Source organism: Acomys russatus, chromosome 11, assembly GCF_903995435.1.
Source record: "Acomys russatus chromosome 11, mAcoRus1.1, whole genome shotgun sequence".
NCBI lineage: Eukaryota > Metazoa > Chordata > Mammalia > Rodentia > Muridae > Acomys > Acomys russatus.
Window position 1 is genome coordinate 9,416,477 of NC_067147.1, and position 69,917 is coordinate 9,486,393.

The 69,917-nt window shown below is 48.2% G+C and overlaps 3 protein-coding genes across 6 annotated transcripts; 1 reads left to right on the forward strand and 2 right to left on the reverse strand.

The window, feature by feature from the left end:
• Positions 1-3,399: 3,399 nt before the first annotated feature.
• Positions 3,400-31,771, forward strand: Fam168b (family with sequence similarity 168 member B). Of its 2 annotated transcripts, XM_051152816.1 has the most exons (8): positions 3,400-3,518; positions 8,032-8,112; positions 18,134-18,214; positions 24,054-24,089; positions 28,332-28,474; positions 28,568-28,745; positions 30,383-30,512; positions 31,235-31,771. In XM_051152816.1, the coding sequence occupies exons 2-7, from the start codon at positions 8,043-8,045 to the stop codon at positions 30,493-30,495; spliced, it is 621 nt and encodes a 206-aa protein (XP_051008773.1). In that variant the 5' UTR covers positions 3,400-3,518; positions 8,032-8,042; the 3' UTR covers positions 30,496-30,512; positions 31,235-31,771. The 2 variants fall into 2 exon arrangements, with proteins under 2 accessions (XP_051008773.1, XP_051008774.1); XM_051152817.1 differs by lacking the exon at positions 24,054-24,089.
• A 4,883-nt stretch (positions 31,772-36,654) lies between these two features.
• Arhgef4 (Rho guanine nucleotide exchange factor 4) lies at positions 36,655-54,951 on the reverse strand. 3 transcript variants are annotated; one of them, XM_051152818.1, is made up of 10 exons: positions 54,796-54,951; positions 43,765-43,944; positions 42,507-42,686; positions 42,123-42,302; positions 41,377-41,609; positions 40,911-41,040; positions 38,818-38,949; positions 37,991-38,234; positions 37,346-37,423; positions 36,655-36,874 (listed from the first exon to the last, which is right to left on the reverse strand). In XM_051152818.1, exons 1-10 carry the CDS (start codon positions 54,928-54,930, stop codon positions 36,726-36,728), a joined length of 1,641 nt encoding a protein of 546 aa, XP_051008775.1. In that variant the 5' UTR covers positions 54,931-54,951; the 3' UTR covers positions 36,655-36,725. The 3 variants fall into 3 exon arrangements, with proteins under 3 accessions (XP_051008775.1, XP_051008776.1, XP_051008777.1); XM_051152819.1 differs by having other exon boundaries at positions 36,777-36,874; positions 38,013-38,234; positions 54,796-54,950; XM_051152820.1 differs by lacking the exons at positions 36,655-36,874; positions 37,346-37,423; positions 37,991-38,234 and adding an exon at positions 38,271-38,483.
• Positions 46,848-47,058, reverse strand: Smim39 (small integral membrane protein 39). The gene has a single exon (XM_051152821.1). The coding sequence runs from the start codon at positions 47,016-47,018 to the stop codon at positions 46,848-46,850; it is 171 nt and encodes a 56-aa protein (XP_051008778.1). The 5' UTR covers positions 47,019-47,058.
• Positions 54,952-69,917: the final 14,966 nt, after the last annotated feature.

Here is a 69,917-nt window from a genome sequence, read left to right on the forward strand (position 1 = left end):
TGAGAAAATACCCTGACACAGCCAGGCGAGGTGTTGCATGCCTTTAGCACCTGGGAAGCAAAGACAGGCAGATCTCTGTTAATCTGAGGCCAGCCCGATGTACACAGGAAATTCCAGGCTACATAGTAAAGCCCTGCCTCAAAACAGCAACAAAACAAACACACTCTAACACAAGCAATTTAAGGGAGAAGGTTAACATGACTCACAGTACTGGGGCATTAGCCCATCATGACAGAGGACTCACAGCCCAAGAACTTGAAGGGGTTTGTCACATTGTACCCACAGTTAAGAATCAAAGATGGAAGAACATATGCTGATATTCAGCTTCCTTTCTTCATTTCATACAAGGAACGGCCCCATCCACGACTAAGATGGTTCGTCACCCATCAAGTAACACAAGCAAGGTGATCTCCTACATAGCCAAACCAAGTGGCCCTTTCCATGGTGACCCTAGACTCTGTGGGTTGACAGTTCACACTAAACATCACAGGCTCATGTCTCGGTGACTAGAGGGCACCTTGTCATTTGGTGAAGGAATAAAATTTTCAGTGTGAGTTATTTTTAGAATTGGCTTTGTTAAAGACATCACGAGTTACCGGGGTAACATGGATGATGGTCTGAGCCTGTTGGCTAAAGTGTAGATTCCTCTACAGTAGCATCATGATGCCTGGAGGCAGGTTAGAACTTGTTAAGGAGCACTCTTTCGGACCATACTTAGAGCGAACAGCAGCCTTGCTCAGATCGTAGCTTGTCCCGGGGCAGTAACAGCTCCATCCTTAGGCTAGAAGAGCTCACCACAGCCGTCTGCCCCACATCCAAGAATAACCTTCAGTGCTTCCTGTATTTTACTGTCCAAAAAGAGCATGTGCTTGCTTCATTTTATAGGTGTGTGATGGCCATTCTTGGCTGACAATTTGACTGCATCTGGGACCAACTAAAATCCGAAAATAGAGGGCACACCTGTGAGGAGTTTTTGCTTAATCTGGAGTAGGAAGAGTGATTGGCCCTTAATATGGATCATAAGGCAGGAAAACACATCTGTAATCTCGGCCATGCTGAAAGCCTGTGTAAGGACAAGGAAGAAGGAAGCTTTGCCTGCTTGTCCTGGCCTTGCTAGCAAGTCCATTCCCTCACAGGCATTAGAGCCTACTTCTTCGGGATTCCGGTGTATACTGAAGACCAACTGAACCACCCAGCCTCTCAGACTAGTGGATTCTTGGACTTTCCATTCACAGCCAGACATTTTGGATTAGTTGGACCACAGCCTGTGAATCATTCTAATAAATCTCCTTTCTATATATAGATAGGTTCGTTCTATAAATTCTGTTAACCTAGAGAACCCTGACTAGCACAAAGTATCTATATGGCTAAGCTTTCAGGAGTCAGGTTGTTGGGCTAAAAGCTTTATGTGCATTGACCGTGATGCCCATCTCAGATGATTCCCTCACCGATTAAGCAACTGGGTGTCTAATCCCTGTGGCCTCACCAATAGAGGATATTGCCTTTAAAAAATGCTTCCCAGTCACTGTTTGCTTGAAGTTTTGTTTTGCTTTGTTTTTGTTATTGTCTTTGTTGCTTTTCTTGTTGAAACAGAATCTTGCTGGCCTAGAACTCAGAACTCACCATGTAGGCCAGATTGTTTTAAGCTTTAAGCAGCTCTTGTATCTTTGCCTCCAAAGTCCTGTACCTCGAAGTTTTAACTTGAAGTTTTCTTTGTAGAGATAAAGTTGGCTTTTCTTTTCATATTATTAAGACCTATTTTTATGTCCTTGGCTGTGAACACTACTCATTTCTCTACTGATTAGGAGAACTGGTTCCTCCTCTTCCTCCTTCTCCTCCTCCTCTTCTTTTCTTTTTATAAGATTGATTTACTTAAGTGTATGAATGCTGTATCTGCATGTATCCTTGCAGTCCCGACAATTGAGAGGCAGAGGCACCTGCATCTCTGAGTCTGTGTAGTCTACCTAGCGCCAGCTGTCAATCCAAGGCATCAACATGTAGATTTAGGCAAGCCTTTAAGATCCAAACTATAACACCCAGTGATTTGAAATACTTTATCAACTATCAACTTCTCCAAATTGCTTGAGTATGCTTCTGGATTTTCTATTACATTTTACTGGTTTGATCTCTATGCAGTAGTGAGCTTACTGGCTGCAGCCTTTAAAGGTTTTCATACCCGGTAGGATGTTTAATGGCCCCTTTTTTTTACTTCTCTCTATTCTCAAACATTTCCTGGCATGTATACTTGTGTTGATGTTTCTGCTGTGTGAAGCCAGTGTGGTTTGGGGCTTGCTCTAAGTGTTTGTGTTTCCTAGCTCTTGTAGTAGACCTGAGTTTATCAGGACAAACACCTTATGGTACTAGTGCAATGGAGATGAGACAGAAAAAAGAAAAGGGGTAGAGAGACGCCTCAGTGATACCCAACTCCCCAAGACAGAGTTTCTCCATATAGCCCTGGCTGCCCTGGAATTTGAGACAGAGTTTCTCTGTGTAGCCCTAGCCATCCTGGAACTCGCTCTGTAAACCAGGCTGGCCTTGAACTCAGAGATCCCCCTGCCTCTGCCTCCCAAGTTCTGGAACTAGGGCAGCATTCGCCACTGCCACCAGGTGCAGTGATGAAGAGCATTTGCTGCTTGCTCTTAGAGAGGACCGAGGTTCCATTCCTAGCACCCACGTGATGGTTGACAATCATCTGTAACTCCTTCTGACGCCTGTCGGCATTAAGCGGGTACATGGCAACGCACGTACATACAGGAGAAACACTCACACTCACGCATAAAATGAACACATCTTTTTAAAGGGGAGTACCAGAGACGCTTCAGAGCGGTCTCCAGCACCCACGTAAGACAGCCTGAAACCCCTTGTAACTCCAGCTGGACAGAATCTCATGCCAGCACTCTTGTGAGCAAACCCACACACAGCTGCACATTTATACACAAAATTAAAATTTAAATCTTAGGACTGTGCATGGTGGCTGTGGCTTTAATGCCACTACTCGAGAGAGAGGCAGAGGCAGGCAAATCTGTAAATTCAAGACCGTCCCGGCCCAAAACAAAACAATAGTCAGGAGGAAAGCTTAAAAACAAAGAACAGAAAAAGGAATTATTAAGTAAACATAATGTGAATAGGCATATATTTCCTTCCGAAGTATACGAAGTTTACGGGCCATATCTATGTTCTACAATGCTGTTTACAACCAGAGCTTGAGCTAGGAGAGTGTTCACTATCCGGGTATCTTGCGCACGCCTATCGGAGCGGGGACGCGCGCGCGCGCACGGAGCTGCGTCACGTGCCCTGCGCGTCCCCGGCCGGCGCGCGGCGGGCGGAAGTGAGGTCGTGGGCTGCGGTGTCTGCGCAGCGTCGGCGGTAGCGCGGGCCGCGGTAGGGCGGGCGGGCGGGAGGCAGCGTAGGCCTAGCGGTCGGCCGCCACCGAGCGTTGTCTGGGCACTGCCCGTCGCCGAGCCTCACGCCGTGCCGGCTCGGGCCGGCGCGCGCCGGTTCCGGAGGCGAAGGCCATCGTAAGTACGGGAAGCACGGGGGCGGTGGCTCGGGGTGGGCGCGGGCCGGAAGTGCGGCGCTTTGTGCAGCGCCTGGTCGGGCCGCGCGGGGAGCGGGGGCGCCGCTTTGTCCATGGCGGGCCGGGGGGGCGGGGCGGCTTGAGCGGGCCCGGGGCGGGAAGGTCGCGGGCCGCTGGGGACACCGGCCTCCGCAGGCCCAGCGTCCCCTCTCCCGGAGGAGAGCGCAGGCTTTGAAGGGTACCTTCGCGAGGAAAGGACGTTCCGGGGCATGGCCCAGGTTAATCTGGAAAAAAGAAAGAAAGGGGGAAAAAAAAAAAGAGAGAGAGAAGGACGTCCTGCTAGCACGTCCACGGCTGGCAGTTCTCTTTTGCATTGTGTGAGCTGATGTTTAATCAGTCACGTAAATATCTTGGAGTGTTTTGCATGCAGGAAGGTTTGCTAGTGAAAAGGTTTACTCGCACGCATACACACATTAAAATAAAAGAAAAAGAATAGGTCTGTGTACTTTCTACACCTTAAAAGTCTCCGGTTCGCCTTGTGTAAGATGCGATTACTTTCTGAAGAATGACAAGATTTTAAATTAAAAGAAGCAATTCTGGTGCAAGCAATTAGAAAGGCGGCCTTTAAAAACTTCGGTAGGTTAAGAGGTGATGGGTGGTTTTTGCTTTGACATCCAAGGTTTGAATTATCCAGGCCACATTTCCTAAGGCTGAAGCTACCGTGGTGGAAATTGTTGACCATTTTGCTTTTTTAAGTCTCCATAAAGAGCAGGCTCATTTTAGTAGTGCCTGTAGTTCACTCGTGCAGCGTTTTGGCGTGTTTTGACATGCAAGAAAAACGTTTAAGGGTGTTACAATTAGTTGTGACCAGAACCAAAAGATGCTGCAGGGGTTGAGATGCTTGTCCCTGCGTTCGCCTAGGGAGTGATTAGGAAGCAGTTGGTAGAATTGGCTGCCCCGCCGCCCCGCCCCCCCCCCCCCCAACTCCCCTAAGGGCGGAAGTTACTCTCGTGTATAGCAGGTGCTGGGAACCAGGAGCCTACCTTTTTACCGGCCTCAGGTTGGTTTGTACAGAGTTGAGAAAAACTTAAGTACATTTTAAAGATAATTTTTGAAGGCCCTGTGGTTTAAGGAAGTTGTCTTCCTAACTTGTCCTGTAGACAGTTGATTTTTATGGACGAGTGGAGGACAGTTTCAAAGCATGAGCACAGCAGGGTTTCGGTAGTGATTCCTGTGCCCCTCTGTACCGGACATTTTTTGAGATCTGACTGTTCTCTTTAAAAATACATGACGTTGTCCTCGTAGGTTGCAAACCACGATGAAAGCTGAGCTTGGGGGACTGCAGAGTTTTCCTGTGAGGTGCACTCTCCTTGCTGTCAGACATAACTAAAACTTCGCAATATTAATCTTTTCTAGTGATCTATAACTTATTTATTTAATCGTCTATCTCTGGACAGAAACAGTCAAAGCACTCTGGAATTAGTGTTGATGTGCAGAAACACTAGACTGTGAGGCCTTCAGTGTTTTGCAGACGCCACTTCAGGTACACAGTACTGTTTAGTCACTGTGTGTTTTACAGCTCAGGATAGGGGCTGGAGAGATGGCCCAGCAGCTAAGAGTGTGTCCTGCTCACACAGAGGCCTTGAGTTCTTCTCCCAGCACCTATTTCAGGCTGCTCACACCTTTCTGTAACTCCAGCTCCAAAGGATCTGAAACCTCTTTGGCCCCCATGGGCACTTGTACACACATGGCATTCACTCACAAGGCACAGACATAAATAAAAAGAATAAAATTCACCCCTGCAAGCCTTTAGCCCCAGCACTTGGGAGGCAGAGGCAGATAGATCTCTCTGAATTTGAGGCCAGCCTGGTCTGCAAAGTGAGTTCCAGGACAGCCAGGGCTATATAGAGAAACCCTGCCTTGAAAATAATAATAATAATAAAAATCTATCTTGAATGCCTTAATTGGGAAGCTCTATTTTTGTAATTGTGTATTTTCCCCTCCTGGAGCTGAGGACTGAACCCAAGGACCTTAATTGCTCTACCACTGAGCTAAATCCCTAACTGAATTAAACACAAATTCTGAAAAACTCAGGGAAACCTTTGGTTCACATAAAGATGTGCTTGTGATAGTTGTTGAATGTTGCTGTTGAGGAATTCTTTCAGTCTTTTTGGTTTTGGTTTTTCAAGACAGGATTTCTCTGTGTAGCCAAGGTTGTCCTGGAACTCACTCTGTAGACCAGGCTGGCCTCTGCCTCCCAAGTGCTGAGATTAGAGGTGTACACCACCACTACTCTACTTTTTGCAATCTCCTTATCGGTCAGTTTGAGTTTGGTTTGGTTTGTTCTTAGGCAGGCATCATACCACCTACAGCATTCCCACAGTTTAGTAATTTCAAAGGGGAAACCTAAGAACGCTAACCCTGCAGTGAGTTTGGGTGACCAGTGGCACCAGAAAACCAAGTGGACTGGTGTGCTGCGTCTTTCTTTACTCTTCTGATATATGTACATGTAAGTATAGAGATGCTGTTTGCAGCTATATTCCCCACATGCTGAAGTAAAGTTTAATAGCGTTTTGCAGTATATGCCCTATTTAAAGAAATGCTTTAAATCATAATATCTCTCATATTGTTAAATTCTTCTGTATTTCTAAAAATTTACATATTGGCATATAGCAGAATACCGTTACCATAAAAACAACAGTTGTTGGGTACCCAGCCTGTGTTCACTTTTGTGTTATGTCATTAAAATATTTTTATTTTTTTTTTTTTACAGATCTTTGCATATGAATCATAGTCTAAACAAAATCCAGCTATTGTCTTTAGTGTAAATCTAATTTTATCTCAAATATCCTCCCTCACCTGTGTTCAGACCGTTGAAGAACAGACATTGCCCTTGAGAATGCCCTTCCTTTTGGGTTTGTGTGATTTGCTTCATAGTCTTATTCCACTTATTCCTCGAGTTCCTTGATTTTCCTGTAAGTTGGGCATTAGGTGCTGGCTCCAGCTGACACTTGCACCTTGGGTGGCTCTGTCATGTGAGGGTACATACGCACACAGAGCAAGCAGTTTGATGCAGTGGTAGCTTTACAGTTCACATCTATAGATGTGCGCTGAGAATATGACTCAAGCTAAATTGTGTTGTTGTCAGTTGCAAGTGCTGTGTGGATTGCCTGGCGTTTGTGAGCTTCAGTGCTGAGCACTGAGATGCAGGGAGACGGGCAAGTGAAGTATTCCCTCTTCCCTTTGGGCTGGCTCACAGCCTTTGAAGGGAATCTCATCATCGAATACATACTCTAAATCTAAAGCAGGGCTTTTGTATTTGGACACAGGCCTGTGTTGCTGGTTTTTGACAAATTTGAAAGGGAAACTGCAATGTTTTCTTTTATCGGTCTTACACTGTTTGCCGGTCTCTTTTGCTGTTGAGGTGGGACCAAGGGCTTCATGCATGCCCTACCTACCTACCTACCGAGAGGCAGTAGGTGCACTGCCTCTCAGTTGTATCCCCAGTCTCATCCTGCAGTTACTAATTCCTTAAGACTTCTAAATCACACTAGGGAGCATGTGTCATTAGCCTCTGGAGTAGTGTGATTTCCCAAAACTGCCTTTTGTCCTTTCTTGGCTCTGGCAGTGCTGCCACAGTTCTCCTCGCTGCTACGCCTCTGTTTTTGGAGGAGCTCCACCAAAGTTTGCTGTCTGCACTGAACCCTTAGAAGAAGCACTCTTTTCTCTTTTGGCCCTTACCATGATCTGTCCCAAACCACCAAGGATCACTTGTTGTTGTTGTTGTTGTTGTTGTTTTCTTTTCTCCTTACAACAGCTATAATTCACATGTTATGTGAAACAAAAAAACTCACTGTCTTAGGTTCCCATTACTGTGAAGAGACCATGACCATGGCAACTCTTATAAAGAAAACATTTAACTGGGGCTGGCTTACAGTTTCTGAGGTTTAGTCCATTATCATCATGGCGGGAAGCGTGGCAGTGTGCAAGCATACGTGGTGCTGGAGAGGAGCTGAGAGCTCTACACCTGGATCTGCAGGCAGCAGAAGGGGGCTTGGCTCATTTTTTTAAGTCCCTTTTTTCCTGTTCTAGTGGGCAGTTGAAGCCAGCACCTTGTAAGGAGTCTCACTAAGAACAAGTCAGACCCTTTGAATGTTTTTACAATTGCGTGAGATTCATGTTCTGGATATATTCTGATTTAATTCTCTGGTACAAGGGCATTGAGGTTAATTGTAGAATTTTCACATTCTAAGTAGGGATGTAGTGGATATTGTTTCCCTTAGTTCTGTTGAATTGAAGAAGAGTTAGAAAGAAAAGATTACTGCAATCTGATTGGGTGCCTGTGGTTACTGGGACATTCAGTGTTTATTTTCTGTTCTCTCTTGGTTGGGACCAGTAGAAGACACACTATTTTATAGTAGACTATAATAATATTTACTGCCTGCTTTTTTGTGACTAATGGAGAAAATTCTGGAAGCAAAAACTTGGCTAAATCACCTTTTTTCCCCTTTTAGTTCTTGAAATCATGAATCCTGTTTATAGCCCTGGATCTTCTGGGGTTCCCTACGCAAATGCCAAAGGGATTGGGTATCCAGGTAAGCAAGTTGAATTTTGTTTTCGTTATTGAACTTTGAGCACTTTTTATGTCCGTGTAGCATACACAATTATAGTGGATGTGCTAGCTGATCCTGTGACAGTGAGATGCAAGCTAGAGTCATTTGGGAAGTGGGACCCTCAATGGCAAAAATGCTCACACCATCTTGACTGATGGTTGCTGTGGGCAGTGCTACCCCAGGTCCTGGGCTGTATAAGGAAACAAGTTGAACAAGCCAGGGCAACACACCTGTAAGCAGTGGTCCACCATGGCTTTTGCTTCAGTTCCTGCCTCTAGGTTCCTGTCCTGACTTCCCTTCATGCTAGACTCTAAGCTTTGAGGTGAAATAAGTAAACTTTTCCTCTTCGGAGTTGCTCTGGTTATCATGTTTTGGTTTGTTTGTTTAGGTGGTTGGTTGGTTGGGTTTGGTTTTCTTTTTTCTTTCTTTCTTTCATTTATTTATTTTTTTATTTATTTATTTATTTATTTATTTATTTTTGGTTGTTGTTGTTGTTTTGAGACAGGGTTTCTCTGTGTAGCTTTGGCTGTCCTGGACTTGCCTTGTGGACCAGGCTGGCCTCAAACTCACATTCATCCTCCTGCCTCCGCCTCCTGAGTGCTGGGATTAAAGGCGTGCGCCACCAGGCCTGGCTCTGGTCATCGTGTTTTATCACAGCAGTAAGAGCCTAAGACAGTGGAGTGGGCAAAACTAACTCGAGTTAGGGAAGGCAGGAAGGCGATTCATGAGAGAGAAAAATCCAGACGTGGCTGGTCTTGCCCAGAGCTAGTATCTTCAGTGGGTGGGGCCAAGACCTTTTTCTCTACCCTCTTAGTCCATCCCACCTTCTCAGTATTTGTGAGGTTCAGCCCCTTACAGTAGGAGCCTCACTCCCATATAGGAAAGCCCAGTGTGGTTTCACAGTCCTGTTCACAGCTTTCTTGAGGTTTGTTTTGGTTGAACATGACTTCTGTCTCCCTGGACAGGGGGGATATCCTATTGAATAATTTAGGAGTGGACCATATCCTCTCTTGCCTTCAACTTACATTGCATTTTATGGGTGTGGTTTACATATCCACAGTGAGTGGAGTCAGTCAGAGCTCAGCTAAGGGGGACCAGAAAGCAAAACATTGGGGAACTGGGACTTTGGTCAAAAATTGCAGGTGGTTGTCCTAACAACCACCTGATTTAGGTTAACTCAACAAGAAGTGGTATTTGTACCGTTACAGTTTCATGTGGGTCCTTCCCCTCTGAGTACTGGTGATGGAACCCAGAGCCTTGTGTGTGCTACCTAAGTGTGCTTGCTGCTGCTGCTGCTGCTGTCCTTACCCCTTTTGTATTTTGAGACCGGGATTTGCTCAGTTATTTAGGCTGGCCTTGAATTCACTGTTTAACTGAGGCAGAACATGACTTTGCTGTCTCTGTGCCTCAGCCTCTGCAGTAGCTGCTGTCACAGGTTTAACCACCATACCCAACTTTCATTATGGGTTTTGAAACACTATGACTGGGGAAAACGTGTTGTTGGTACTAAACTCAAAGAAAATGGAATAAATCTGAGCTTGGAAGGGGGAAGAGAAGTATTCGGCCAGATTTGGAAGCCATGCAAACCCAGCTCTGCCGGGAGTTGTAACTCGTGTCTGTCCTGGAGTACTTGCTGCTGTCTGGGATTTTAGCAGCCCACACAGGGACAGAACAGGAGGCTTAGCATCTTCTGAGCACAAGAAGGTAGTGTCACCCAGCTCTCTCAAGTAGTCTGTCTCTTGAGAGTGGTCCCCCCGCCAAGAGCTGGATAGAGTGTCTGTTGCTGTCCTCTGGGCTCTGAGAGGGGCAGTCTTCCCTAAGTGCCCAGTAGACATTCCTGGGCATGGGGTCTAGTTTGTGTTCCTTCCTCTTCCTAGTGGAGGCAACAAACCTCAGACATACTCGTCTGGCTGCATTCTCTCTGAAGTATCTGACAGCAGAGTTGCTGGGAAGTAGCAGTCTTCAGTACAGGTTGTTGGGCCTTCCTGAAGAAAGTACTGACCACTCATATGCAAAGTTAGTATAAGCATGGGTGCTATTAGAAAAAGTCTGCGTAACTACTGCAGCTCAGCCAGCAAGTAGAAGCCATGTCACAAGAAAGTTTAGAATGCTTGTGTAAACAAAGAGCCAGATTTGTAAGTAGAAGGATTAAGGGGAGAGAAACAAAACTAAAAGAAATAGGGCTCAGGACAGTTAGTTCAATGAGAGCTAGAGGAATTTGAAGATAGAACACCTCTGAGAGGGAACCACAGTGTGCAGTACAAGTAAAAGGCAAGAGGAAAGTGATTGGCTGCTTCAGACCTTTGAGGAGTGGTAGAGATGGGTCAGTGGTTAGAGCGTGGCCTGGTCTTACAGAGGACCCAGGACCTGTGTCAGACAGCTTACAGTTGCCTATTACTCTAGCCCCAGGAGATCTGAGCCCTCTTCTGACCGCCTTGGGCACCCATGTGTACCTGTATATATGCTAATGCACACACAAACAAATACTCCTCCTCCTCCTTTTTTTAAAGGATAAGGTAAGAGGGGAAATAGACTAGTTAAGAACTTTGAGAATAACATTTCAGCCGGGCACTTGGGAGGCAGAGGCAGGTGGATCACTGTGAGTTAGAGGCCAGCCTGGTCTACAAAGCGAGTCCAGGACAGTCAAGGCTACACAGAGAGACCCTGTGTTTGGGGGGGGGGGGCGGCGGGGAAGGAGAATAACACTTCAGAAGGACTTAGAGAAATTAGAAGGAAAAGAGAGACAGTTTTCTAGAATTGATGAAAAACAATTTGGTGATTAGATCTACTGTTTTTGAAGTTTTCTCACTAGTTTAAGTGGAATAGCTGAAGAGAATCCTGAGCACTCTGAGCCAGGCAGTAGCCAGCCCCGTGATACTGGTCTGTGAGATACTCTTTGCTTAAGACTTGAGCTCTTTGCTCAGCAGGCTGGCGAGGCTGTGGATGTTAAGAGGTGTTCATTTTTTCCTGCTGCTCAGTTAGGTGGATGGCACACCTGTATGCAGATCAGAGTGTGAACAGTGAGGCTCTGTGGGTTGTCCAATGCTCAGCTGTGCTGCAGCACAGACACAGCTTCCGACAGGCCCTTGGTGCATCTGCTCTGGCCCTTGGCCTCTCGCTGGCCTGCCCTTGCTCAAGAGAACTTTACAGCAAACCAGGTTGTAGGGTTTTGGTTTTTTTTCTTCTGTAAAGACACTTGAAAGAAAGCTTCTGTAACAATGTTAAGTGTCGTTTCAGTCATGCCTTATACCCTTTACTACCTTGTATGTCTTGGGGCAGTGGGGAGTGGTATTTTAAAGTCTCCCTCAACTGAGTAAACTGTTGGTGAATCTTAGTGCTGGGTCCTAGTAGCTGGGGGTCGGACATGTGGATTGCACGCCAGTAGAATCTTAGAATCTTAGGCCAGCATGACAGGCACAAAGGCTCATGGGATATGGAGGGAATTCCTCCTCCAAATGTGCTTTATGTAATAATTACTGGTTTTACTGGCTTCTTATTGTTTCCTCATTTATTCATTTTTTATTTTATTTATTTCATGCATTTGATTATTTTGCCTGTGTGTGTGTGCACCATGTGCATACCTGCTGTCTGTAGAATGTAGAAGTGGAAGGTGATGTCAGGCTCACTACAACTAGAGTTAATATGGCTGTGGGCCACCATGTGGGTGCTGGGAATTGAACCTGAATCCTCTGCAAGAGCCAAAAGTGCTCTTAACCACTGAGCATCTCTTCAGCCCCTGTTTCCTGGTTGTATTAAGTTTTATTTATTCCCTGCCGTCTTTTTAAAGGAAGTAGGCCGGGCATGGTGGCACACACTTATAATCCTAGCACTTTGGGGAGGCAGAGGCAGGTGGAGCTCTCTGAGTTCAAGGCCAGCCTTGTCTACAAAGCAAGTTGAGGGCCACCAGTCCTACACAGAGAAATCCTGCCTAGGGGGGAAAAGGAATTATTATACTTATTTAATTGTGCGTGCTCTATACATGTGCCACGGGGTATTTGAGGACATTGGAGGACAGCTTACAGGAGTCAGTTCTCTCCTCCACCATGTAGACCCCAGTGATGGAACACAGGTTGTCCACCTTGGCAACAGGGCCTTTAACTACTGAGCCATTTTGCTGGCTTTGCCACATTTTGTTTTGTTTTCTGGTGTTTTAAAAAACAAAAAACAATTCAGGTTGGATTCAGGTGTTGTTGCCATCTTTTGGACTAATGAAAAATATTAGTCTTACCTTCTAATAGCTTTGGCACTTTGCAGGGTGGCAGGGGATGTTTGGCCACGTGACTCAGGCTGCCTCTAACAGCCTTCTTTTGGTACAGTGATAACAGGCATGATGCTCATGTCAAGCTAAAACAGTGTTATCTCATGTTTGTACTGTGTCGTACGTGCTGTTGTCCGCTTGAAGGTACACTGGGTTTTGTCTTTGTTTTGAGACAGGGTTTCTCTGTGTGGCTCTGGCTGCCTTGGGATTTGCTTTATAGGCCAGGGTAGTCTGGAACAGAGAACCACATGTCTCTGCCTCCTGTGTGGTGGGACTAATGGTGCACCACCACACCTAGCTGTGGCCCTGTTTTTATGATGCGCAACTAACTGATAGCTGCTATGGTAACAATGGTTTTCTAGCCATCATTGCTTTCTCCTTTGACATTTCTCTGAAGTATGTCATTTGGAATTAAAAAAAAAAAAATCTTTTCTACAGCTTTATTACTGACTTTGTAGGTGGATGGGTAGTGTGTGTGTGTGTATAGTGGAGTGTGATGTGGGTGTGTTGACATCTGTCTTGCTTTTTGGCGATGTAATTTTTGCTGAATGTTTGTTTCCTATAATGTCTATTAATTATTTTATATATTGAATGATAAAAATCAATGTCTCAAGGCGTGATGGTACATGCCTTTAATCCCAGCACTTAAGGGGCAGAGGCAGGCAGATCTCTGACTTTGAGGCCAGCCTGGTCTGCAAAGGGAGTCCAGGACAGCCAGCAGTGCTACACAGAGAAACCCTGTCTTGAAAACCGGACAAACAAACAAACAAATTTGTTGTTTCAAGAATCCAGAAGTGTGAGATAAAGGTATTGGCAGGGCTGTTATTCCCTCGAGAACTCTGAGCAGAGTCCACTGCTTGCCTCTCTAGATGGTGACCTTTAGACTGTCACCTTCTGCTGTCACTCCACTTTTGCCTCTGCTCACGTTTTCGCTTCCTCTTCTGTGTGCATGAGGAAGAATATTTACCATTGGGCTCATGTCACAGCCGTATGTATCGTCTTCTTTAGTATAAGGTAATAGGCATAAGATTTCCAGGAATCTGGTCTATCTTTTGGGAGGAGCTCCCCCCATCCTCCTTTTTCCCCCACAACACTGACTACAGATTTTTATATTGGCCGTTACTTTATCTCAAACCTTAAAGATACAGCTGTATTGTCCCAGGTTTTTACCGTAGGTTTTGCTTTGCATGTGCTCTGTAGCTATTGTCCATCCCCGTGCTATGACTAGATGTAGTGCTTTTATTTTGTTCAGCAGTTAGAGGGCTTCTTGGGTTTAGCTTGTTTCCCCCAATAGCGGCAGGAGTTTTGCAGATACTCTCTGTCCCCTCCTCTCTTCTGTGATTCCATCCATAGTGTATGAAAGTGCCACCTTTTGTGTCTGTCTCTTAGCTCAGTGTGCAGTTCACTAATCTTGTTCATCGTGCTTGAATCTTCTGCAGAATCCATGTGTTGAGTCAGACCATCTTGCTCTCCCTGTTCCTCCAGCATACTGTTTAGTTGGCTTGTTGATGGCTGCAGTCTCTGGATTGCCACTGGCTCTGCTTCTCTTGCCAAGGGCTTTCCTTGCTTTCTGTCATGCAGTCCTGTTTCTTGCATTGTATTAGAAATTGAGTTGTCCATTTGCTGTGCTCCTTGCCCAGCAGTTAGCACTGTGGTTGTTCTCCCTTCACTCAGAGGGTGAATGTGTGTATTCAGCCTGGGCAAGGCTCTGCTTCCTTTGGCCCTCATCCTGAAGTGTGGAGCATCCATCAGGCCTAATCCTCTGCAGGAAGCTGTCACATACAGGCGTGACTTAAGGAGGACTGCCGCTGGTTTCAGGGGTTCTTAAGGGTCCAGCTTTTATCACAGCAGTGTTACAAGACCACCAAAATTCACACTTGTTTCTTTGGTCAGTGCTCAACACTGAGAAATTGTGTATTGTAATTTATCCTTTACACAGAACATAATGTTCAGTGGGAATGGGTAAGGAACACATGCAGTATTTACGATGGTGATGTTATGGACAGTCAGGGGAGAAAGCTGTTGGGTAGGAAAAGCCTCAGACTGGCTTGCTCAGCATGGAAGTCTCAGCCATCATTAGGTACCTGGAGCAAAAATGGCCGTTAGAAGAGGTCTTCTTCCTCTCAGACTGCAGATGTTTCTGGAGGAGAGAGTCTGGTGCAGTTGCCAAATAATGCATTCTAGGAACCGCTCCCATACGAGTTCCTGGACCTTGCCTGCTCTTTCATATAAATATAATAACCTGTCCTGAGGGACTTTCTTATTCAGCCCCCTTGCTTCTTAGTGTTGGTTATTTGAAGGGTTTGCTGTTCCCCAAATGTCGCATGCAAATTAGCCTTGTACTTTTAATAATAAGTATGTTGATGACAGTGACCAGCACGGTAGAGTCCAAGAAAGTAAGCACTTGCTCAGTATTTAGGGTACGGTCACGCTGACTTGTGTAGGGATTTTCACCATTTTGTACTGTTGGAAGGAGTGTTTGCTTCTCATAGCCTTGCTAACAGCAGCATGCTTTACGGTGCTGAGTTGTAAGAAATGCTATCAGTGTGGTTGGGGCTCATGTAAGTTCAATTCCCCGCGCCCCCCTTTGGGGTTTTGATCTTCTGTATACATCTCTGTCGGGCCCTGAGGTTTGACTGCCAGCGTGGGGATGGGATAGGGGAGACACGTACCCTCATTTGTCTTTTGACTTAGTTCATGGTCTTCTCTGAAGCTGTTAGGATTGTTTTTACCTGTCCAGCCTCTGTGCTAAGGAGGTAGAGCAGATGTGGAAGGAGCAGGCCGGGGTAACCGCTGGAGGCCCTTGTGGGAAGAGCACAAGGACACAATACTGCTGAGCCTTGCTGCATGGAAGCCTTCCAACCAGATGGTGGAAAGCGGAAGAGTCTGCTGTGAGTCTGCAGTCAGCTTCCCGCGCTGCTACCCTGGGGGATGGCCTGTGTTCAGTCTAGGTCAGGGCGATGGGTAGAATGAGCACCGTGTGACTGGAGGGATGAAGCAGGACAGGATAGAAGGAGCAAGGCTCCCCAGGAGGCAGGAAGGGGGTGGTGATGCCCACACAGAGCCCAGCTATGTCGTGATTCAGCCCATTAGACTAAGTGCCTGTCGGCGTGTTTTATTCAGTTTCAGGGCATATTAACTCACTGTAAGAAGGTTGGGATGGACTCTAGTAACAGGCGCTGGGGCAGAGGGCTTCCTGAGGAGTTACGAGGGAGACATGAGGGAATTTTTATTTTTGTGGTAGTTATTGAAGAAGCCTGTGGAGTATGATGTAGTTTGTGGCGAATCTGACTTTTTAAAAATAAATCATTAAAAGTTCTTGCTCCTAACTAGTTCTCTGGTACCTAAGCAGTATCCTGTGGGTGAATGGATCCTGCTCACCTAGGCTTCCTTGGGCCTCTAGTGACTCTTACGGTTGGTCCACAGGACATTGGTAAAAATCGTTGCCCTTGACACCTAAAAAGAGTAAAGTTGATTCAGGTACTGCTCACTCACTGTCTTACTTCCTGAAGAAAGCAAGTGGATTGAAACAATCCAGAAGAGACCCTGGCTATTCTGCTGAGGTAGAGGAGGCTTGTTGAAGGTCAAGGGAAGCAGCATGGAGGCTCTGGATCATGTAGGAGCCACTGAGACCTGACAGGGCTCCTGTGCACCGTTGAAGTGGTGACTCCATCCCAGCACAGACCTGAGGGTTGTTTAGGAAGGCTGTGGGGAGGTCGGATCGGGGAGCAGGGTTGTCATGGAACAGTAAACTTGATGTGAGGACAGGCTGGCCTTTAGCAGCTCGTCACCCTGTGTATCACTGGGCTTGATTTGGCTGATCTGGCTGGCTAAGCCGGTGCTCATATGGTCTTCCCCAAGCTGTGCGCTCAGGTGACTCTCTGTGGTAGAGGAGCCCTGTTCTCAGTGCTTTTCAACCTGTGGGCCAGTTAGGGTTAGAGCTTTATTCAAAACCTTCAAAGAACCTCCCTTTCCTCCCAGAGTTTTCAGTGGCAGAGTGCTTGCCAAGCATGTGTGGCCTTGAGTTTTGTTCCAGCATGCACATGTGCACACAAGCTGTGGTCACAAGGACTGTCTCTGGAAGTTAACTCAGATGCTGTGAGCTCTGCCCTTAGTTTTCACCTAGTCCTGAGTGTCTCACTCTGGGACATTTCCTGGGGGGTTATGATACCACCTGGGAGGCACAGGCAAGGATCCCAGCATCAAGGTCATTCTCAGTTACATGGTGAGATTGAGGATAGCCTGGACTACATGAAAGCATATCTCACAAAATGAAAAAAAGAAAACCATTTGAGGACCCTGGAGGACACCTTTGAGCTATCCCAGCACAATCTTGGTAGGAAAGAGAAGCACAGCTCCTCACAAGCAACAGAAGTAGTCAGGGCTTGGGGACGCTGGGTTCCGTGTTCTGAGGCTGTGAAAGCACCCCGCTGTCCTTCTGTCAGGCTAGGCAGAAGGGGCACAAGGAATCCTGGACTCTGACAAGGCCTGACTGGGTACCTGAGTCTCCCTTTCCTGATGAACACCAGAGGGGCAGTATTCTGTTAAATACCTTATTGATAACTCTGTGTGCTGTGTGTGTGTGTGTCTGTGTCTGTCTAAAGACAAGTCATGTTGGGTGCTAGAGACATGGCTAAGAGGTTACAAGCCAATCAGAGGACCTGGCTTCTGTTCTTAGTACTCAAGCAGTTGCTTATAAAGGTCTGTAATGTCTGTTCTGACACCATCTTCTCATGCCCAAGGGCACCTGTACTCCATGGTGTGTGTACAGAAAAGTAGGCTATGGTTGCACATGCCTATAAAACCAGCATTCCATACCCAGTGGCAGGAGGATTCTGTCTCGAGAAAGAAGACGGGTGATCTTGCTTATATGTGGATTCTGATTGTGTTTTCCCGTTCTGGGCATTTTTGAGGTTAATTAGAGCCCTTTTTAGTAAGAAGACTTGTATATAATGATACTGACAAACCTGGTCCACCTTGAACTTGAGGAAGCCATGGATTAGAACTTTAGAATGTGAAGACAAAGTTTGAAACAGTGCCTAGGAAGAAAAACAGAAATTGCTAGCTTTTAAATACAATAATGTGACTCTGTCTTTGTGGTCACAGTGTAGCCTTAACCCCCTCAACCCCCAACCATCAGCAAAAAGTAGGTTCTAGGCTGAGCCCAAGCCCACTTTGAATCTTGGTTCTCTCCAACTTTGTGTAGTGAAGCCAGGGGAGAATTCTGACCTGGCACATGATGCCGAACACTTGCTGCCTCAAAGGGTATGATTGTGGGGTGACACGGAAGTTTTGAGATCCATCTTGGATTGTTTTTTCCTTCTACTTAAAATTATGACTTATCTATTCTTTTTTATCTAGACGGGGTCTTGCTATGTAGCCCTCCCTCACTGGCCTAGAATTCAGTTATTGACCTGCCTTTGCCTAAAGTTAAATATGTGCACCATCATAAGTGGCTTGGCTTGTTTGTAGTTATTTTGGTCCTAGGATTGAACCTAGGCCTCACACTTGCAGAGGGGGTACTCTGCACTAAGTTGCACACCTGCTTCTTAATTCAGCTGTTCTGGACAGTGGACTGCTAACTCAGTTTCTGCCTGGCTCCCCCCCCCCCCCCCAGTTGTAGAATGTGAGCATTTAATTATAGATCTAACAGACTGGGTTATATTTGTGACTCATCAAACTTCTGAGAAAAGAAGGTGACTCAAGGCAATTGATAATGCTTTTGTGCTGTGTGCTTCCCTGCAGCCGGTTTTCCTGTGGGCTATGCAGCAGCGCCTGCCTATTCTCCTAACATGTACCCTGGAGCGAATCCTACCTTCCAAACAGGTATGTACTGAACGGCAGATGTCTTGTGCACAGTGGGGAGGAGGCGTGGAACTGGGATCTATGGTTGGGTGGCTTTCTACACTTACGAATGACCTGTCGGTGAGTCTAGTCAAGCTTAGGTCTCCGTGCACATAAGCTTTGCTTTACTGAGTTTCCCAGATTCGCCACCAGCCTCTGGCCTGTACAGGTAATTCCTTGTGCCAGATAGCTTTCTATGGTAGGACGGACGGACTGGCGACTGAAGACCACTATGTCACTGAGCTCTGTCCACACTGCTGTAGTTATATTTTTAAAGGCAAAACCCCTCTGTTTCCCATATACGGTGCATGAGAACATTTTCAGATTTGAGAAATGGTGAGTTAAAATTGCTGGCTTATGCCTTGTCCTGTGTGAGCTGTCTGGCAAGGCTTCTGGGACAGTACTATGCTCTGCACAGCTCTAGATGCACAGTTGCTTTGGGTAGAAGAGCAACCAGCAGTGCCCTTCCTGTGAATTCTTACTTGAGACTCATAAAAGTCTGCCAGTACCCACCTCCTCCGTGTTCAGCCTGACCACCTTATTAGCTCACAGCCAGAAGAAGCTTGGACTTGGTCTTTCTGCTTTGAAGATTTCTGTCCAAGGTTCCTGTTCCTGTTCACTGAAATCATGTGACTTACATAACAGTGTGCCTAGAAGAATCTTAATGGTTTCTCATCTCTGGGAGACAAAAGTCTCTGCTTTAACCTCCTGGCTCTTTCTCATAGTGGCCTCTTTCTCCTCAGGAAGCTCCTCCCTCTTGTGATTTTTGTCTGCCTCCTTTTCATACACTTGCTCTCCTGCGCCTGCCAGTGAGACTGTTGTGAAGCATCTTGAGCAGTTTCCATGGTGCTACTCTGCAGGGCTCCTGGCAGCTCTCCCACCCTGTCTGTTTTTTAAGGCACTTTACGTTCTATAGCTTCTTTTTAAGCAGTGCTCTTGTATTTGTTACATAGCAAATTGTGCGTATTTATAATGTGCATTTGATCATTTCTGCTGTAAAGTGTCCTTTATCATAGTTGGCAGTGAACACACCTGTTTGGGCAAATTTTGTTCTGCCCATTTCAACTTTCTCAGGCTACAAAGATTCACAAATGTGTTTTCTCTTGCTGTAGATATGTTTTCTAATTTTTTGTGTGTAAATGGACTCACATAGGATGTATTTGGTTGTTCCTGGACTGGCATCTTTTACTGGACATACTGACTTGGACTTTGCTGTTGTGGTACCTGTTACTATGCTCTCTCTCCGTTGTTAGCTTGTGCCCATTGTATGGAAAACATCACTTGTGTGTCTGCTGGGGAGCTAATGGCTTTTATGCTGTTTGAATTTGGGACTTGTATTTAAAATTCATTTTACAAGTGAATTTTTCTGGATGCTTAGCATAAGTCTATGGATATATATATATATATTTTTTTTTTTTTTTTTTTTTTGATGAGTAAATACAAAAGGATGGAGTAGCTGATTTTAGGGCAGGTAGGAAACTGCCAAAAACAGTCTTCCAGAGTGACTGTATTATCTATATTCCATCAATTATGTATTTATTAGTTCTATCCTCTGTATCCTTGTATCCTTGGCAGCACTGGTATGATGAGGTGAGGCTTTTCTGTCTTGGCACACTAGTGGGTCTCTAATGATTTACCATTGTGGTTCTGATTTGAACTGTCATGACAGTAACACTGATCATCTTTCATGTGTTAATTTTCCATTTAACTGTCTTTGGTAAAGAGTTGTGTTCTGGGCCTTGTGGCACAAGACCTGTCCTACACTGGAGGCTGATGCAGGATCATATGCTCAAGGCCTGCCTGGGCTACACAGTGAGCTCAAGGCTAGCCTGCACAACTTAGCAAGACTCCATCTCATACAAGAGAGTAAATGAGGAACTGGGTGTGGAGAGACAGCTCAGTATCTGAGAACAATTGCTACCATTGCAAATTTTAGGTCCTGGCACCCATGCAAGGCAGCTCCTAACAGTCTGTAACTACAGGTCCAGGAACTCTGATGCTAGCCTACATACATGGGTGTAGACATGTAACACATAATTAAAAGTAAAGACATGAATAAAAAAAGAGCAGAACAAGAGCTGTGGGTAAGATCAGTGATGGAGCAGTTTGCCAGCTTGTGCGAAGCCTGGGGTCAGTCCCCACTAGCACCCTTCTAAAAGAGAGATCAATCATGTACATCTTTAACTGTGTTTCAGTTACTAAGTTTATTTTTTAAGGCATTTAGTAATTTTATTTTTACAAGTTTTGTTGGAAGATCTGTTTTTATATTTGTGTGTGTGAGCATTTGTCTACATGTATGTATGTGCATTTCAAGAACCTGCAAAGGCCAGGAGTGTTGGGTCCCCTGAAACTAATGTTATAGGTAATCACCTGTACATGTACATGCTGGAAACGGAACCTGGCTCTCTACAAGAACAACATGTGTTCTTAACTGCTGGGGTAGCTCCAAACCACTTTTTGTTTTGTTTTTTAAAAGATTGTATTTGTTTTTATTTATGTATGTATGTTCCTTATGATTCTTTGTATGCCAGAGAAACATCAGAATCCCTAGAGCTGGAGCTGCTGGCAGTTATGAGGTACCTGATGGGGTGCTAGGAACTGAACTCAGACCTTGTGCAAGAAGTGTGCACTCTTTTGATTTGTTTGTTTGTTTGTTTGTTTGTTTGTTTGTTTAATGTATGGAGTGCTCTGCCTGCATGTACACCTGCAAACCAGTAGGGCATCAGATCACATTATAGATGGTTGTGAGTTGTGTGGTTGCTGGGAATTGTGCACTCTTAATCACTGGGCCATCTCCAGCAGGAGCTCATGGGCCTCAGCCTCCTGCATAGTGGAATTGAGATGTGCTAGTCACTTGCTTCCAGCCGGGTTTGTTCTGTTGATGCGCTTTAAAGCATTCTTTTGTTTATCAAGTTCTCTGGTCCATGCACCCCTCCCTGAGATCTTTAACAGAGGAGAAGTTTTCAAAAGTTAATGAGGTTATTATTCTCTTCTCTTTTGGATTACATTTTTGGTATTCTGAAAATCAGCATAAAATGACTTCCTTGTAGCAGTTTTAGCTTGTATGTACATTTAGGTCTGTGGTTCCTTTGGGGTAATGGTGTGTAGCGCTGGGTTAAATTGAACTGGTTGTGTGGACTGCTGCTTCCTGCATCCATGCTGTAGTGCACCATCTGCACTCACAGGCTCTGCTTACACCAGTTCTCTTCTTAGGAACAAGATGAGAGGAAAAGGACTAAAAACTTCCAGCTCAGTTTTGTAATTTTCCTAAAAGAGCCATGGGTTCCTTGAGGCCAATTCAGATGTTCTTGCCAAAAGCAAGGGGTGCCTGGAACAAATGCTTGACCACCTTCTCCTCACAGAGAAAAATGAGTCCTTTCTTGTCTCCTTTTCAAGACTGCTCTCAGAGGATCTGTGGGTGCAGAAGCTGAGCTGAACAGTGGGAGCAGCAGTGACCCAGCGTGCTGCCTTGGGAGCCTCTGCCGAATGAGCAGTGCCAGGTCACCTGCCTGTGCTGCTGCTGTTTCCCAGAGCCTTGGAGGACATGCTTGTCTGAAACGGGTTAGGGCAGGGGTGGCTCGGAAGGCCTTGGTGTCCCACCATGCTGCTGGCACTTGATGTAATTAGAGCTGTGTGCCCCTCTTTTGTGCATCCTTGCAGTGCTATCTCCCTGTTCGGAGGCCAGGCTGGGCATCACTTAGATGCAGTAAAAAGGGAATTTCTGTGAGTTCTGCTGCCTTCTTGATCTAATCTGGCGTAGAGGAGTGGGGCTGCAGGGCTTCCTCAGCGCTTTTGCAATGCTGTGGTGCTTTCCATTTTTTAAAAAGACTTGTTTTTATTTTGTATGTGTGTGAGGGTTTGCCTGCATGTGTGTTTGTGTACCATGTGTATGCTTGGTGTCCACAGAGGCCAGAAGGCTGCAGCTCCTCTGGAACTGGAGTTACGGGTGGTTGTGACCTGCCTCGTGGATGCTGCGGCTAGACCTGGGTCCTTTGCTGGAGCAGTCAGTGCACTTACCCCCTGAGCCATCTCTCCAGCCCCCTTTTCTTACTCCACATGCAAATGTGTCACAGAAGTCTGAGAATTTTGGTGTTTGTGGTGGCTTTGGTGATACTGTTTCATGATCTGGAAGTAGAGGAGATGCATTTACTTTGAACAAATGTGAGCCGCAGACAGATGGATCTGGTGTGCGCTTTCCATGCTTGTAACCTCCTTGCGAACTGAGTTTAACTCTGGCGTGGCATGCTGGGAACTGTGATCTCATCCTGGTGGAACTTCAGCTGTATTGAAGGAGGACCAAGATGAGACTTCAGGCAGGCTGAGGTCCTCCTGGTCCTGTGCCCACTGAATGGCTCAGGTGCAGTAATTACCTAAACACCTCAGGAAAAAGTTACTGATAGTGCTCACTGTGTAGCCCTGGCTGGTCTGGAACTCACTATGTAGACCAAGCTAGTCTCATATTCACTGAGATGCTCCTGCCTCTGCCTCTCCAGTGCTGGAATTAAAGGCGTGCGCCACCTTGCCCTGCTCTATAGCATGTCTTATAAGGTGAGCTAGTTAGGCAAACACCGATACAGAAGCATCTTACAGCAAGTAACAGTTCAGCTGAGCTGGCTATCACAGTGCTTCAGTAGTCTTGACACTGGTTATGAGGGATATTTAACAGTAAATTAAAATATAGGCCTTTTTCCCTTTAAATCCAGAATTATGTCTCTGAAGTGAGTAAGATTATTGTGTGACTGGAGAGGAAACAGCATAAGAGTGTTAACTGACTGTGGGTTGCAGGAGTCTTTCTCTTTCAAAGGTGTATATGGACAGAGTCGAACAATGCCTAAACTTCTAGAGAGCTTTTTAAATGAAAGCAAAGGCCTAGGTGTGCTTACCTAGTGTGCACTGCCTCATGCTGCAGAACACAACATGGCAGCTCACTGTGGGGACAGAGGCAGGAGGGGTAGAAATTCAAGGTAATTTGCTATATAGTGAATCTGAGGTCTTCCTGGGCTCTGTGACATTGTGTCTTGGGAAGGGATGCCTGTCAGAACGACTGTCTGTCTTGACCCCACTTATATCTACTGCTGTCATTTTGTTGTGGCTCTTCCCTCAGGGGGTTGGCTTAGCTGTCCCTGTTACTATTTTGTTCTTGTTGACCTTTGGGTGATGAGGACTTAATTGTTCTTTTGTTTACTTACCTGGCCTATCCTTATTGTGGGCATCCTTTATTGTGGGTATATATGGTTCTTTTGTGTCTGCTTTGCCGTTCCTGGAGCCTCTCGGGAGGCTAATAGGACTCTTGATCTCTGGCTGCGTATTTCTGGCCCACGGGCTGTTCGGTACAGTGCTTTCTTGGTGTTCTTTGAAGAAGCCCAGCTCATGCCCTAGCCTAGGTCCTGTGCTGGAGCTTCTTCTGCAGGAGTCTGGGGCTTGTGCCTTACTTCTATTCAGTCCTTGCTGCCTTCCTTAGTTCCTACTTTGCATTTGTGGAGTATTTCCTTCAGTAGTTTCCCAGGAGGTTGTGAGGGAGTCATGCTTTAGAGAATTTTCCACTGTAAAGACATTTTCTGCACCTGTATCCTACCTCCCAGTAGTTCTCTGGATGTAGACTGTGGGCTAGTAGCCATTGCCCCAGGACAGTGAAGGCATCACACCAAGAAGGGCCACTAGTTTTCAGTATTTGGAATGAGAATCTACTTAATGCTACATATTGAATCTGTTTTTAAAGTCAAATGTATATCTTTTGCCTCCTTTAAATCTGTTAACAGCTTGCCTAACCTTAAATACTTTGTCTTTTAAAAAATTGATTTTTGTTTGTTTTTGTTTGCAGTGCTGGAGATTGAACCCAGGGTCTTGCACATGTTAGGCAAGTGCTCTGTCTGAGCTGTGTTCTTGGCCCTTTGTGTTTGTTTGTTTGTTTGTTTGCCTTTAAGATTTAAACACTCATATATATGAGTGCTTGCCTGCATGTATATGTGTGCACCATGTGTGTGCCTGGTGCCTGAGGAGGCCAGAAGAGTGTGTCAGGCCCCATGGACTGACTGGAGTTGCAGATGGTTGTGAGCTGCTATGTGGATGCCTATGTACTGTGGTTTGAATTGGGATCTTACTGTGTAGCCTAGGCCTGTCTTGAATTTTTTATCCTCTTGCCTCAGCCTCCTGAGTACTAAGAGTTTAGGTGCAGTGTTACACTTCCTTAGAAAGTTTTCATTAGAAACAGTTTCAGGTGCATCCCCAAGCTGGTCAGAGTATAGCCCCACTTCCCCAGTCACTTGGCTTCGATTGCCACCAGCTCAAAGTTGGTGTGTCATTTGTACAGCTATCACCTGTCCTATGTTATTCTTAGTCACCTCCATACATAATGTTGATGATTTTTAGAAGTGTCTCTCTCTAAACGGATGTATACCACTGTCGCCACGCCAAAAGTATTCATGAGTAGTGCTCTGGGTTCCAGATGTGTAGTCTGTATCATGCGTGCTTGTTCTTGTGTTTCTGTTGTTGGGCAATAACGTGGGCCCTGTTTTTAAACCCAAGTGAAACTGACTAGCACTGCAGACTGATTGAGGCTCGAGCCTGACACCTAGCATCTGTTCTCAAAGTGCTTTGAGCACTTTGTTGTTGGTTTTGTATTGTATTTTGGCTTTTCTTTCCTTTAAAAATTTTTTTCTTATTATTTATTTTATGTATGTGAATGCTCTATCTGCATGTACACCTGCAGGCCAGAAGAGGGCATCCGATCTCATTATAGATGGTTGTGAGTCACCCTGTGGATTCTGGGCATTGAACCCAGGACCTCTGGAAGAACAGCCAGTGCTCTTAACCTCTGAGCCATCTCTCCAGCCCCTGTATTTTGGTTTTTCAAGACAGGGTTTCTCTGTGTAGCCCTGGCTGTCCTAGAACTCACTCTGTAGGCCATGCTGACCTCAAACTCAGAGAACCACTGCCTGGCCACTTCAGCACTTTGATTGCTAATGTTTTCTTCATGTGATTTTGGTGATTCCTCAGGGGATTTCACTCTCCCCTTTGTGGATTTGGTTTAAGCAATGGACCCATGCTGACCTCAAATCCATAGTCTGCTGCCGCAGCCTTAAGAGTACAGACATGTACTTCCATGCCCAGATCTGGCAAGATGACTCAGTTGAGGTTCGTGGAAATAATAGGGCAGAAACTAGATTTAAATAGTTGAGTAGGGATCACAAGGTCACCTTGTTCAGTGATCGTACTGTCTGCCGTGAGTATGGCTGATACGTGAAGGGCTGCTTTGGAAGGGAAAGCCCCACGGTTCCCTTTCTTCTGGGTCAGCCTTGCCTTGCTCCCACCTTGAGTTGCTTTCCCTTTCCTGCTGCACGCTGCTGTGAGTGCTCTGCCTCCCTGCTTCCTTGTGTCCTGTGAAAGTCAGCTACCTCTCGGAGAGGATGGAGCTTTCCTGCTCATCTACAGTGGGAACATTGGCCTAGAGGCAGGTGCTTGCTCCTGCATGGGTAGAGTGTTCCCGTGGAGGAGTTAGGCTCATCTTGGACCTTTCCCTGCAGTATCACTGAACGTAAATGGGATGGATCTTACATGGCTTTCCCCTAACTTAAAAATGGTTTATAAATTTGTTGTGGTATAATTGACATATAATAAATAAAATTGAACATACTAAAAAACTTGAGCTTCAGAATACGCATGCCATGTCTGTCATTCCCCTTTTTATCCTTTGTGAAGGCCAGAGATGGGCAGAGGGAGAAGGGTACGGTGGTGACAATGCTTTACCACTGTAACAGATGTCCAAGGTAGGTGGCTTCTTTCTCAGAGAAAGGCTTTATTCGGGCTCATGGTTTTTGGAGCTTTTCATCACTTAAGCCCTGATATTTGGGGGTGTGGTAGGCAGAATCTCATAAAGCAAAAGCACTTGCCCCATGGATAGGTCCCATGCCCCACTTGGAGAGGGCATCCTGATGCTTCTCTCCTCTGGGCCCCATCCTCTTGCACTGCCATAGCTCGGGCCTGCAGACCAGGCCTTTACCACATGGGCCTTTGAGGAAGGCTTAAGGCCTGAGCCACGGCAGGCTTTTTGTATGCCCTGGTCTTTCAACTTGCTTTATACAGCCTAGTGGGACCTCTGCATATTTGGCTTCCTTCGCAAAGCACTAGTGTTGAAAGGTGACATATTTTTAAATGATAGATACTGTAGAAGTCATTAATTCTCTTTGCTAATAATATAATTGAAACTTTAAAATTTCAAATTCAGTTTGCTTGTAATCAGTTAATTCTTTAAAATTGAGGCAGTTTATTAACAAACACACATTAATATGTAATTTGGATGGATTTTCACAGTTGAACTTCTGTGGAGCCATCACCCAAAACAAAACTTAGGATACTTTCCTTATGCTAGTAGGGCTTCCATTTCCTCTCCCCTCCTGATTTCTTCCACATATTTGGAATTTCTGAATACACGTGCCATGTGTTATTTCAAGGTGGACTGGCCAGTTGTTGCATATGTAAATGAGGCCATTTGTTATGTGCTGTTCTGTGTCTGGCTTGCTTTGGAAATCCAACAGGGTTCAGATTCGTTTGTACTTTTTTCTTAATGATTGTCAAGTAGTGTTTATATGGCTGGATCAGTCTCCCGTGGATAATGGCTTGTGTGTGAGTCTGGAGAGCATGTTTTCTCCCAAGGGGGTGTTGCTTGCATCTCTGAGACATGTATCTATCAGCTTGTGATTCTGACACACCCTTGGACAGCTGAGTGCTCTGTGCCTCAAGTTTACACCAACAAGAACATAAAGGCCATCGTGGCCTATTCAGATAGCACTTGTGTAGTCAGGTTGATGAGAGCTACAACCTGTCCTCAGAGTTGTTGGCTGTGTTTGCAACCACAGCCTGTGGTTGCGCTCTTGAAAGGCTCAACCTCTTGCTTCCATTCCCCTGCCTCTGGCCACTGCCTACTTTTCAGTCACTGAATTCTTCCCAGAGTTTCCTGTCAGCTAGCTGCGGCATGTATTTGTCTGGCTTTCACTCAATACAATTGTCTTGGAGCTTGTCTTGTGAATCAGCAAGATCCTGTCACACAAGACAGGCAGGTGCAGGACCTGAACTCCCCTGCCCTGAGTCTCTGCCTCCCCAGTAGCCCTGTTTTCCTCAGCTTCGGAGACCCTCATGTAGCCTGCAGCTCCCAACTCTGGTGAGGTACTTTGTGGGTGGAGTCAGGTGCTTATTCTCCTTCCTGACACCTGAGAGTACAGCCTCTGAAAACAGCCTCACATCACATGGCTGTAGGATTCCATCTTCTCCCTGCCTCCTCATGTAGCCTGTGTGCTCTGTTCCTTTGATTTTTAAGAAGTGCGTGTGTGCGTGCGCGTGTGTGTGTCTGTATGTACCTGTGTGTGTGTCTGTGTATAGGTCTGGGGGGTTGTGGGGGCATGTCTGTATGATCTGTGTGTGTGAGTCCACTGCCATTGGAGGGCAGAGAAGTTGGTTGGATCCTTTGGAGCTGGAGTTGTGAGTGTCCCTATGTGGGTGCTGGGAACTGAACTGGGGTCCTCTACAAGAGTAGCATGTGCTCTTCACCACTGACCCGTTTCCTCTTCCTCTATGTCTTCTGTTTGACAGTCTGCTTTATTGACATGTTCACTTGATCTTCGGTGGGTACTGTGCAAGTCAGCCTACCCTTTGACTCACATCTTAACCAAGGTGTGTTGCCGGGCTTTGGCGTTTGGTTGGTTTCTTTAGTTTCACTGTAGTGAGCAACATAGAGGTAAGCTTGTTTGCAGTGAAGTTTTTGTGTGCACATGTTTATTTCCCTAAGATTGGACCCTAACTGAAGGGTGAAGAGGTGTATGTGCCATTAGTGCCAGGTTGAACCTAGGGAGGCCATGGCAGTTTCTGTTCCAACAGGACAGAACAGGTTCTTATGTGCGTATATGCTCTGCAGAACTCAACACCACACATACATGCGTGCACACCAAGCTGAGAACCCTAGGTCTCTGTAGAAGAGAGTCAGGGCTGCAGTGGCAACAGATCCCCAATGTGTTCGTGATTGCTGGTGGCCCTGGCTCCTCCCTGCGTCCTTGTCCTTGTCTGGAATTGGCCAGGTGAACTCAGGCCTCTGGCTTCTTTGTTCCAGGCTACACTCCTGGCACACCTTACAAAGTGTCCTGTTCCCCAACCAGCGGAGCTGTGCCACCATACTCCTCCTCCCCGAATCCTTACCAGACGGCCGTGTACCCAGTGAGAAGTGCCTACCCCCAACAGAGCCCGTATGCTCAGGTATGCTTGGGCATGCCCCACACATGGGGAAGTTTTCCATCATGTCTCTACAGCCCTGGGACCATCTGGCAGTTGTCTCTGTTCTCCCCACAGCAAGGCACGTACTATACACAGCCTCTGTATGCAGCACCCCCGCACGTCATTCACCACACCACTGTGGTGCAGCCCAATGGCATGCCAGCCACGGTCTACCCTGCTCCCATCCCTCCTCCTAGAGGCAGTGGGGTCACCATGGGCATGGTTGCTGGGACCACGATGGCCATGTCAGCAGGTGAGTCCTGGTTCTTGGTGTGTGTGTTCTGTGGCAGCCTGAGAGCTGCTGAGGTGGGGAAAGTCCATGACGCTTCTGACCCTTGTCATTAGAGTCCCATGGCTTCAGTTGTGCCAACCGACTGCCCTCTCCCCTCCTTCTCCTTTTTCCTTTCAGGAATAGGCCATGGGTCAAGTGGCTTCCACTACGGACCCGAGCGCACTTTTTGTTAGTGATTAGGTAGCCGGGAGAAGCGAGGAATATCAGGCGGCCCTCGTTTGGCTCTTCCAGTGAGCAGCTACACTGTGAACAATGGGGCAGGTACTTGTCAGTAATGAGGAAAGAGGTTCTCGAAGAAAGCTGGCTTTGTGTTGATAGAGGGAATAGCTGCTTGTCGAAATCCTTTGCCATTTATTCAATCAGAAAAATGGGTTGGGGCCACCTCTTGACCTTTGAATATATGTAGCTGCCTTTTGTTTTTTTGTTTGTTTGTTTGTTTGTTTGTTTTTGGTGTTTTTTTGTTTTATTTTGTTTTTGTTTTTTTCCAGACAGGGTCTCTCTGTGTAGCCTTGGCTGTCCTCGACTCGCTTTGTAGACCAGGCTGGTCTCGAACTCATAGAGATCCACCTGCCTATGCCTCCCGAGTGCTGGGATTAAAGGCGTGCGCCACCAAGTTGTTTCATACAAGGTCACTTTGTTCTTTATGACTAGGATTTAAGGGGTGGGGGTGGTGTCAGGCCATTGAATTTTTTCCCCCTGAAATTATGTCAGCTATGGCACTGTGGGATTCTGTCTATTTTTACTCAGCGTCTCCATTTGATTTTTCTAAATTTGCTGTTAAAGAAGACCAGCATAGATTGCTGCTGCTGCTGCTGCTGCCACCGCCTGGGGACAGCTCCCACATGAGTGTGAGCAGCAAGGCTTTACCCTCACCTTGAGGTGTGGAGGTGTGGCTTAACCTCGGAGCTATGCAGGCCACTGCTAAGCGTACGTGCTTAAGGAATAGAGAGCACCCTCCTGAGTGTGTTCATGTTCTCTCTCTTCTGTCCCCTCTCCCTCCAGTGTAAAACTCACGGTGTTAAGTATACTCGTGTTATTGTGAAACAGGTCTCCAGAACATTCACCCTGCAAATCTAAAATTCCTGTACTTATTAAACTAATACTCCATTTTTCCGTCCCTTAGGTGTAGCATCCACTGTTCTGTGTTCTGTCTCTGAATTTGACTATAGTCAGTACTTCATATAAGAGGAACATACACTATCCTCTCCTCACTGGCTTTTTCACTTAGCACAGTGTTCTCCAAGTTCACCTCTGCTATTCATGTGTCAGAGTATCCTTCCTTTTAAGGGGAGTAATACTCACTTTTTCATTTTGTAGTCGTGCAATCTGCCAAAACTAGTGTGCATGGTCTGAAGAGGAGTTATAGGTATCCTGTGACCACAGGCTGCTGTGTTCACGATGCCTTTCAACACTTTGGGCTAACTTGTTCAGAGTTTTGACCCTCAGGTTTAAGACCATTCCTCTTCCCTTGTCATCCCATCCCCATCCCCCCCCCCCCCCCAAGGAAGCCAGGTCACAAGCTTTCAGAGGCCTCATGGTAGAGCTCTGCTGGAGTGGTCACTTGTGCCTCTTATGTGAAGTGTTCTGCTTTCTTCCAGGTACCCTGCTGACTGCTCATTCTCCAACTCCTGTAGCCCCTCACCCGGTCACTGTCCCCACATACCGAGCCCCAGGAACGCCCACTTACAGCTATGTGCCCCCTCAGTGGTGATTACCCTGCAAATTAATGTGAGTACTAGTCAAGTATGCTGCCTGGGTGGGTTCTGGGGAAGATGTACTTCTCTGAGGAAACTGGGAGACTGACTCAGATTTCAACACTGTTCTAGTCTGCTGCTCTGTTGCTGTGATAAACACTGAGCAAAGCACCTTGGGGAAGGGAAGGTTGGTCTGGCTCACACTTACAGTCTGTCACAATGGGGTCTGAGGCAGACACCAAGCACAGACTATGGAGCACGGGTGTTCATCAGTCTGCTCTCTCTAGCTTGCCTCCTTGCCCAGCTGCATTCCTTATACAGCCTAGGCCCACGTGCACAGAGAGCACTGCTCGGTACTATGTCATTAATTAGCAATCAAGAAACTGCCCACAGGACAGCCTGATGGAGGCACTTCCTTGATTTAGAGTCCCTCTTCCTAAGCGCTAAGAGAATACCTGCTTTTTACACTAAACAGTGCAGGGCTTTGAGGCTTTAGTAGTGGGACCTCCCAAAGTGGAAGGAAGGAAGGAAGGAAGCCATTGAGTGTTAGTGTGCATCTTCCTGCTTTTGTAGAGGGCTTGTATTGCCCTTCTGCTTGCTGCAGTTTGTAGGGTTCCAATTAGAGTGAGGCAGGGGGCGCAGGAGCAGTGTGTAAGGAGGTGGGAACCAGGCGAGCAGCTCTGGCGTCTGCTGCCCTCTGGAGTGAGTGAAGCAGAGGTGCCAGGACTCTGTCTAATGCTTGTCCTTCTTTCCTAGATTGAGGATGGAGCTGTGCAGTCACTTCATTGAGTCCCACAGCTGGTGCTGCAGGCCTTGTGCCTCCAACCAGGACTTTCTTCTTAATGCTCTCGACACTTAGCTAAACACAACTGCGTCCCAGCCCAGCAGGCCCCAGCTCGCTAGTCTCCACGTAACTCCGTGGGTTGGTTTTAAAGCAAATCCTGTTTTGTGGACTGCCTGGCACATTTTTTAGCTAACTGTAATGATAAAAAGGGAGTATTACTCTATTCTGAATTATATCTAGTTGAATGCATGTTTATAAAAAACAAACACAAAAACAAAGCTTGCTCAATCTACCTGCAGTGACTGATGCAAAACATATGCAAAACCCAAAGGACTGGACCGTGTTCTACAGCCTGTGTCACTCATGCACTCCTGTCATGTATGCTGAGTCTCAGAGTTACATGTGTGCAAGTGAATGTCCTCATTGAAGCATTTGGAGTACTGGGGGGGATTCTTGGGGTGCTGGGGTTACCAGTTAGGGACACAGACTTGTACTTGTCAGCAGTCTGGTTTTTGGCTCTGGCCAATCCTAGTGGGAGCTGCAGGGACGGGGAGAGCGTGAGCCTGCGGTGGCTCCAGACTGCAGCAGCAGGGAAAGCAGGGCCCTTTCCTTCATTCTAGCTAGAGCGTGCTCTGGGAAGCCGGGATGTCCCTGAAGCTTATCCGGCAAGATGGGAGCTGGGGTGACGGCTGTCTCTCGGTAGAGCAGGATAACGTATCGTGCATCTGTTGGGAAAGTCCAGTGTAGAACTAAACTGTCTGCCTAGGACGAAGATGTCAAAGAGAGGTAGCCACGCTGAGGTGGGTTTGTCTCTTGCTGTGTTTTGCATAGGGAAGCATTCCTCCCCTCCCTTCCCCTGAGAAATAATTGAGTCGTCCCACCAAGAAGGGCAGAGACTTCAGCTGTGTGCTGTGGAGAATGTTGTATATTTAAGACTGGTTAAAAGGGAATAAATGTGTTTTTAAGTTAGTCTTGTAGAGAAACAGGACTGTGATTATGTCTAAAAATGTAGAAATATTGTAGCTTGTACTGGGGTCATTCACCTGATGACCTGTCCTCTGTGACTAGCTGAGTGCGGCTTAAAAAGCCTGCAGAAGTGGTCTGTGAGTCTCTTGGCCACTCTTTTCTGTAGCTGAAGGCACTCAGTACCAAGCAAAGGTGGAAAGTAGAGAGGGCCAGGCAGTTTTGGAGTGCGCTCGTCTGTCAGGGTTTGCTGTGGGGAGATTCTGAGTGTGTAATCTGAGCATGTGCATAAGAAGTCAAGAGGCTCTTTTTGCCTCACTGTGGAAGAGCTTCTGTTCAGCGTGGGTCAGAAGGGCGGGGCCTGAGGATCTCTCTGGGGTCTGTCAGGTGGGGGTGTGGTTTCTATTTTTTCAACTTCATTGAATTGCTGGGGCTTTGGTTGGAAGGGATGCTTGTCTCTGGCAGCTAGGCCAGGGCTTCCGTGTTGGTGTAGAAGTCACCTCATTAGCAGTTAACTTGGCTAGAGGGTGAGTCATCGAATATTGAGCCTTTGGTAACCTTATTTTTTTATAGTAATGTTCTCCATAATTTTTTTTAGCATTTTATATTTTTAAAAATTTAGAAAGATTTCTGCATGGATCAGTGTAAACAGAAGATTCCTCATTCCTAATGTCCACAAACATAGAATATTTACTGATGAGTGTGTTTAATAGCCTCATGAGCACTTAACAGTGTGTGTGTGTACATGTATGTGTGTTCTCCTGTGTGTGTGTGTGTGTGTGTGTGTGCGCGCGCGCGTGCGCGCATTGGAGGGAGAGTGGCTCAAGAAAGCACACAGTGTACAGATACAGAAACATTTGCTGTAGGCACACAGCTTGTGTCTGTACTTCATGTTGGGACCCCATCCCTGTGGTGGAGGTTTACAGCGTTAGTTCCAAGGGTTCCCTGGACTCAACAGACAGAAGGTTTTCCCAGGTGAATAATCACAGATCAGTAGAGCAAATAAATGTACCTGTGATTCTCACATTTGTTTGAAAAAGTCCCCTCACCTACCCCCAAATAAACATACCTGTCTCCCTGCCTGTAGAGGGTAGCGTTGTTTGCCTGCAGCAGGAAGTTCAGGTCTTTGGGCCTGCTTACAGCTGCATACAATGTCTGTGTTTCCATGGGCCCTGAGTTCTCAGGAGAAAGACTAGTGGGATCCAGCCCCTCCACTTGCCCTGTAACAGCTAAAACTCATCCTCTCTTTCTTTGGAATTGAGTGACTAACAGATTCTTCTGTATTATACAACTCACCTGTGTGGACGTCTTCTGTTGTGGATCTTACCAGGTTAGGAGCTATTGAATCTGCTGGTGAAAGATCTTAAATATGAGGTGAAAGTCTGGGCATGTGGAAGTAGCCAACTGTCAGAGATGGTGATTTCAGCAGCATTAGGTTTCAGTAAAATCAAGGGACAGAACTTGGTCTGTGTCCTGTTGTATGGCTGCATAAGTATCCCCAAAATATCAAGGAACATTCCAAGAAAGTGTGCTTTCTGTGTGTGACATCCCTGGCCAGAGTCCTTCCCTGAGCTCTTTTAGAAGTCAGACGGGCAGGCAGAGCCTCCTGCCTGTAGCATTGACATCGCTGGAAGGATACATGTTCTCTGCTGCCTTCCTCGAGGCTGGGCAGCTTCCTTCCTCTGTCCCTGCTGCTGCTCGCAGTTAAACCTCTGTAGAGCTGTGGAGTGGTGAGGAGCCCGGGAGCTCCCTGACTGAGAAGACTGGCCCCATCAGGATTGGGCGAGGTAGGCTACAGGCATGGAAGTGCTCTTCTGGAACTGTTGTCCCCTGTCTTGGGTCTTCCTTGGAAGAACCACTGAGTGGCTATTGGCCTACCAGTTACCATGATGGGGAGTAGCTTTTGAGTGTCCTGCCTTTCCTCAGCCATGCGCCTGGCATCTTACTGCATCTGTTTATGTTATTCTGCTGTGACAGGAGGCTGAAGGAGCAGATTAGGTGTTTCTTGGGGACGTGTTATAGTGAGAGGAAACTAGTTCTTGGGGGAGGTTTGAGCTCACTGGCTTCTGACTTGGGCCTTTGTGGTTGGGAGCCTTAAACACCGGGGCTGCCTCAGATGCCCTCCCCTCTCCTTCCTGAATATTGCAGTGCAGTATTACTGACTGGGACCACCTTCTCCCACTCAGCAACTGAGGTCTGTAGTTGTGTACCTGACACTGCTGGATGGTGCAGGACTTCCCAGGGTGCAGTGACAATTGTGGCAGCTGCTGGTCCTTTCCTCTGGTGCTTTCTGAGGGTTACTGGAGGGCAGGAGGGCAGCTGGCTGACCATTACTCTCATGTCCAGGACACCTCCAAGACCTTCGTATTTCCTGAGTTGCTTACTCCTGCCCCGTGTTTTGTGTTTGATGGCGTGATACCCAGAAAGGCTGGTATGGTCTGGATAGGAACAGTCAAGTTCCCCATGTCTTAGAGGATTCCTCTCTTCCCTACCCCTTCCCTGTACATCTGAAGAGCAGAAGCCCTGTGGAATAAATCTTACTAGAAGTATGGGTGGGAGACAGCAGCAGCTTTCTGTCCAGGGACTGCAGTAGTTCTACATGAGATGTGAGGACCTGATGGGCGTACAGGCAGCGTCCAGGGAAGGGCAGTGGGTGGGTCTGCTGCAGACCGTGAGCTGTATAATAGACCAGTTAGGTCGGGCTGGGGACTGCTCCCAGCAGGGGTGTTGCGGCAGCTGGAGGCCCCAAGGAGCCTGATAAATAGGCTGTGACTGAACAGAAAGGTTCTTCTTTTTTAAACTTTTATTTTTAAATACTCTTTTTTACACTGTTCTCTTGGTACTTTTTTTATGCTTAAGTCAGCATTGTCTTCCAGTGTTAAAGGCATCCCTGCCTCTTCATTGAACTCACGTGTCAATACAAAGGCACGGGCAGGTGTCCATCCCGGGCCAGTTCAATTAGATGTAAATTCATACTGTTTTAATTTTTTATGCAATCTGATGAGTAGATGAGCTCAGATTTAAAATCCTTAAAAGCACGTTTATTGTAACAGGAATTGTTATGTATTAATACTGCAGTTTTCAATAAAGATTGACTTGTGTTGCATATTCTGATTTTTTTTTTTTTTTCCATGTAAGTTTTGTCAGAGGTGAGGGTCTGACTAGTACTTGCTGCCCCTTTTCCCAGTCAGGAGGTTGTAAGGGGGTTGGGGCAAGGCCCTCTGTCAGCTTTGGTTGAGGGGTCCTCCTAGGTGGTGTAGGGGGTATAAGCTTATGCAGCTCTACGTGAGCCTCCTATGTCCCTCAGTTCACTAAGGAGGATGTTGAGACCCAGAAATACCACTGACCCCACCCCTTAGCCCATATGTACCAATCAGCTAGATACTCTATGAGGTGGAAGGCGCTGTGCACGCCTGCTGTGCATGGCTCCCTGGTCTACTTTATTCCCCTTCACCCCCTGGGCTTCTGCAACAGTGAGGCTGTGGCCTAGTGAGCAACGCTTCTAGGCTGAGAGCAGAGGAGAAGCTGAGGGTGCCAGCCCTAGGAGGGATGGACCAGCACACAGAAGAAGAAAGTCCCACATAAACCAACAATTGACCAGCAGCCAAGTTACTTTTCATAAGTTTCTTTATGAAATTAAATGTGGTTTTTGGATTAGAGAAGATACAGTGCAAGACTGACTGTCCATGCTTCTGAGTCCTACGGGCTCTGCATGACATGCAGGCCTGGCTGTGTGCCCCACAAGGAATCAAATCCAGTCATTATGGCTTCTCACACTCACCAGGGTAAGGCAATCTCTCTGTGTCATTAACAACTCTCCGTTGTTAAGAGAAACAACACAACAAAATCATAGTGACCAGGGACTGGGTATGTGTGCAGCCACCTCAACTACAGATAACTGTCACTAACCTGGAACCAGGTACACAGTTGACTGCATGGTTTTGTTCTCAGTGCACATGTCACAAGTAAAGAGGGTGACTGGCAGCCAGCAGTGTCTAGGGGGGCCAGGAGGCTCAAGGACAGCTATGGGTAGAGTTAGGGGTGCAGAATTCCTGGTTCTGGGCCTCTGAAGTTGCAAGTGGGATGGGGGCCTGAAAGGACAGAGCAGAGGGGTGCACACCTGCTTTTGCAGGTGGCTCATGGCCACAGACTTGGTCTCCTATCCAGAGGGCACAGGAGTAGAGATAATAAACTTTCCAAAGAATGTTCCAGAGCAGGTGAGCCTGTTTGCACAGCCCGGCCAGTGGTTCTGAGCTGTGGCGTGCAGGCTTACCGTTGGTGGAGGCTCTGTGCCGGTCCAGAGTGTAGGCAGAAGTTGGTACCCAGGTAACACTGCACTAGCAGTGAGGAAGAGGCCAGAGGCGGGGCCAGACTCCATAACAGCTCTGATGTTGCACCTGTTCACTTTCAGTTTGCAAAACAGAGGGCCGAACAGAGTAGGCCTCAGAGAGGGAAGGCCCGGTCCACAAAGTGCCGTCAGGTTGTCTGCTGGGTGCTGCCTCACTTGCGGAAGGGCGCCAGTCGGCTGATGCTCTGCCAGAAGTTAGATGGCTTCCGCCTGGGTTCTGCTAGCACCAACACCTGCTGGGGCTGGCTGGTAAGCAATGCTGGATGCTTGTGTCGGGTCAGGTAGCTTGGCCTGCCGACAGCTGGGTAGGGAGAGCCAACGGGTCAAAAGGTAGAAGACAAGGGCGCATCTGTGGGTTCTGCTGCAGACCCCACACAGGGCTTGCTTCCCGTGGGGCTAGCCACAATACACAGGACCCCAAGTTATCAACAGCTTTTGGCCTGAGCCCGAGGGCTGGCCAGGACCACTATCCAAGAAATGGGATGCTTGTCTCCATCTATAGAGTTGGAGAGTTGGCTCACTCCCAGGCAGCTGTGACACCTACCAGCAGCCCCGGGAAAGGAGCACTGTAGCTCCAGGTGCCACTTGGAGATTGGAGGAGTCAAGCAAAAACTATTACCTGTGGCCCTTACCACCCTTGGAAAACACACCAGTAAAGGGCAGTGGACAGCTCCAAGGATCTGGGTGGCTAGCTGGCATTGCTTTTGAAGTCAGAGATGGAAACTCAAACAAGGCTGCAGCTGCCCAGGGAGTAGGGTGCTACCCCAGTTACCTTTAGGCTTTCCTGTGGCCTGCTGCTTGCTGGCATTCAGCATGGCCTGCTTCCTCTGCACCTCAGTGATGGAGAAGCCTGGAGGAAGAGCACCTATGAGACCATGCCCTGCTTTCCTCAACTGTCCACATGCCTCCTTGGAGGGTCTCCTGGTGCCCCATTCTTACCGCGCTTCAGGCAGCCTGGCATGGCAGGGACTGCCCTCGCCTACTCAGCCATCCTAAGACTCCCTCCACCCCCCCCCCCCCCCCCCCCCGCGACACCAATTTATTTCTCATCTTGACCCTGTGCCCCCTCCCCACTTCTCTAGTTTCCTTCTCATCACCGCTGTGGAGGCTCTTTCCTAAACTGAAACATGAAGCTGGGGGCCAAAGGACAGAAAAGGATGAGAGAGGATTCTGCAGTACCAACCCCGTGTGTTCCCAGGTCTCAGCAGAAGGGCATGTGCAGTGAGGTACTCAGCAGACACAAGTCAACGGGGCTGACCACATAGGAATGGCCCTTTCTTCCAGATGGGGTGAGCCTGTGCTTAGAGGTTCCTGCAGCCTTACCCAGCCCCAAGATGTGGTCTTAATTCTCTAGTTGGCCCTGACCACTTGGTAGGTGGGCCCCAGAGGCTAGGCAAGGCCCAGCAGGATCTCCCACCTGTCTCCTGGTCCAGCCGCACCTGCTCCCTCTCCCTGGCAAAGGCTTTCAGCCAGCGCTGCTTCTGTTCCAGTTTCCTGGCACACAGTAAGTGGCTGTCCCCCGTGGCACCACAATACAGACGGAAGGCGTTCTTGACGCTCACGTGGAGGTCTCGGTCCTTCCCGTCTTCCACATCTACCACCACCAGGTCGTCCATGTCCAGCCGGCCTTTGTAGTACAGCACGTCCCGGCGCAGCAGATCCTGCCAGATGCTGCCCTGAGCTCTGGCTGCCCAGCAGCTGGCCTGGCCACCTGGTCATGTCCAGGGTCCATGCCCACCTCCCCTCCAAGCCACTGATGGGACAGTCTTGTCTTGTGAGGGTGCACATGGTCTGGTGGGCAGAAAGCCTCGGAAACTAAAGCAGCGGTCCACATGGTGTGGGAGAGCAGAGAGAGCAAGGAAGGCTTCCGTCCATGGGGCCATTGTGCCATGGTTTGAAAGAAGCAGAAGCTAGCGGTAAAGAGGCCAAAGGCTGCTGGGATCAGAGAACTCAGGAGACAGAAGCGAAGGCTTGGAGGGGGAGGCATGGTCTGAGGCACAGGCACGGACCAGGTCAGGAAGGAGTGGAGGTGGGCTCAACTGCACACTGTTCAAACAGCCCACCCCGCGGTCCCTGGGCTCACTACAGAGAGCCAGGCAGTCCTAAGGGCCTGACTGGGGCTCCTGAGGACATGAAATGGACTGAGCAGAGTCTGACAGGCTCTTTGCCTCTAGACAAGAGCCCTAGCTAGCCCTTACCGCTCTACTATGAGACTGGTCTGGCAAGGTGGGGCCATTTGGATACCTTTTTACAGTAGATGAGCTGACGGTCAAAGAGAAAAAACATTCTCTGCTGACTCTTGGCTTGAGGCTGTGTGACACGGGTCAGCTCCCCCGAGTAGATGAGTTCTGAGCTCCTGACCAGGAGATCTTCCCCCTGAGTGAACCCCAAGGAGAGCTGTGAGGCAAGTGCATTCATCCAACTTCCTGCCTCTTGGTGAATGGGTGCCTTCCCACTGTAGCCCAAATTGTGCTAGGCCAAGGTAAGAGGGACACTCTTTATCATCTCTTTCCCTTTTTTGCCTTGTTTTGTGTTGTGTTTTGTTTTTTCGAGACAGGGTTTCTCTGTGTAGCGTTGGCTGTCCTGGACTCCTTTATAGATGAAACTGGCCTTGAACTCACAGAGATCCGCCTGCCTCTGCCTTCTAAGTGCTGGGATTAAAGGTGTGCGCCACCACATCTGGCTAAAAGGGACACTCTTAAAACCCAAAGAAGGCCTCGAAGGTGTGGCTGTGGGGGGAGAAGAAAAGGCAGGCTTGAGCGTCCTTGTAGAAGTGGACTTCGTTGTGGCCACTGGCCTTCTATGGCTGTTGCGCTCTGGGAATTTAATGTCACTGTACAGTAGGCAGCAATTTCAAAACGTTTGCAACAATGTAAAATATTTTTGTTGGCTACATTTGAAATGAGATTTTGATAGAGTGAGTTAAATAAAGTACTAAAGTCCATTGCAACTTTTCATCTTGTGTGTGCTGGGGGTGTGTATGTGTTCCTGCGTGTGCTTATGTATGAGTGTGAGGGCCAGAAGTCAACTTCAGGTGTCTTCATCACTTTTCACCTTTTAAAATATTATCTATTTATTGTGGGGAGGAGTGGATTGCACACATGCCACAGCAAGAGTGTATAGGTCAGAGGGCACCTTGCAGGACCCTCTTTCCTCCAAATGGGCCCTGGAGACCCGGCCCCAGTTGTCAGACTTGGCAGCAGGTGCCTTTACCTGCTAAGCCATTTCACCAAGCCATCTCTACCTCATCTGTCCAGACAAGGTCTTTCACTGAACTTCTGAATTCAGTTAGGCTGGCTGACTGGCCAGAAAGTCTCAGGGATGCCCGTCTCTACCATCCAAAACTGAGATGTGGGTTTCGTTTGTTTGTTCATTGAAACGTGGGTGCTGGGAAGCTGAATCAGGTCCTCCTGCTCGCATGCAAGGCAAGCCGGCACTTTACCACCTAGACCCCAACCCCTCTTTTTTCCTTTTGGAGGATGGCTACTTGAAGTACAGACTCCAGGGCATGGCTCATACTTTCTTCTCAACGGACAGTGCTGCTTTAGAGAAAAATCAGGCTTGGCAGGAACTGGAGCTAGATGTATTTAGTACCTGAAACTGGCCATCGGGAGCTGCTGGCAGCCCTCCATCTGGGAATGACTGTGCTTTCCAGTCCTTGGCCAGGCATAGGCCCAGAACCGTCTGCTGCATTGCCCTGCTCCCCCGACCCAAGGGTTAGGATTCAGCACGAGGGTGGGGCCTAGGACTCCTATGCTTTCCTGTGCCAGGGCTTCACTCATATGGGTAGGGAGTACATGGGGCAGATTGCTGGGTGCAGAGGGACAGACAGCAGCATCCTCTCATCCCCAGGCCTTTAGGGAGCAGGAATGTTTAGTCATCACTTTACTTGCTGCCTTAGCAGGCACATGGGAATGAGCAATTCAGAACGACAGTGACAAAACCTTGGCGTGTGAGGGACCATTTCTGGTCCCACCATTGGCTCTAAACTCAAACTGTTGCAAGTTCCAGAAGTTAAGTATAAAACTTAGCAGTCCAGCCTGTCCCCAAGGGCAGAGAAACAAACAGAGAAACAGACCAACATGCCCTAGAAACACAGTCCTTAGTTTAGGGCTGACCCTAGGCTGGTGGTGGCTGGCAGATGCGTGATAGGTGCACACAGGAAAGAGACCATCAGGTGCCAAAGTGGAGGCACCACCAAAGGCCCAGTGCAAGAGAACCTGTCTTCTGGCAGCTCCTGCAAACACAGTGCATCACTGCTTCTCTTCCCTTCTAACAACAGTTGGCAAGCAAAGACCCTCCGCCCAACAGTATTTTCTGGGCGCTGGGGCCCTCACCTCCCAGTCCTCTATGGAGCTCTGCCACTGAGCAATCTTGTCGATGTTCTCAAGTCTCCGTTTCCGTTCATTGATGAGCTGGGCCACGTTCTTCATGGCATGCAAGGCAGCTTCGACGTTCTTAAAGTCCCTGGGGGCAGGACAGACAGAAGGGAGCAGCGAGCTGGAGAGTAGAAAGCCCTGTAGGGGCCCCTTGGCCACAGCCTCACCCCAGCAAGTACAATGGTCCCTCTCCTCCGTAACCACCGGGTTGAGCAGCATAATACTCTAGCAATGTATACCTTTCCCGACTCCAGTACAGCTCAAGGAGGTGGGCTTGCTTTACCTGAGCTGTTTCCCAGTGCCTACAAGCAGTACCTAGCTGTCTGCAAATGGTACCCAACCCTATAAATACTCAACTGGCTGGCTGATGGCACACAGAGTCTCAGGCAGCCGCCCCCCACCTCCCCACATTGTGCCCTCTTACCTGTGCTGAGGCGGTGTGTACTTGAGCAGCTCCGCCAACTGGAGGGGATACTTGCAGATCTTCTGCACTGGGGTCAACAGAAAGCCATCCAGGGAGATGTCAATCATTCTTTGCAGCAGCCGGCAGGCCTCAAAGAAGTACACGTACTTGCTGAGCTTGGTGAGGCGGGAGAGCTCCACGCAGGCATTGGGGTGGTTGTTGCAGTACTCAGAATAGATCTGGAAGTCGGCTTGCTGGGGGGCGGGGGGAATGACACAGCTGGGGGTCAGGATGGCCTGGCTCCTGTTGCCCCCCCAGGCAACAGGCCTCAGCCATAAGGTAAAAGGGACAGGAACCTCTGCATTTGTTGGAGGGGTTGATTCTACCTGGCTAGGTATAAGCTATGTGTAGTAATTCCAGGGATGGGAGGAATCTGAGACATATGTATGCCCATCCTTGAAGCCACTCAGCTTTCTCAATAAGGCTTCCAGGAGATAGTCTGGCTACGCATCTGCTTTTATTTTATTATCTGTTAGTGAAATCACGAAGTGTTCTCAAGGGTAAGCAGGACCAGTCTGCCCAGCAAGGTTTGCAGCTTTTTTTTTTCCCCCTGTGAACCTGGTGTAGAAAATTCTGGGAAGAGAGTAGCAGGTGGCCTAGGAAACAGCAAGGGAGGCAAGAGGGGTGCGGGTGGGGCAGAACCAGGCACTGCTGTGGGTTAGGGCTCAGAGATTCATCCCTTGCGTGATGGGGCCAGGCGCACTCACGTGTTCCAGAAAGCAGGCACCCAGCTCGCTCAGGTGTGGCCGCTCTGTGTTGAACTTCTGCTCCAAAGCCTTCACAAATGCCTTTTGGCAACGGTAGATGTCCTCGATGTTCCCGAAGATGGTGCGCAGCTGCTCTTCGCTGAACATATCCTCCCTCTTGCGGCACTGGCGGACATAGCCCTGGGGCGGGGGCGGGGGGCAAGCTCTCTGGGGACCCACCTGTCTATTCCTCCACGGTCCACACCCTCTGTACCAGTCTACGTCACCACGGACCTTACCTCGTCACCACGGCCGATGACCCCGTCCATCCCATTCTACCCACAGCCTGAGTCCCACATCCCACTGCCCTCACCTCTCCAAGCAAGCCCTGCCCACTCTCCTCACCTCACAGATGTCCCGAAGGTGCTTGATGTAGTCCCTCTCGGTGCTGAGGATCTCATTGATGACGTTGGTGCGCATCTGGTCCTTGCAGCTCGGGGCCTCTGGAACGCTGGCATTGGTCTCCCCAGCCCCGACCCGCGGGGCTTCGTAGTCATCCGCGGGCTCATCCTGGTTCACTCGCAGCTTTAGACAGCAGAAGGTAGATCAGCACCTCCCTGTTGTCCAGTCAGACCCTCCCTGAACTTCACTGCTCCGGGGCATTCGGAGCTGAGGCCAGTAGCTGCCACAGGACACACAGGTCCAAGGGCACGCCTACAGTTTCTCTGCAATTGCCTCCTAGACACAGGCCAGGGCTGGGGATGCCGAGTTTGATGACCACAGCTACTGTGCAATTCACTCCTCTAGTAGACTTTGTTCTCAGCAGGGATTGGAGCAAGCACTGGCAATTTCTGAACCAGACCAACTCATCCTAGGGCATCCTAGGCACAGGGATTCTTGTTCCTAGATAGACCTTGTTAGATCCATTGATAGGTTTAGGGAAGGGTGGGGGTGAGGGCGCTGCACAGGAGAAAACCCTGAGTACCTGGGAATCCCCTCCCTCTGCCTGACCTTTGGGAGTCAGCAGCGATCAAGAGTCCTTCTCTGGTGACCAGCCTGTGGCTGGAACTGGGTCACTTGCTCTCTTGGGCATGATTTTACTATCTATGCCTCTTGCCAGATTTTACCCCTCAGGGCTCTGCATGTTACCTGTTTCCCACACAGCACAGTGAACATTATGGTGCTCAAGAAAGGGCAGAAGGCACTGAAGTGATGGAGTTCTGAAACAGCGCATTCTTGCATTTCTTTTTTCTTTTTCTTTTTCTTTTTTTTCAAGACAGGGTCTCTCTGTGCAGCCTTGGCTGTCCTGGACTCACTTTGTAGACCAGGATGGCCTTGAACTCACAGAAATCCACCTGCCTCTGCCTCCCGAGAGCTGGGATTAAAGGCGTGCGCCACTACCACCCAGCTGCATTCTTGCATTTCTGACCTGCTCTTCTCTCTGGCCCCAGGGGACTTTGGAGCAGGGGATCGACTGTGTCACAGTTCTGAACCCACCCCTCACTCCCTCACCCCTATCCCCACCTCCAACTCATCCAGTCTGAGGCACCAAGTATAGCAAAGCAGAGAGAGGGTGGTCCGGGCCCCATGCCTAGGACTGCAGGACTATTTAGGGCCTGGACTTACAGGCAAGACCCAGGGAAAGCAAGGTCTGGAGCCTTACCCGTACAAAGCTGGCAGGGAACCACCCCTCGCCATCTGCGACGCGGCCCCACCACCATTCTCTGTTGGTGGCATCCATCACTTCGATGACATCCCCAGCTTTGAAGCCCAGCTCCTGGTCATCCATGGTAACATGGTCCCACAGAGCTTCAGCACACACCACATTGCCATCACTGATGAGCTGGAGAGAGAGCGAAGGCACGTGGGCCAGGGAGACAAGGCTGTCCTACCCTGCCCCTGCCCAGCAGCCCTGGAAGGGGTCCAGGACCGCTTTACACAAAAACTAATGAAGATTCCCTCCAGGCTAGCAAACCTTCTGGGGTCAGGGCCGTGCCGTGCCTTGGGCATGCCTAGATTGCCCAAGCTCAGTGAGGGGACCAGAAGTGAACCTGGGCACAAAATGGGATGGGCTGTCACATGTCACACCTTCTACAGCCCTGTTGAGTTTGTGGCTTCAGCTTCAATGCCCTACGCTGCCATATTGGGCTACAGCTGGGACAAGGCAATTAACTGGCAGCTGCTACCTGCTCTCCTAGGCAGCCATTTAAGAGAGGAGACTTGCTCCCTCGGCAGGTTCTTATGGACTTGCATGGGCTGTGAAGTCACTCAGTTACTAGTGCTGTTTTACCAATGACGGTGCCCATCACAGCAGCCAGGTCATAATTGTTGTGTGTTTCTTTAAATCCTTGAAGAAGTAGCCATATGATATAGCATTGCCCCTTACAGCCGGGACATCCACACCAGCTGAGGCACAGTCCTCAGACTGAGCCCTAGAGATCTGTTTTATTCATTCTGTCTGCTTTCCTTCCTTTATTTCCCAGGCAGGAGAAGACAGACAGTTCTTGCAGCTGCTAACTATAGCCTGTGAGCCTCTGCCACTGAGTCGATCACTTTAGATCTGGCTGGCAGCTCTATATACTGACTGGGTTCTTTCTGCCCAGAGGGCTGGTGAGGCGCCTCTCTCCACTGTGTGTGGCCTGACACTGGTCCTTTCCAGGTAGCCTCAATGGTTGGAGCTCTGTGCCCCTCCCCCAATCCATTGGCTCCTGCTTTTCTACTTTAAAAAAATTATTTATTTATTTATTTATTTATTACACAGTCATGTGAGAAGAGGGCACCAGATCTCATTATAGATGGTTGTGAGCCACCATGTGGTTGCCGGGAATTGAACTCAGGATCTTTTGGAAGAGCAGCCAGTGAGTGCTCTTAACCTCTGAGCCACCTCTCTAAGCCCCTGCTTTTCTGCTTCTGAAGGCTGGTTCTGCTTTATGAATAAATGGTTCTGGTGGCTTAAGGCAGGAAACAGTAGTATGTGGAAGGCGTGTGCCCTCCTTCCTGGCTAGCTTAACAGAGAAGAACTAGATTATATAACCCCCAAGTAGGTCCCCACCCCACACACAATACAATTCTACCCCTAAGCTGCCCTACACCCTTGTGCACGCTCCTTCCCCGGGTGCTTCCATATTCAAACCCTCCCGTCAGTCAGGAAGAAGGTGTGTCTGACAGGGAAACGGTTAGCATCTCTACCCCAGTGCCAGGCTCTGCTTTAGAGTTGTGTCTGCATCCAAGGCCATACAGGGATCCCAGCACAGAGCTCTGATTTGTTCCTGGAACCACAGACCTCCAAGCTCTGGGCTCACCGCCTCTGTGACAATGATTTCCTGCAGATGACTCTGGCTGACAGACATGTGTGGGTTAAGACAGGAGGACATAGCAAGGCCACAGGAGGAGCCTGTCTGCTGCAGGCCAGGAGCCAGCAGGCCAGGAGCCAGCAGGCCTTCTATAGGCTGTCATGTGAAGCCTTGAAGGATAATAGGGGGAAAAAGAGGTGGACGTTGGTAAGAAAAGCAGAGGAGTGTTCCTGACCTGGGGTCTGTAATTCAGGGTTGCAGATTTGGGGAAGTAACCCAGATATTCTACATGGCCCAGCATTCTGCTCTGTATGAAGTGGATGAAGTGTCTTCCTCTGTCCCTGGATTCCCTCAGAAAAGCACTGAGAAAAAGGCAGGCAGGCCCCACTACACGGCCTTGCACATCATCTCCTCCTCTTATTCCACAGTCCTTGTAGACGAGTATGGATCCTACACCGCTGCTGAGAATGCAACTGAGGGTGTGGGACAAAGAGGCAGAGATGGTCCAGTGTAGCATTAGAGACAGGTCCCACAATGCCCCTGCCCAGTCCTGTGGAGGCCTGTAGGGGTGGGAAGGAGGTGTTGCTCATCTGCAGAGCCCCTCCCTCCCCCACTCCCCCTGCTCCTTAATCCAGCACTCCAGCTGCCACTGAGGACAGGGTTCTAGCGTGCTTCTGCCTGGCAGTAGGAGCTGGCTGGCTGCCTCTGAGGCAGAAGGACATCTAGGGGCAGGTGGGGCTTGTACCACAGCCCAGGTAAGTTCAAGAGCAAGGTAAGCCAAGGGCAGGGTCAGAATTCCTTCCTGTGCCTTGAAGCTCAGAGGGTAAAGCCTCCAGGCTTTGCCTCAAACTGACATCCTCCACCCCTCCTCCGCGCACACCGTGGACCATCATCGCCTCCTGTATTTTTCTCATATGCGGGGTGATGGCGCCTTCCCACCAAGCTGTCCCTGGGTACCGGATGTGGTGGGAGGTTGTATTCAGAGTGGCAACTCAGGCAGCAGCAGCTCTGCCTTAGGAGACTGACTGGCACTTTTTAAGGCCTAAAATAACAAAACCGCAGGTATCACGTTCACAGGAGGCCAGATACCCTCTACCAGCCTTTTGCAGCCCCTACGTAATTCATGCCTTGCAGTACCACGCACACCCTTTCCAGACAGTCTCTGGCAGCAAGTCACTGCTCCTCCGCATCTTCAGTTAGGGACCCGCCATGTTGTCCCACCCACCTCCTCCCCAGCCTCGACGACAGATGAAAAGCCTTTGGGGCACGTGTCACCACACCCCTCAGTCACCCTCACGGTGGCATGCTCGGGGAGGGGGTTTCCCCCCAGACTGGCCTTGACAGTGAACACATGGTGGCGGGAGTCCTCCCCACTCCTGTGTTCCTGCGGTGACAGCGGCTGGAAGATGCCACTCACCCTGCGCGGTCCCCCGCGGTGCCGGGCGCGCGCAGCTCAGCGGAAGGCCAGTAAGAAGATCAGCACGGCGTTGATGAGAACCAGCAGCGCCAGCACAGCGGAGACCACCACGCGCTGGGCGCCCGGGGGCAGGTTGCAGCGCAGCAGGGCGCGCAGGGCGCCTCCAGGCGTCGCGGGGCCGCGCCGGGGCTGCGGGGGCTTGGCCATCACGCCCGGCCAACCTCCGGGCTCCGAACGCCGGGAGATCCCAGCTCAAGGCTGGAGCCCGAGGCGCCGGAAAGGAGGCGGAGCTGCCTGAGCTCACACGCCAGGCTCCTCCCTCACAGCGCGCTGAGTGAGCCGGCAACTCGGGCTTTAGTGGAAGCCCGAGAAGGTGCTGCAGAGGGGGTGGGTTGGAAGCGACCTTTTAAAGTCGCCCTATAGGATTGCTGCGGCTCTGGGCTGCGTTGTGATCTGCCCTGAACGCTTCCCTGGAAGGGGTCAAAGGCTGAAGTCTGCATAGTGTTTCTTCCTGGCCCTGACCTGATCAAGTGCACAAAGGACTATGGGAGTTGGGGGGGGGGGGGCGTGCTACTCGGGGATCCAGACTCAGGCGGTCCCTGCTGAGCCAAAATGTTTGGCAAGGTTGCTGTTGGAGAGGAGTGGGCCAGTTCAGTTTTGTCATATAGTCCAGACTGGCTTAAAATTCACTTCTCTTACATAAATGACCTTGAACTTCGCATCTTCCTACCTCCTCAGGGCTAGGATTGTAAGTATACACCACCATGCTTGGTTTATATGGTTCTGGGGATTGAACACAGGGCTTCCGTGCTTGCTAGGCAAGTACTCTACTTTCTGGGGCAAATCCCTAGAGGTACAAGGGTTCTTAATTCTAATAACGGTTATTCTCTGGCACTCACTTCGCAGATACGGTGCCTCTGAGACATCAGATAATGAGTTGTCACACAGTCACCTAGTAAACCAGGGTAGTGAGTGACAGGAGGATTTGAACCCAGGCCTGACTGATCACCCTTAACCACCAGAACAGGATTTTGACCCTTTGCTGCGCACGGAGCTGGCTTCTTCACTGGCAGCACCAAACGGAATCTGAAGCCTCAACTGGGCAGAGGCCTCAGCCTCACCAGCATGTCCCTCTGAAACTAACTGTAGTTTAGAGTGGTGAACACACAGCAGAGCAAGCATGGGACCGCCCTGCTGAAGAGCCCAGGGGTGTACACACATCTGTGTGCGGTGTGCATACACGTGTATTTGTGAGAAGGAACACTTCTGTGTGTTGGTTACCTGTGCAAGTGTTTGGGTGTATGTGTGTGCTTCTGTGGATTTGGAGGGGCTGTCTGCCTTCTGCATAGCAGGCTCGGCCTGGACCATCTATCTGGGGGTCTGCAGCTCTGCAGGAAATCTTGTGTACCAGGTGTATTCCCCCTTCCTCAAGGAGTTTGGGGAATGTGCTGATCTGAATAAGGTGTTTCCCATAGTCTTTGGGGCATGTGAATATTTGATTCCCATTTGATGGCATTGTTCAGGGAAGTTTAGGAGGTGTGGCCTTGTTGGAGGAAGTATGTCACTGCAGCAGGTGGGCTTACAGCTGTTCTTGCCTCCGTGTCTGCCACCTGCTGCCATAATTCCCAGCCACGATGGACTCTTAGCCTCTGAGACCATAAATCCAAATAAGCTCTTTCTTCTATAAGTTCCCTTGGTCATAGCTGTTTGATCACAGCAATAGGAAACTCATACAAGGGGACATAAGAAGACATCTAAATGCTGCTAGCCTTCTTTCTATCCCTAACTTCTCTCTAAGGCTGGGGATCTGTCCTCTAATGGCATAAGGCGGGGGATACATGACTTATGTCGTTGTTGTATTGCACACCGTGGTTCCAGGGTGATGGCCACCCAGGAGAGAGGGCACCCTCTTCATCCTCAGGCCCCTGAACACAGTGGGGTCTATGTCACGGAAATAAAACATTCCATCCTTGAAGGAAGTTCCTTAAAACTCAGAAAGTAAACAAAACTTAGGAGACCCAGTAAGCAAACAATTCACAGTTCTCAAAAAGTTTCTAAAACATAAAGGAGTCACAAAACCCATCCCCAGGGTTGTATATGGAATAACAATTGCCAAGGAGAGGAGACTCTGAGTAGTTGAGCTGCCCAGGAGTCCTGCTGAGAGCTCCAGGACTGTAGCTATTAAGACACATGCTGGGCCCTTCAGGGACTCGCCTGCTTTTGAACCAACTATGCTCCTATGTGTGACCTCATTGAATCCCTGTGCTAAACTAGGGTTTCTTTGTTTTGTTCTCGGTACCCCAGCTGAGGCGAGGATATGTTTGTTTGCCTCAGGTCCTGGGGTGGGGTAAAGTCACCCAGCATCACTCTGTTCACTGATCTGCCAGACCCAGAGAGGCCCAGGCCCAGCTGTAGCTATGACCTTCACCTCATGATAGGAGCAGAATCATGTGGGAGCAGGAAATAAGACAAAGAGCCCTTGGGTTTGGGCTGGGTTGAGAATTAAGTGGGGATACAACCTTGCCCGGGGACTCCTAGCTTTTTGGGCCCCAAGAGCTTGGGGTATGACTGAAATCACAGTGGCAACAGCTTTTCTCTGTGTGTTGCATGACTCCAAACAGTAAAAAAGCTTAACAGAGCCGGGTGCAGTGGTGCACACCTGTAATCCCAGCACTCTGGTAGGCAGAGGCAGGAGATCTCTATAAGTTCGAGGCCAGCCTGGTCTATAAAGTGAGTCCAGGATGGCCAAGACTACGCAAGATTGACAGGAAAGTGGAAGTGAGACACAGATGTGTGAGGGGGATAAGGCTGAGCCCCAAGTTCTATACCTTTGGGGTAATGCTAGAAGGGAGAGAAACTGCTTTAGAAGTATGGCCACCACCTGGCTCTGCAGTTTGGGGCTCACAGGGCAGCAGTGGTCTGTGGGGACTTATAGCTGCTCCTACTGTGTCTCAGGAAGCTCCCAAGGCATAAATAACCTCGTTGGTTATCCAACTAGGGTGAGGCACTGACAGGTATTAGGCTCCTCCTTCAGGCTGGAGAGTGTGAGAACCAGGCCAGGCCCAGTGTGTCTTCCGTGACAGGAGCCCAGGTATGACAGACACACTTGGAGCCAGAGGTCAGCTGACTCCACAGTGGGTGGCTTTGGGTCCTGCAGCACCTTCACAAGTGCTACAAAGTGCCGTGGGGTCGGGGGGAGAGGTGCTGAGCACCCAGTGTTCTGGGACAGCTCTGCTTCCCACTGGCAGCCCTCTTATTTACACTTTAAGTTTGGGCAACCCATTTTATGGCTTTCCTCTAGTGCCTGTCTGCCTTCTAGGCTGGACTTTTGGCAGCACAATCTACAGGCTACCTCTATTCTTCCTCCACCCTGGAGCTGGAGGATCCAAGCATCTCTGCGTGCACATAACAGAGGGAACCCTGGCATCCAGTGTTCTCATCTGTGTGGGGAGCAGCTGGGACCAAGAGGCGTTTTCAGTCACTGCCTGACCCAGAGGGTCCAGGCTGCCATGCGCAGGTAGCAAGAGGTTTACACCTTAGGGTCTCCCACCTACCTGTCCCCAGATCGTTGTACACGCCAGTAGAGATGAAGCACAGTGGAGAAGAGGCCAGGCTGGGTGGCTGTGGAAAGGGAGGGGCGTCTAAAGAGCCACAGACAAACACTTCCTGCTTTCACCAGTTTGGAAAAATCTTTGTACAGGGTAGGAAATGCAGCCATGCCCAGGCCCAAGCCATGGACACTCAGAGAAGGCTCTATACAGGCCAAAACTGTAGGAGAGAGAAGCTTGCAGGAACCAAGCCTCGTTTGCTGATTCATCTTGCAGAAGTTAGATAGTCCCAAGGGGCCAGGAACTAGTATGTGCAGGGAATACAGAAAGAATGAGACCCTATACCACCTCTTCGTGCTCCGTGGGGCACACACAAAGGCGGGCATCACACTCATAGCCCACTCCTGTAGTCAGGCTCTCTGCAGGAGTTCTGCATGTTAGGGCAGATCATGTGTGACATGTATGTTCACATACACGAGCCTACACTATGCCAGCAATGCCCACACAATACAAACTGCCTCTCTGAGATCCATTATCTGTCATCTCTTGGCTGAAGGGTTTGGGTTCCCTTCTGCTTAACCCCTGAGAAGTCTGGGGTCTGTAGCTGTGGCTCAGTAGTTAAGAACACTTACTGTTCTAGCAGAAGACCCAAGTTAGGTTCCTAGGATCCACTTTCAGTGCCTTATAACCACCTCTAACTCCAGTGCCAGGGAATCCGATGTCTTCTTATGGCCTTTGCAGATACCCGCGCTCATATGTGTGTACCTCCACACAGACACGAACACATCATTACAATTCTTTTTAGAAGTCCTAAAGGAACTGACAAGTCCTTTATCTCCTAGCGGGGGCATGGACTGGAAAGGTTCACAATCTACAACAAGACACCCACTTCTTAGAAAACACAAGTGAGTATGTGATTGTCCGGTAGGCACGGACTTTCCCTCTACAGCTCCTGTTCCAATAACTTCCAGCAATAAAGTTTATGTGAACCTCCAGTGAAGCTTCCTGCTGGGCCCCTCCAGGTGGCAGACCATGACCAAAGGGACGAGGCTACCCAAGGAAAGCAAAGAAGCCAGCCTATCATCAGCAATCACCTCCTTTCTGGAGCTTCTGGCATCTACTTGATGCCGTCAGCGGGTCAGAAAGCACACACTCTTTCTCAACTCTCCAATAAAGTAGGAGCCCAGAGAAGCCACCCATATCCCCAGACCCACAGTTTTTAGATGGACCGACTAGCCAGAGGTCTGTCCCTGGAGTCTGTGGGACATCCTTCATGCCTGGCCTGCTCTTCCTCCCATCCCCTTTAGAGACCCACTTCTTGCTTTTTCTACGTTAGGATCTAGGCACACTGGCAGCTTCACTGACGTAAGTACTGTGGAGGGAGGGTGGACATGAGTGTGGAGGCTGCATCTTCCCTGCCCAGCCTACAGCATCACTAGAAAGAGACTCCCACCCATGATGGCTGTCTCCTGAAAGACACTGAGCCAACAAAGAAGTGAACCAGCTTAAGGACTGTGACCAGTGCTTACAGAACCCCACAGGGCACCGTTTTCACTATCCTCAAAGGTTTTTTTTGCACGTGGACACCACATACGTCGGCTCATGGGGCCCTCTGTATGTGCATAGCACCTGCACCGTGTCACTGAATACCTTTCCAGAACTTCCTGGCTCTTGCACCGTAGTCCTGGCGCTACAGTTTCCTTAGCCATCACATCTGTGCATGCAATCCTCATCTAGAACTGCAGGGCTCAAGATGTACACATCTAAAATGTCACCCTAGGAAGGACATGGGTAGCGACAAAGCAGCATGACAGGACAGTCGAGGAGTCTGCTCATAGAGGTCCCATGGACACCATTATGGTCCATATCTTCTGACCCCAGGCCTGCAATTAACCCTATCCTCCATTCAAATATTTCTATCAGGCCACAGTGATGGAAAAGTATTACCTCTACCCGCCCCCCGCCCCCCCACCCCCAAATCACTTTCTAGACCTGGACCTCTAAGAAGAGGCCACCTGCCAGGTACCTCACTCCATTTATGTGCAAATAAAGGTGCTGCACCCAGCTCTGCTCCTCAGAAAGATCTAGGGCAGGATAGGAAGGTGGGGAGAAGCATAGGGACAAGAGAAAGGAGAGGAGCCCCCCCATCCACGGGTCTGCTTGGAGTCTTCTGTCTGGTGGGGGATGGGGTGCGGTGGGGGGAAAGGGGCCAGGGCGGCTGGAGAGCAACATTTCCATCACAGTTAACAACTGCTTACAGCCTTTCTTCCTTCCCAGCTACAAACCTGCAATTTTCTAGGAATCTCACCAGACCCTGCATTTACAGAGAAAGGACATATTCTTAACCCTATGTGCAACACTACTGGCTCCCACTTTCACCTTGTCAGGTTATAATTCCATCCAGCGTATTGCCAGGGCCACCACATCCACTTATCAAAAAAAAAAGGGAGAAAAGGAAGAGGAGAAAGGGTTTCTTAGCAGCCTTTTAAGATGTAATTCGAGGACCACCAAAAATAGCACATTTGTTAGGTATTAATGGTGCGTTTCTCTTGAGGACACACAGCACTTGATTATTGACAAAATCTCATCCTCCCTCAGCATTCACACTTAAGTTTGTGTTGAGATGTTCCTGAACTCTGGTTCAAACTTGCTAGGCCTTACGTTCTTTTCCGCTTCGAAGGCACATATCCAGGTTTGGCCTGAGCCAAGGTCCCTAAAAAGATTAGGGGAACTCCTCAGGCTGCTGAGGGTGACAGTGGAACTACATTTTTGTCCTCTCACCGTTGACAGGTCTGCTTGCCATCCACACAGAGATATCACAGCGGCCTGTGAACCATCTCCGGATGGCAGCCTCTTCAGTACCACAGCAAGCCCTTTGCTCTGATGAGGCAAGAGCACATACACAGGATCTCGCACTTACGCAGGACGAGGTCACCATTGATATGTTCCACCCTCTCCCCTCTCCCCAGTGAGAAACCGGAGTATGTGTGACTCTCTAACAGAGAGTTAAAGCTTCAAAAATTCTGCTTAAGAAGTGCTAGTTGATGGCTGGCTACTGGGGGAGGAGGCAGCTGGCTAGGAGGAATAACAGCCTCTAGAACTTTGTAGCACTGTGGGTTAGCCCTGGTACAGTTAAGAATTGCTCCAAAGGCTTGGGGAGCTAGCTCACTGGGTAATAGTACTTGCTTTGCAAACATGAAGACCTGAGTTCAAAGCCTCAGCACCCGTGTAAAAAGCCAGGCATGGTGCCAGGTGCTGGAGGCACATGCCTTTAATCCCAGCACTCCGGAAGCTTGGCAGGAGAATCTCTGAGTTGGAGGTCAGCCTAGTCTATAGAGAGAGTTCCAGGATGGCCAGGGCCACACAGAGAAACCCTGTCTGGAAAAACCAATAAATAAGTAAGTAAATAGATAGTAGGTAGGTAGATAGATAGATAGATAGATAGATAGATAGATAGATAGATAGATAAATAGATAAACAGACAGATAGATGATAGATACATCAGAGACAGACAGATGATAGACAGACAGATAGATGATTGATTGATTGATTGATTGATTGATTGACAGAGCGGGTGAGTAAGCCAGCCAAGTGCGGTGGTTTGTATATGTGAACCCAGCACTGAGAAGGCAGAGACAAATGAATCCCTGGGGACAGCTGGCCAGCCAGCCTAGCCTACTTGAGTACATCCAAGCCAATGAGAAACCCTGACAGTGGACAAAAAACAAAGTGGACAGTGACCAAGAAACAACCACTGAGGTTACCATCTTGTCTCCATATACTCAAGCACACGTGGTCATCTGTACAATATGAACAGTCTGCACAATGTGGATGAGGTTCTCAATGTTTTGAACATTTAAAAAAAATCATAAATTTTTGAGGTAATGGGTATATCTGACGATCTGACCATTGCATACTATACACATTTACTTAAATGCCATACTGTAAATAAATGAAATGAATACAATATGTGTCCTTAAAAATTAAAAGGAGAAGTTGTAATGGGAACCAGCTTCTCACTAATTTCATCTGCTTAGCCAGGAAATAGCAACACCTATAAGTGGCACACGGTTGTCATAGCAACAGCAATACTCTGAGCCTGTGTCCGCAGGAAGGAAACCAGCTTACCAGTTTTCCCTTGCTTCATGCACAGTTTACCTAGAACTTGTCACCTGAACAGAAGTAACAGGGATGTCTTGGTCTCTTCTTCCAAGCCGCTCCCTGGCTTGGCCCTGCTCCTGGATTCTGTACACCCAGGGAAGTTCTGCCTTAAACACATGGTGCTATATAAAAGCATGACCGTGGGGTAACAGGCACAGGATAAGGTCCCTGCGTACTCCCCGGCTGCAACACATGCTTTGAACACAGCTGCACATCTGGCTTGCATGAGCCTGCCAGGTGGCCCTCCTTCCCTGGCTGAGCCTCCTTGGTACTACCTCATTGATGGCCAGCTGTTCTCCGCCTCCTCCACGGTGGCTGTAGTGGTGGCCAGGCGTGTGAAGCTCTTCGTACAGGTCCTCCTCGCTGCCTGTTTCCTCTGTGCACACAGCATTCAGGGTTCCATCGGGCATCCCTGGAAGGAGAGACAGCAGCAGGCACAGAAAGTCAGCTTGGAAGGTGGAGGGGACCATGTGGCAAAGGAACTGGGTGATTTTAGAAGAGGCATTGCATCTTTGGGGGGAAGCAGGTCAGGAGCTAGCCATCCTTGCCTGGCGGATGGAAAGCTCCAGTTACAGATGTCAGTATTGCAAGTCACCTAGGCCTAGGCCAAAGCAACTTGGTAGACAAAGAGACACCAAGGGTTTGCTGGGCTACATCATCCAAGAGCTCTCCAGCTGAGTTCAATTAAAGCCACCTTTAATCCCAGCACTCCGGAGGCAGAGGCAGGTGGATCGCTGTGAGTTCAAGGCCGGCCTGGTCTACAAAGTGAGGCTAAGACAGCCAAGGCTACACAGAGAAGCCTTGTCTCAAAAAGCCCCCTCCCAAAAGCCATTTACAAATGTGTGTCATGGGCTGTAGAAGGCCTAAGAAAAAAGGCTAGTCTTCAGAGGCCTTTGAAATAGTGTATCCAGTTAGATGTTTGCTACCAATCCTGACTCAAGTTCAATCCCTGGAACCCATGTGGTAAAGGAGAGAACAAATTCCTACAAGTTGTCCACTGACCTCTACATGTACACACGTGCACACACTTGTGCGATTTTTTAGCAAAATATAATTTTTGTTTACTTTCGAGATTATAATTTAATTACAACATTTCTCTCTTCCCTTTCCTCTCTCTAACCACTCCCATATACCCCTCCCTGCTTTCCTTCAAATTCATCACTCTTTTTTTCCACTAATTGTTATTGCATGCATATATGTATTTATATATACATATTACTAAATACAACCTGTTGAGTCCATATAATGTTACTTGTATGCTTTCAGGGCTGACCAGCACTGGACAACCAATTGGTGTGCTCTTCCTTAGGGAAGATCACCTCGCCCACTCCCAGCGTTCCTCAGCTGCCTGTAGTTTTTTGTGTAGGGTTGAGGCATCATGCTTTTCCCTGTCCAGTTTGGCGTGTCTATTGATGTCATCTTTGTTCTGCTCATGTTTAGGCAATTATGGTAGTGAGAGTTTATGGGTGTAGCTTTTGGCTAGGAGAAAGCAGACTCCCTGATCCTCTGGCTCTTGCAATCTTTCCTCTCCCTCTTTTGTAATGCTCCTTCAGCCTTTGGTGCAGGAGTGCTCTGTAGATAGATCCATTGGGACTGGGCTCCACAACTCTGTATTTTGATTGGTTGTGATTCTGCATGTTGGTTTGTACTCAGCACTTCTGTTGAATTTGGCCAAGAGCTCTTGCTTGGTTCCCAGCATCCATGATAAGTAGCTCACAACCACCTCAACTCCAGCATGCAGAGGACCCAACACCCCCTTCTGGCTCCCATGGGTACTGCACTCACATGCACATGCACATGCCACTGCCATAACTAAAAATAAATAAGCCTTAACAGAAAGGGTACCCAGCATCACTGATCATTCGAGAAATGCAAGTCGAGCCACAGTGATCTCTCCCACATCACATCCCTAGGGGGTTAGTATAAAAGCAACAACAGTAATCAAAGATGGGAAAAGATCGGAGAAGGCTGCAAAGCTGAAATCTCTCAGTGTTCTAGAAAATAATACTTAGGTGCTGGGGAGACAGCTCAGTTGACACAGTGCTTCCTGTGCGGGTATGACAAACTGAGTTTGGCCTTCAGGAACCACATGAAATAAAGGAAGCCAGGTATGGGAGGACACACTTATAATCCCACTGCTTGAGAGGCAGAGACAAATGGATACCTGCCTGATGGGTAAGCTCCAGGCCCAGGGAAGGACTTTATCTCAGAAACAAAATGAGAGTGACTGTGGAAGTCATTTGACATTGACCTCTGACCTCATACACACATGCACACTCATACAAACAAACACACATGCCACAACACATCACACAGTTCCCATATAACCTAGTGTACACACTCTGTCACGGCTGGTTTCAAATGTCAGCTTGCCACAATATAAGATCACCTGGTTGGAGAGCCTCAATCACAAAATTATCTTAACTGGCATGGGAAGGCCCATGCCAAGAGTGGGAGTTGCCTTTGGTAGCAGCACAGATAAAAGGGGGCCTGCCACAAGATGTTCAGTTTTTCTTCCGTCGGCCTTGCCTGTGGCAGGTGCATTAATTACTCTGTTGCTGTGCTGACTCCTTCAGTGAGAGCAGAAACCAGCTTTTCCTGTGCCTCTCCAGGAACCCTCTGGGTTTTCAGTGCCAGACTGGAACTGTTGAGGAGGTAGTGTGCCTCCTGGACCTCCCAGATGTGAGACAGCTGTGCTGCTAAGTTGGCCACATTGCATAAGCTAATTTAATAAATTCTGTATATTCGTTCTATCAGAGCTGTTTCTCTAGAAAACAGCCAACTGACGCGCCTCCTAGGTAATGCCTTCAAAACATGGAATCGCAGACTCCGACGGACACTTGCATGCCAGTGACTGTGACAGCATTATTCCTGATAGCCAAAGGGGAAGCAACTCAGGGGTGAACTGCGCACGACTAGGGATGGGTGACGAGCACGTAGACAGTGCAGTATAATACCGCCTGATAAGAAGAAGCGAAACGTGAAAACGCGATGCTAACTGTGACCAGTGACACATGTAAGAACCCATACTTGGTGATTCCACCTAATGTGGTATCTAGACAGGCAAAGGCTTAACAGCAGAAAATAAATGGCTCACCAGGGCTAGGAGAACAGGGAACTACTGCTGCATAGCCCCTGAGGTGTGTGAGTCTGTGTGTCTGTCTGTGTGCACACTTGAGTGCTGGTCCTGAGAGGCCAGGAGCATCAGACAGTCCAGACCTGGAGTTCCAGGTGGCTCTGTGAGCTGCTGGTTTGGGAGCTGCACCCTTAACTTCTGAGGCACCTCTGGGGCTCCAGGCTCACGTTTGAAGAGCTGAGAAGTTTTGGAATTACATAAGGGTGATGGCTCTGCAACATTGTGAAAGTAAATGCTGAACTGAACTTAAAATGGCTGAATGCCCCCACTTGCCTTAACCACCCTGCCTGTCACCTCTCTTCCTGATGCAGCTGTCTGCTTGGTGTCACAGTGCCATGTGTGAAGAACCTGGGGGAACTGAGCCTCGACCTTGTAACATGAGGCTGTAACGTCCCAACTTGAAAGTCATAAAGTCAAAAAGTGGCTTCAACGACTTGGGTGATGATCTAGTTGGTAAGGCACCTGCTACATAAACATGAGACCCTAAGTTTGATTCCCAGCACCCACATAAAAAGCCAGGCACAATGGTGCATACCTGTAATCCCAGAGCTAGGGGTGCAGACGGCCAGAACTGTAGGGCTTTCTGGTCAACCAGCCTGGACTGACTGACAAGCTCCAGGTCAGTGAGAGCTGGAGAGATTGATCAGTGGTTAAGAGTCCATACTGCTCTTGCGGAAGATGTGAGTTTGTTTCCCAGCACCCAGCTCAAGCAGCAAGAATTGCCTATAATTACAGAAGGCTCTAACGCCTCTGGCTCTGTGGGAACCTGCACTGATAAACATGCAACACGAACCCCCCAGGACTAAAAATAAAAAAAAAAAAAAAACTCTTTTTAAAAGATTCATGTAGAAAGCTACCAAGGAACAACACCTGAAGTTGTCCTCTGTCCTGCACATGAATGTGCACACACATGTATGAGCACATATGTGCACGTGTACATGGTTGCAAACACACACAGTAATGGAAGGACCACGCTTGAGTAGTAAATGAAGGAAGACTGTTGACACCTGGTTAGATAAATCCGCAGTGCCGAGAGTGAGCACAGCGATCTCTGCTGCAAACTCCGGGTCATGACTATGGCTTCTTTGCTGAACAGCAAGCGCCAACCTGCAGCACAGTGTTCTAGAGACCGTGCTGGCGCAGTACGGCCAAGTGCGTAGCTTTAGCAAATACGGTTCTCTGTGCCAAAGTGCGGGACCACGAGATGATTGGATGAGCAGTTCCACTATTTCCACACCATGCTTGGCAGTGCCTCAAAGTGTGTCACAGTTATCTTAATGACAGATTTTTACGCATGTGTGTGTGTGTGATGGGGCCTGAGGATAACTTCGTTTGTCCTCTTCAGGAACGCTGTCCATATCCTTTGAGACAGTCTCTCACTGGCCTGAAGCTCGCTGAGTAGGCTAGTCTAGCTAGCCAGCGAGCCCCAGGGACCCGGCTGTCTCTGCCTCCCGAGGGCTGGAGTTACAGATAAGTGCTGCCATACCTGGCTTTCGAAGCCTGGCTCCTTGTGCTGGCTCTGTCCTCTGCTTCTGTTTGACTTGTCCTAAGGTCCACAGGGTACTTTGGTCATATTACCCTACGGTGAGTCCCCACAGTCACATACACAGACACACAATAATGAGTTCCCACAGTCACATACACGGACACACAATGATGAGTCCTCACAGTCACACACACATGGACACACAATGATAAGTCCTCACAGTCACACATATGGACACACAATGATGAGTCCCCACAGTCACACACATGGACACACAATGATGAGTCCCCACAGTCACACACACACGGACACACAATGATGAATCCCCACAGTCACACACACACGGACACACAATGATGAGTCCCCACAGTCACACACACAGACACACAATGATGGGTCCTGACAGTCACACACACACACGGACACACAATGATGAGTCCCCACAGTCACACACACAGACACACAATGATGAGTCCCCACAGTCACACACACACGGACACACAATGATGAGTCCCCACAGTCACACACACAGACACACAATGATGAGTCCTCACAGTCACACACACAGACACACACCTGCCTCTCCCCCTTCTTTCATGTCTCTTCTTTTTCTTAAGATTCCCAAGTAAAACCTGTCTTTCTGAGTCCAGCTTACTTCTGGTGACACAACGCTCTACATTTCCACTTGTTTTTAATGTAAGTGACATAGCTGCATTCTTCTTAATGTCTGGATCTCTCTAAATGGGCTAGGCTGGCCTTGAACTCCCAACAGCTCCCTTAGCCTCCTAAGTGCCAGGACTACAGGGGCGGGATTTTGGCCCCCTCTTGGCCCCCTCAGGCAAAGTCATAAAAGCTGGAAACTTCCTGACAGCCCCCCTACTGCTCTCTCTCTTTTCCCTCCTTTATACCTTCTGTTTTTCCTTCCTTCCTTTGCTTCCCTCTCTTCCTCCTTTACCAATCCTCCCCCCTCCCCCCCCTCCCCCCCCCCCCCCTTACTGCTTTCATGCCTTCCCTTCCCCTCCCCCTCTGCTCTTCTACACAAGAGAGAAACATACAGTGCTTGGCTTGGTGGTTCAGAGCTTGCCTTATTTCACTTAACACAGTGGCCTGGGGTTCTAGGTGCTACCCTTGACGCCCATCATCCTCTCTCAGGGCACATCCACACCTATCAGCCTTCCCTTGTTTTAGTACCCAGAACTTAACCGTGTCTCATCCTTCGTCTGTCACCCTGTGGAGTAGGTCATGTCACTGTCTAAAGTGCAAGCAAAGGAGAAGCTTCCAGCTGGTGTCCCTGTGGATCTCGGGTCCCCCCCTGCCATCAGCCAGAATGTCCATGATACACAGCTGGACCATGCAGGGCGAAGGATGCGCTCATCTCTCCCATGACAGCCTGCGCTGGTTGCCAATGTGGCCCCACTGCCCTCGGCCCCTGTTCATCCCACTTTGGTTCCACAAGCTTCTGGCCATGCTGGGTCAGTCAGTGTGGATGGAAACTGAAGCAACCGGATTGTGGATATTAATTATAACCATGTAGTAGAGCTGACGATATCATGCGGTTGGTACAGTGCACAGTGCTTGCTTAGCATGCAGGAAGCCCTGGGTTCAGCTTCCAGCATAGCACACACTGGGCAGAGTGGCGCATGTCCATACTCCAGCACACAGGAATTGGAGGCAGGAAGATCAGATATTCAAGGCCGTCCTTGGTTCTATGGTGAGCTCAGGCCAGCTTAGGCTATAGGAAATCCTGTTTCAAACGGTAGCAACAACAAAAGCGAGCATCCAGTGATTTCCCAGGGGTGGCAGTGAGGGCTGTGTTTATGGTCATGGGTCAGGGACTGCAAGCCCTGAGATATTGCCAGAAGCATGCGGGGTTTCCATAAGCTGTGCCCTGCGCTGTTGCTTCCCTGTGTTTGCTTATTGGCTGTGACGCTGTCTCTTCAGGGGACACATCCTCCAAGACGAATGAGCAATTTGCTCATGGCCATTTTTGTCTCCTTGTCAAACTAGTTTTCATCAGTTTCCTGGGCATAGTGTTGTAACAGTGATGAGATAGAGACAATTTTCCTGCCCAAACTGCGTTTGGTTGGGGTGGAGAGGCAGCAAGCTCCAGTGTGTGAAAATATCAAGACCATCTGTTCCACTCTTAGGGAAGGAAATTAAAAAAAAAAAACACTTAATTTTTTCTTCTTTCTTTTTTTTGGTTTTTCAAGATGGGGTTTCTGTGTGTAGCCTTGGCTGTCCTAGACTCAGTTTGTAGACGAGGCTGGCCTCGAACTCACAGAAGTCTGCCTGTGTCTCCCTCCCAAGTACTGGGATTAAACGCATGCGCAGCCACTGCCTGGCTCAAGAAACACTTTCATTGGCTCCTCTGCCGTCCAATTTTTGTTTGATATCATTAAGAGAAAGAAAGAAAGAAAGAAAGAAAGAAAGAAAGACAGAAAGAAAGAAAGAAAGGGAAAGGAAAGAAATCCTGTAGCTAAAAAGCCTTCACTGGACCATAGAGGCAAGGACAGGAGATTGATCCCTGCTTAAGGCTGTGTGCTTCCAACACTCACACAGACATGTGTTCTACAAGTTTTTTCACCTCTTGTGTGTGGAGTATGCACAACTTTGTGTGTGTGTGTGTGTGTGTGTGTGTGTGTGTGTGTACATACATAAGCATGCTCATGGAGGCCAGAGAACAGTGCTTGGCGTCCTCCTCAATACTCTCCCCTTCATTTTGCAGCAGAGTCTCTCACTAAACCTGAGTTAGTATAAATGGGCAGCAGGCCCAGGGATGCTCTTGTGTCTGACTCGCCAGTCCTGGTGTTGTAGGCACACACCGCCATGCTCCGCTTTTATGTGCATTCTGGGAATTGAATTAAGGTCACCTGTCATTTCAATAATAAATAAACAAATGGTAACAGAACATTTTAAAGAAATACAACAAAATCTAGACACTTTATAGTCTGTCATTTGGTGACTAAGGCATAGTCCCGATGTATTTGCCCCATGAGGAACAGAAAAGGCGGGGATTCAGAGAAATGCCAACCAACAGAGACCAAGCACTCAGTAACACAGAGAATGTGGTAACACCACTTCATCTGTAACACCAGCACTGGGGAAGCTGAGACCAGCCTGGGCTACATAGTACAATAGTGTTTTGTCCCAGCAAAACAAAAACAAAGGGCTCAGGAGATGCCTCATCAGGACAATGCTTGCTGTTCAAGAATAAAGAACTGAGGGTGGATCCCCAGTTCCTCTATTAAAAGGTATAAATGTCCGTGCTTGGCTGCAATTCCGGTGTTGCAAGAAGCAGAAATTGTGGCTCCCCGGAGCCTCCTGGCCAGCAAGACTAACCACACCTTAGCTCTGGGCTCGGCTGATCCATCCTGCCTCAGTGAATAGCATGGAAGTAGTGAGCATAGTTCCTGATGCCAGCCTTGGGCTTCCGCATGCATGTGTGCACAGGCACACATATACCCAGGTGTACCCACAAAGATGCAAACATGAATATACACACACGTACAAGACACACACATAAAAATGGAAAAAGAAAAACAAGGCAAAGAGCAGCAGAGGAAGACACCCAGTGTAGATCTCAGGCCTTCGCACACACATGTACACATGTGCACATGAACACATACATATGTTTACATACATCATAACAAACTACTATAATACACACTCACACATGCAACACACACACACAAAACAGCAGTATGCAAATACATCAGAAAAACAAAAACAAAAACCATAGCCTTCCAGAACACAAAGGAAGAAGAAATGGCAAGGAAACTGACTCTGTAACCAAATAGCAAATGAAAATTACAGAGATGGAAAATACAATTCCTGTAATACAGCAGAGAAATAGGATGAGAAGGAACCAGAGGCAGAGCTGGCCCGCAGGGTGTTTGGTAACTGTTAGATAACGGTCCCTTTCCCCTACGGCTCTCTGGTGAAGATACTCCCTTTGGTCATTGGAAGTTGGGGGGCTCCTGGACAGACTTGCCAAGAACCTATTCTCAGACCTACTTCTGTTCTTCCTCCTTAAGCCCATTAACTGCAGGAATGCCTGCTTCCAAGGGACCCGTGTAAAAGCCATCAGTTGCTGTTGGACATACAACTGTGCTCAGCACTGCATTTGCAAGCCGGGCTGTCACAGGGGGCCTCCTCGTCAATGTTTCTACACCTGCTGTTATGTAGTAGCTAAGTCAAGGCAGACTGCTGCCCAGGCAGAGGTTAGACACGGTCATCCTGGTCTTGACATTGCTGTCTCTTGGTAGTCAGTGTCAGTACCGCCCCCCCCCCCCCCCGAGGCTGATGGATTATGTTCTTTCTACTCAGCCAGTGATCCTGACAGGGTGACAGCTACAGTGCCCTGCAGCAATTCAGCCTAGTGCCGAGTCCCATGCAGGAGTGTGCACTGCGTGTCCTGGCCAGGATTCTGCTTAGAGCTGCAGAAATGGTGAGAGGTAGCTGGGGAGACGGTTCCGTCAGCAAAGAGGCTGCTGTGTGAGCGTGAGGGGTTGTATTTGGAGCCTCAGCACCAGCCTGAAAGCTCGGTGCACTGTGTCGAGAATCCCAGGGCTGGACAAGTAGACACAGGAGGAGGATCCCCAGTTCTTGCCAGTCAGCTGAACCAGGTGGGCTCCAGGTTCAGTGAAAAACATCATCTCAAAATAAATGTACTAGAAATTTTCCCTGCGTGTCATTTGCTGAAATACTGCGGCTCAGAATAGAATACTCGTGTACGACAGTGTGACCTTGACCTTAGAGTGCACAGTGGTATGCCTGAGAGTTCTTGGCTTCCTGCCCTCCCCATCATCTGCAGCTGATGCCAGAGACAGACCTGAATATTCATCACCAAGGCTGTACTTACTAGCACGGCTGTACCACAGTGATGCTGCGGGATGGCTGGATCGCATTGGCTTGCTGGACCTTGGTTTCCCTGGCCGCTATACTAACGCCTTGCACAGAGACAGGTATAAAAACACCTAATTAGAAGCCCTATTTGTTTATGCATTAAGAGTTCTACAGAGCTGGGCTTGAGCTGCACACCTGTTATCCCAGCGCTCAGGAGGCTAAAGCAGAGGTCACAGTACTCCATGGCAAAAGCCAACATCATGAAGAGCTCCTACAGCTTAAGTGACAAGTTCCAGGAGCAAGGAGATGTGACTGAGATGAGCTTAATTGGTGTGACCAGAGCTTTATGTGCAGTACAGTGCCCACAGTCTGTGTGTGTGTGTGTGTGTGTGTGTGTGTGTGTGTGTGTGTGTGTGTGTGTTACTTTAACCATTCAAATTTTTAAGCAAGGAAGCCTTTTATAGGTCGCATATGTGCCGTGTCCATTGACGTATTCCAGCCAGCCAGCAGAGCCCCTGACTGACAGTGGACATGGAACTGAGTCAAGAGAAGCCAGCATTCCTAGAGACTAAAACAGTAAGTCCTTAAATGACCTGTTTTAGAACTGCAAAACAAATGAAGTCTCCAATCTTTTAACATTTGAACATTAAACATAGGAACCTCTTTGTGGCAGAATAGTTCAATACTGCTCCCCAGTCTGTAATAAGGCACATCATTAAGGGAATCTTTTGAAAAATAGGCTTAAATGTGAATTTTTAAAAATGTGATCATTTACTTTTGTATTGGCTCCTCTTTTTTTATTTAAATAATTTATTCGGATTACATCCCAATTGTTATCCCCTCACTGTATCTTCCTGTTCCCCCCTCCCTCCCTCTTTCACCCTATTCTCCTCCCCTAGGCCTGTGACAGAAGGGGACCTCCTCCCTCACCATATGATCACAGCCTATCAGGTCTCATCTGGACAGCCTGCTTCCCCTTCCTCTGAGTATCACCCGGCCTCCCCAACAAGAGGAAGTGATCAAATAGGGGGCACCAGAGTGGCTCCTCTTTTTTGTGTGGTTTATACATCTAGAAGCTTCAGGCATGTCCCTGGAGAGTTAATTGTAATTTCAGTAATTACAATTCTGAAATACAAAATCCTACTCAAAATGAATCGAAGCCCTAAAATGTGCATAAAATAGCAAAGCTTCAATAAGAGAAAGTGAAAACAAATCAAAAATAAAAATGGTATTTTTAAAAAAATCTCCTTAGGGTCGGGGAGATCACTCAGTGAGGAAAGAACTTGTCGTGCAAGCATGAAGACCCGAGTTTGTCCTCCAGAGCCCACATAGAGGCTGGCAAGGCTGTACGCATCTATAATCCCAGCCTTTCTATGGAAAAATGGGAGGGGAAGAAGGGAATGTGTGGGCCAGCTAGCCTGGCAAATGCAGTGACCGCTAACTAGAGACCTTATTTTAAACAAGGTAGGAGGTGAGGACGGATACCCAAGGCTGTTCCCTAACCTCCACACACACACCCTGGCACACATGCAGTCATGCACGCACACACATGCACACACACACACACACACAGAGAGAGAGAGAGAGAGAGAGAGAGAGAGAGAGAGAGAGAGAGAGAGAGAGAGAGAGAGAGAGAGAGAGAGAGAGAGAGAGAGAAACAAACTCCAAACTCTCCTGGAACTTCTTGGCTCAATGATTCTGTGTAGGAGGTTAGCAGTCTTTAAAGGATAGTTCTAAACATATAGTATTGGAAACTTCAAAACCACCTAAATAACAAATAGAATTCTTAAAAATCAACCAGAAGCAGCTGGCAGAAAGCTTGGTGTTTAGTGCTGGATATGGTAGGTGCCCACAGTGAGCAGGACTGAACTGCGCATGGCAAAACAAGCAGAAATGAGAAGTAAAAGATTTCCACTTGTGATGATGGCAGCCTGTAATTGAAAATTTCACTCCCGGAGGCTTGACACAGTGGAACATGCCTCCAGATCTTTGTAGCTCATAGGCAGCCCGATGATCTATATAGAAAGTTCCAGGACAGGCAGGACTACATAGTGAGGCCCTATCTAAATCATCATCATCATCATCATCATCATCATCATCATCATCAACATCAACATCATCATCTGCTTATGAAGAACAGCAAGAAAAAACTGAAATTAATATGTACTTCAAGGGCTGGGACATAGCTCAGTTGGTAGGATGCAGGAAGTCCTGCGTCCCTTCCCAGCACTGCATAAACTGGGCTTTGCGGCACACTCCTGTAATCTTGGCACACAGAGGACTACATGAAGTGCAAACTCATCCTTAGCTAAATAGCAAGTCTGGGGCCAGCCTGGGATATGTGGGACCAAAATATGATTCTATGTGCTTGAAGTGAGAAAGCCATTGAGTGATACAGTTTTATGAAAATCTCTCTGGACACCGAAAGACTGAACTTTTGCTGGACCTCACAGCCAAGTTAGCAATACATTTTGAGATCGTTTGAGACTATGTATTTAACCTGCTATCTTACTGTTTTGATCTTAACACGCCTTTAAGAAAGCAATGTAATGTCTTGGCTTTCCCAATCAATCAGCTTTTATAAGCTAAGTCAGTGTGCATAGCTTTAATCTTAGGTTGTATACCTTTCCATACCCCTGACCCAGAGTGCATGTGTGCACGTGTGCATGTGTGTTGTGTACTTATTTTCTGAAGGCAGCTAACATATTGGAACCAATCTTTTTTTTTTTTTTTTTTTCTGAGACAGGATTTCTCTGTGTAGCCTTGGCTATCCTGGACTTACTTTGTAGACCAGGCTGGCCTTGAACTCACATCAATCCACCTGCCTCTGCTTCCTGATTGCTGGAATTAAAGGCGTGCGCCACCACCACCTGGCTTGGAACCAATCTTATACAGTAAATATCCACCATAAATATTAGAAACAACATATGGGTGTCACTTGCTATCTGTTTGCAGTAGTGTTTGCTGAGTGTTCCAGGGACAGCTGAGGTCAGAGAAATGACTTTTTGTCTGGTAAAGCTCTGTTAAAGATTCCTGCGGCGCATACCTCATGCCTCTCCCCATGCCATGCTTTCTGTGTGAGGGACAAACACAGGGATAGCCAGCCATCAGCGTTCAGGCAGGCACAGATACACAGAACAGACATGCTAGAGACAGGCCAGCAATCACAACCTACAGATAGAAGATACTGAGAGAGAACTGAAGAAATAAAATTTGGGTTCCTTCTTGGTCAAATTGCTACAAGAGGAAGCGCTTTGTTTTCACTCCTTAATGTGCCATCAATGCGCTTTTGTGTTCTCTGAGGCTACCTCTTAACCTGCTAATCAATGTACATGGCTGCCCCCTCCCTGGGGACAGAGAATGCCTATTCCTTATTATAAACATGAGGTGGGGCTGAGGGGCTGACCAGACTAGTAACAACTCAGGAAGGAGGTTAGAGAAAAAGGAGTTTGGTACAAGAGTGCACGCTACACCCTGCCCGGGGACAGGCATGGGGCATCTGGCTTTGTGTTGGACTGAAGGACGCTCAGTGGGGAGCTTGGTTAGTGAAGGGCCTGCTTAGCGCTGAGTCCAGGGACACAGGACTAGAGGAACTCTAACCGCCCAGGCGCCACAGCTACTTAGCCAAAGCAAGCATGAACCCTCTCCAGAGAAGGAAAATATCACCCAAAGCAAACACTTTGCTCATCCTTTAGTACAGGATGAACAGGTGCGTGTGGGGGAAAGGCATCATAACGGAATGAACAGCTCCAGGGTTTACAGGTCCAGCTGAGTCCAGGCCACAGAGGGATTAGGTCCTGGCTATAACAGCGAGGTTCACACAAGTGGATGATGTAGTTGGATCATCTTTTGTTTCTTACGATCCCCAGGAGCACTTTGCTCCCTCCCCTCCATCTTCCGTTCATCATTTCTGTTTCAATAGACATCTTTTTCTCCTACTTTCAGGCCAGATATACATACATGATTTTATACATCTCTATAAAATCTAGGATCCATAAGTGAGAAAAATAACATAACTAGTGCAATAAAAATGGATGTGCAAATATCTTACTGATACGATGACTCTGGGTCCCTTCAAAACATAGCCAGGTGTGGTGTAGCTAGGTTGTATGTGTGAACCAGAGTTCCTGGAAAGAAGCTGTGTTTGCCGACGCTGGTTGGCTGATTAGAATACTGGTCATGTAGGGAGGTTGGAATGTTGCAGGTCCAGAGCTAATTACAGTTTATCCTGGGCCATCATTAGCCCCACTAAGTAGCCATTCTTTGCTCATCTCCGCACCCAACCCAACACCTGTGACAAATCAAATCCTTTTGGAATGTAGGGACCCTGGTTTCCACCAATCAAAGGGTGGAGAGTGCTGTCAGACTGTATCCAAGGCCGGTAGCAGATTCTCCCCATCTTGCTATAACCCACCTACCTGATGTGCCCATTAGTGCAGATGAACAGGGTTATGATTTATGGCTTTTGTTGTTCTATGACTACAAAAAGTCCAAAAAAGTGCTACTTCATTGGAAAATGGTATTTGAGGAAATCTAAAAATCTGTTTCCAGGCCATGTTCACTCCTATTCATTTCCAGGATAAACCGTATCTTTTACTCCTTTGAAGCAAGAGCTATTCCTTTCATCCACATATGGTAGGTCTTATTTTTAGTTTTCTGAGAAGCCTCTATAGTGATTTCCATGGTGAACTAGCTGGTACTCCACCAGCTACAGGGAAGAACCACCGCCCACCACAGCATTTGTGAGTCCCCGTTCTCTTAATGATTGCCCTTCTGACTGGGATACGCCAGGATTTGGTTTTTGCCTTTTAATACTAGTCTTTTTTTTTATGCTTTACCTAGGTTTTTGGTTAGTTGGTTTGGTTTGCTTGTTGTCGTTTTGTTTTTGTTTTCTGGGACAAGGTTTCTCGGTGTATCCCTGGCTGACCTGGAACTCCCTCCATAGACCAGGCTGGTGTCAGACTACCTTCTATAGTTTAATGTACATTTCCCCAATGCCTAGTGATTCTAGCTTCCAGAGGTGAAAGGCAAGACAGATGCTTAAGTAGAGAAGTGAAAACAAATAGAAGAAATGGAAGCTTTGGAACAAAAGAAATATCAGTGACGAGAGCCGGCAAGACTGCTCTGACTGAGGCACTCGCCATCACAAACACACACAGTGGGTAAAGAAAACGCTGTGGCACATGTGTGTCTCCAATAAGCACGCAAAATAAGTAAACATAATTTTCAAAAACTCAGTAACGAGATTCAAGAATCCAATGAACGAGCTTTTAAAAAACACTGTCTCTTACTCTGTAGCCCAGGGTGGCTTCGCACTCGTAGTAACCCTCTCTCTCAGTCTAGCATGCCTGGCAGTCCATGAGTGTGTTCAACCACAAAGTGGACCATTTGATAGAAAGACAGGTCAAACAAGAGGATTCAGCATGGAACAGAGATAGAGAAAAAGATGCCAGAACAGAAGAGGTGAGATGCTGCAGCCCCTCTGATTCATTCAGAAGATGTGACATTAGTAAAATTGTCAACTAGACATGACCTAGTATCTCCTGAGAAGAGATCGCAGTAAGGGATTATCGACATTGGGTTGGCTTGTGGGCAAATCTATGGATGACTGTCTTAATGAATTGATGAGGGGTGGCCTAGCCAACTGTGGGCAGCACCATTCCCTAGGCAGGGATTCCTGAATGGTGTAAGAGAGGAGAAATGTAGCTAAGTGCAAAGAAGCAAGCAACTGAGCATGTATGCATTTATTTTTCTCTGTCTTCACCCGGATGAAATGCCCTGCCTTGACTTCCCAACAAGGCTGCACTATAAACTGAAAATGTAAGTTGAAAAAAAGCCCTTGTCTCCTTAGTTGCTTCTTTGCCACTATATTTTATCACGCCAACAGTGAAACTATAGCAGAAGATCTATACAAATTATAGTCCCAAAAG

Excerpts from the sequence above, each read along its gene's own strand:
- Fam168b (XM_051152816.1), top strand. The coding sequence starts at position 8,043 with ATGAATCCTGTTTATAGCCCTGGATCTTCTGGGGTTCCCTACGCAAAT. Across the intron at positions 8,113-18,133 it reads CAAAGGGATTGGGTATCCAG|CCGGTTTTCCTGTGGGCTAT; the intron begins GTAAGCAAGTTG and ends GCTTCCCTGCAG. Across the intron at positions 18,215-24,053 it reads GAATCCTACCTTCCAAACAG|TGCTGGAGATTGAACCCAGG; the intron begins GTATGTACTGAA and ends TTTTGTTTGCAG.
- Smim39 (XM_051152821.1), bottom strand. The coding sequence starts at position 47,018 with ATGGCCAAGCCCCCGCAGCCCCGGCGCGGCCCCGCGACGCCTGGAGGC.
- Arhgef4 (XM_051152818.1), bottom strand. The coding sequence starts at position 54,930 with ATGCCCGATGGAACCCTGAATGCTGTGTGCACAGAGGAAACAGGCAGC. Across the intron at positions 42,687-43,764 it reads TCCCTGCCAGCTTTGTACGG|CTGCGAGTGAACCAGGATGA; the intron begins GTAAGGCTCCAG and ends TGCTGTCTAAAG. Across the intron at positions 41,610-42,122 it reads GTGCCTGCTTTCTGGAACAC|CAAGCCGACTTCCAGATCTA; the intron begins GTGAGTGCGCCT and ends CCCGCCCCCCAG.